This window comes from Tachyglossus aculeatus, chromosome 2 (assembly GCF_015852505.1).
Source record: "Tachyglossus aculeatus isolate mTacAcu1 chromosome 2, mTacAcu1.pri, whole genome shotgun sequence".
Taxonomy (NCBI): Eukaryota; Metazoa; Chordata; class Mammalia; order Monotremata; family Tachyglossidae; genus Tachyglossus; species Tachyglossus aculeatus.
This window is the reverse complement of record NC_052067.1, coordinates 137,717,190-137,776,562: the sequence shown is the minus strand read 5'-3', so window position 1 is coordinate 137,776,562 and position 59,373 is coordinate 137,717,190. Positions and strand designations below refer to the sequence as shown.

The window sequence follows — 59,373 nt, the reverse complement described above, 5'->3', positions numbered from 1 at the left end:
TAATTTGGGAGGCCTGAGACAGTCCTGCCCCAAGCAAGTGAAAGGACATGAGAAAAAAAAGCCTATGGAAAAATGGTGTGGCCTAATGGAAAGAGCACAGGCCTGGGAATCAGAGGACCTGCGTTCTAATTCCGTCTCTGCTACATGTCTGCTGAATGACCTAGGGCAAATTTCTTCACTTCTCTGTGCCTTGGTTTCCACATCTGGAAAATGGGGATTAAATATCTGTTCTTCCTCCTTCTTAGGCTGTGAGTCCCATTTGCAACAGGAAATGCATCCAATCTATCTTGTGTGGCTCAATGGAAAGAGCATGGCCTTGGGAGTCAGAGGTCAGAGGTTCAAATCCTGGCTCCACCAATAAGCTGTGTGACTTTGGGCAAGTCACTTAACTTCTCTGTGACTCAGTTCCCTCATCTGTAAAATGGGGATGAAGACTGTGAGCCCTACGTGGGACAACCTGATCACCTTGTATCCTCCCCAGCGCTTAGAACAGTGCTTTGCACACAGTAAGCATTTAACAAATTCCATTATTATTATTATTATTATTATTACCCTAGCTCTTAGCACAGTACACATTGTAAGCACTGAACAAACATCACAATTATTATCCAGGGGAGCAGTGGCTCACTCTCCTTGCCAGCCTCCTGCTGCCTGGTCCTGGATCAGTTTAAAATAAAAAGTAGGAAAGATCTGCAAAGTGTTTTGGGGCAGAGTGAAATTTGCCATGCTGGTGGAACCCCTCCTTCAAGTGTTGCCTCTACTGACCAATCCCACAGCCCGTCCAGTCCAAGACCTCTCTGACAATGGCACCAGGACCCTTGGAGGGACCATGTGACAGCTGCCCCCGCCCCCCCGCCCCTGGACCCTGTCCTCGTGGTAAGGGGCAGACCATCCCCCAACCCCTAACTTTCCCATTAGGGATCCAGTATGGTCTACCCATCCACATATCTACCCAAGCATCAGGACCCTGCTGTAATACCAGCTGCATGGCTTCCTGGGGGAGCAGATTCCACATATTTATTCCCAGTTGTGTGAAGGGGTATTTCCTCAGGTTCGTTCTGAACTCATCACCCTCAAGCTTCAGTGGAGCCACTGGCCTTGGGGTGGGGAGCTTCAGCTCCCATGTTTGCTACTGTCTCTCCTGGTAGACTGTAAGCTCCTTGTGGGTAAGGATTGCGGTTACCACCTCTATATTATTGTACTTAATACAGCATTTTTACCCTCTCAGAGTTGTACCTGGAGAGTTTCCTGTACTCTACCAGTCTTGACCACGAGAGAGAGAGTCAAGCAGAGGTCTATCCATTCCATTCCTAGCTTGGCCAGTGGCTAGCAAGTGGCAGGCCATCTGCTACAAGTCAAAACTCATCTGAGCTGGACAGCAGCGGCATGTGCCACAGTCAAGGGTGGAGACACAAGTTGACTGAGCAGAAGGAGGCAACGGTCAACCATTTCCATATTTTTACCAAGAAAACTCTATGGATACACTACAAGAACGATTGCAGATGGAGGTGGGCGTTCTGGAAGAGATGTGTCCATGGCATTGCTATATGGCATGGTGTTGGCATGTTGCTCTGGCCAGGCAGCCCCTCCCACATCTCTGCAAGAACCATTCATTCATTCATTCAATGGTATTTATTAAGCACTTACCATGTGCAGAGCACTGTACTAAACACTTGGGAAAGTACAATTCAACAATAAAGAATGACAATCCCTGTCCACAACGAGCTCACAGTCTAGAGGGGGGAGACAGACATTGATACAAGTAAACAGACATCAATATAAATAAATACAATTACAGATAATAAGCATAAGTGCTGTGGAACTGGGAGGGGGGGAAGAGCAAAGGCAGCAAATCAGAGTGAAGCAGAAGGGAATGGGAGATGAGGAAAAGTGGGGCTTGGAAATGCCCGTATAATGCCCAAAGATGCCCATGCCACATCTAGACTGTAAGCTCTTTGTAGGCAAGGAATGTGTCTGTTTATTATTATATTATACTCTGCCAAGCTCTTAGTTCAGTGTTTTGCACACAGTAACTGCTCAATAAATACGATTGAATGAGTGAATGAATCCCAGGTGGGACCCAGAGGAGGCAGGTGAATTCTGGCATTTTCCAATCACCCAAGACACTCCTTGCCCCTTGCCTCTCCCACCAGGTGTGGGAGAGTTTAAAGAGCTGAATGGTGACTTCACTTTTCTTTCCCAGGCACCTAGACTCTGTTCTCTGTTCCTAGTCCCAGATCCCAGAACTCCTTTCTCAGCTGGGTTCCCCAGATGGGGATACTTGGGAGAGTGTCACCAGCTCCCTGGCCTCCCTCTTCTCCCCCTACTCTCCCTCTCCCCTCTCTCTCCTCTCCAGGGTGGGGTGGAGTTTCCACATATAATCGCCATTATCCGCCTGCAGGAGTCATTCCCACCCTTCAGGATATTGGTGAGACCCTGAATCCCAGGCCCTCTAATCTAGGCTGGATTCCTAATGTCCTGTTTCTGGTTCCTGAGACATCCAAGACTTCAGTTCTCTCCCAGAACTCTCCTTCCTCTCCCAGAACTCTCCTTCCTCTCCCAGGTGAGTCTCTCTTTCTGAGAACCGTGATTTTCCTCACCCATCTCTGGTTGATTTTCATTAGCCTGAGCCTGTTTGTTTGGCTTCTAAGTCCTAATGCTGGTTGTGGACTTTCTTTGTAAATATCTGGCTCCGGCTCGCCTGCCCAAAGGGAGTGAAAGGGTGAGAACAGACGAAGGAGACAAGGATCAGAGGAGAGAATATCGAGCAATTTCAGCAAACTCCCACAATTCCTTTTCCTCTCCTGGACTTCTGGTGTTTGGGATGACATTTGGATACTGGGTATTGCTGCTTCCCTGGGTTGGTACCTGTGGATCAATGGGAAGGGGTCACTGGGAAGGGCTGCCAGGCAGGAAGGCCACCCTGGCATGGTGTCTAGCCGATGCCAACCTCCACTGCAGTCATCGTATTGCTAGCAGCTCCTGGGCTCCTTAGGTCAAGCCCTCATTTCTCCTGCTCCCTTTCCTTTATGCATAACCCTTGCACTTGGATTTGCACCCTTTAAGCACTTGGTATTCACCCTACCCTCAGCCCCACAGCACTTATGCACATAACTGTAATTTTTAAAATGTCTGACTCCCCCTCTAGACTGTAAGATTCTTGTGGGCAGGAAACCAAATTTGTTGTAGTGCAGCGTGGTCTGGTGGATAGAGCACGGGCCTGGAAGTCAGATGGACCTGGGTTCTAATCCCAGCTCCACCACTTGTCTGGTGCATGATCTTGGGCAAGTTCACTTAAATTCTATGTGCCTCAGTTGCCTCATCTGTAAAATGGGGATTAAGTCTGTGAGTCCCATGAGGGACTGGGACTGTGTCCAACCTGATTAGCTTGTATCTACCCCAGCATTTAATAAAGTACCTGGCACATAGTAAGCACGGATTGCCTCTGTTGCCGAATTGTACTTTCCAAGTGCTTAGTACAGTGCTCTGCACTCAGTAAGCACTCAATAAATATGATTGAATGAATGAATTATCATCATCCCAAGTGCTTAATACAACATTCTGTACAAAGTAAGCACTTGATAAATGACTGATTGAGTCTCTCAGACAACTGCCCAGTCAGGTAGAAGTAGGGAGGAGAGGTTTCTGCCTGGTCCCAGCTCTGGTGCTGATTGCCTTACAAATTTGATTTCCCAGATTTTTGTTGGTCCCACATGATACCAGCCTCTCTGGATGACTGGTTCCCCAGTTCCCTCTCTTTGCTAGTTTCTCTTCCTCTTTTCAGTCCTCCCGCTCTCTCTCCCAGCTTAGGGCTCCTCCTCTTTCCCACCCTACCACAGTTGAACTCTGGAATACTCCCACCACCCCCAGTATTCCAATTTTTTTCCATCACTTCTCTGCCGTGGGCCTACCCTTCTGTACCCCCTGCTCTGTCTCTGTCTCTCTATTCACTGCCCCCCCTTTCTCTAGTGTTTCAATCACCCATTATCAATTAATCAATCACATTCATTGAGCACTTACTATGCACAGAACACTGTACTAAGCTCTTGGGAGAGAATACAATAAAACAGATTTGGTAGACTTGTTCCCTGCCCACAGGGCACTAATAGTAATTAATAATAACTGTGGTATTTTAGTGTTCACTTTGTGCCAGGCACTGTACTAAGCACTGGGGTGGATTAAGGTAAATCAGGTTGGACACAGTCCCTGTCTCATGTAGGGCTCATAGTCTCACTACCCATTTTACAGATGAAGTACCCGAGGCACAGAGAAGTGAAGTGACTCACCCGAGGTCACACAACAGACTAGTGGTGGAGACAGGATTAGAACCTATGACCTTCTGACTCCCAGGCCCATGCCGCTTACAGGAAAGGGGGGCTAGTCTCTGAGACTCAGCCTCCCCCTGCAGTCACTGCTGCACCCAAAACTCTTCTCCCTGTGGGACTCACTGATGACACCTTCTTCGGTGCAGTCAAGAAGGACACCTCTGACCCCTCATCCCACAGTTGGGTTAGGGAACCCACAGCCTTGGGCTGACCAAGTGACTCTCCCAGCTGCTCAAGATGCCACAGAGCATTTTTACCTCATTCTCAAATGGACCTGAATGTGTCTATCAGCTCTGTAATAGTATTCTCACCCAAGCACTGCAGTGCTCTGCACACAGTAAATGCTCAGTAAACACCATTGCTTGATTGATTGGCTCTTTGCCTTTCACAGGAGCATTTCACTTTCTTGCCAATATGTTTCACTGTAGAAGCAATGAACCCGACAAGACTTATGGGGCAATAGTGGGTATTTGAAATTTTCTGCATGCACTCTTGTAGCTCAGCCTGGTTCCAGAGATGTCAAGCAAGGGGTTGTGAAATAGTTACTCCGCTTTGGGTCCTTCAGATCCCTCTCTGCTCCTTGCCATCTCACGACCTTTCTAGGTGTGATAGTATTTATTAAGAGTTTTACCATGTACAGAACACTGGACTAGATGCTGCAGAAGAGCTTGAAGGTTGCAAGTAAACACAGATCCTGTCCACTGAGGGTTTCACAGAAGCCTGGGAGTCAGAAGGACCTGGGTTCTAATCCCAATTCTGCCAGATATCTGCTATGTAACCCTGGACAAGTCACTTCACTTCTCCATGCCTCAGTTTCTTCATCTGTAAAATGGAGATTAAGACTGTGAGCCCTATGTGGGACACGGACTGAGGCAAACCTGATTATCTTGTAACTACCCCAGTGCTTAGAAAAGTGCCTGGCACATAGTAAGCACTTAACAAATACCACAATTATTATTATTATTATTCTCTGGGCCTCAGTTACCTCATCTGTAAAATGGGATTTAAGAGTGTGAGCCCTGGTCGAATCCTGATCCTGGTCCTAGTCTAATCCTGGTCCTGGGTAAATCCTTCATGATGATCTTGATCTTCTAGCCATTCTGCAGTGGTGGTATCTGATGGTCTTGGGGAGGGAACGACTTCTGGGAGAGACTGGGCAGACAAGGATGGGAAACGGGGTGACCTAGTGGACAGAGTGTGGACCTGGGAGCCAGAAGAACCCAGTTTCTATGCCACTTGTTAGCTGTGTGACCTTGGGCAAGTCACTTAACTGCTCTGGGCCTCAGTTCCCTCATCTGTCAAATGGAATTAAGACTATGAGCCCCATGATGGACATGAACTGTGTCCAACCTAATTATCTTGTATCTATCCCGGCACTTAGTACAGTGTCTGCCACATAGTAAGTGCCTAACAAATACCATTTAAAAAAAGTCTGGAGGAATGTAGGCTGACAGGAGACAGGCTCGAAGTTTACAACACTTTGAGAAATATGGATGATGTAAGCATGGAATTGGGATTCACCAGATCCCACAGTTCCAGGATGAGGGAATCCTGCTGAAGTTCAAAAGTGGTTGATTCAGAACCAATTAAAGGAAGCACACCGTCACTCAGTAGGTGGTAAGAGAATAATAATAATAATAATAATAATAATAATAGTATTTGTTTAGTGCTTACTATGTGCAAAGCTGTGTTCTAAGTTCTGGAGAGGTTACATGGTGATCAGGTTGTCCCACGAGGAGCTCACAGTTTTAATCCCTATTTTACAGATGAGGTAACTGAGGTACAGAGAAGTGAAGTGACTTGCCCAAAGTCACACAGCTGACAGTTGGTGGAGCCGGGATTTGAACCCATGACCTCTGACTCCAAAGCCCATGCTCTTTCCACTGAGCCACGCTGCTTCTCCTAATCCATTAAGAAATAGTATTTAGGGAGTGCATACAGTGTGCTGAGTACTATTAAGCAGAGCTCAAGCTGCTAGGTTGCTTTTTTGTGAAGCAGCACGGCGTAGTGAATAGCACACAGGCCTGGGACTCAGAAGGTCATGAGTTCTAATCCCAGCTGTCCCACTTGTCTGCTGTGTCACCTTGTGCAAGTCACTTCACTTCCACTGTGCCTCAGTTACGTCATCTGTATAATGGGGATTGAGACTGTGAGTCCCGCCTGGGACAGGGACTTGTATCCAAGCTGATTTGCTTGTATTCACCCCACTACAGTCCCTGGCACATAGTAAGCGCTCAACAAATGCCACAATTTTATTATCATTATTATACCACTGGACTAAGGGTACAGTAAGAAGAAAGACAGGATCCCTGTCCTCTCTCAAGTGCTTCATACAGTGGTCTGCACATACTAAGTGCTCAATAAATGCCACTGAATGATTTATAATCCATTTGGGGAGGCAGACACTGATAAACCTACCAGCAGGAGGAAGAAGGAAAAGAGGATATATCAACCAATCGATGCTATTTTTTGAGCTCTTTCTATGTACAGAATACTGTATTAAGTGCTTGGGAGAATAAAATAGAGCGGAATTGGTAGTGGCGTTCTCTGCCCACAACAAATTTACTGTAGACAGATTGATGAGCGAGTGCTTAAAAAGTAGGGTATGCAAGATATATGTATATATGTAAGTGCATTAGTGTTTGGGAGTACCCAGTTGTATAGGTGGCACAGAAGTGCTGAAGAGGAAATTGAGGGATATAATCTGGGGAGACCAGATCTCGCCAATGACCCCTAGCCCATATCCTGGAACACCCTCCCTCCTCAATTCTGATAAACAATGACTCTTCCCTCCTTCAAAGCCTTATTGAAGGCACATCTCCTCCAGAAGGCCTTTCATGACTAAACCCCTTAGTCTCTTCTCCTACTTCTGCTCGCTCTGACTTATTCCCTTTGTTCTTCCCCTCTCCCAGTCCCACAGTACTTATGTACATATCTATAATTTACTTATTTATATTAATGTAAATATATGTATTTATAAATATACAAATATACATTGTATAAATGTATATTTATATACATTTGTATATACATATACACATACATATATACATGTGTATATATATGCACATATATATGCATGCATACGTATATACATTATATGTATATACATATAAATGTATATGTATATACAATGTATATTTATACAATGTATACAATGTATAAATATACATTCTCTAAATGTATATTTAGAGAAGCAGCGTGGCTCAGTGGAAAGAGCCCGGGCTTTGGAGTCAGAGGTCATGGGTTCAAATCCTGGCTCCGCCAACTGTCAGCTGTGCGACTTTGGGAAAGTCACTTAACTTTTCTGTGCCTCAGTTACCTCATCTGTAAAATGGGGATGAAGACTGTGAGCCCCCCATGGGACAACCTGATCACCTTGTCTCCTCCCCAGTGCTTAGAAAAGTGCTTTGCACATAGTAAGCGCTTAATAAATGCCATTATTATTATTATTAATGTCTGCCTCTGCCCCCCTCCTCCCCCACCCACCGCAAGACTGTAAGCTCACTGTGGGTAGGGAATGTGACTGTTTATTGCTACATTGTACTTTCCCAAGTACTTAGTTCAGTGCTCTGCACATAGTGAGTGATCAATAAATATGAATTAATGAATGAATGAAATGAATCAGGGAAGGCTTCTTGAAGGAGTTGTGACTTCAGAAGTGCTTTGAAGAGCAGGGGAATGACATGAAGATGATAATCAATCCTACAGTAGGCTATGAAGGTAAAATGATGTCAGCAAGCTCATGAAGGGTTTGGATAAATTTATGGATGAGCAATCCAAAATGGATCACTAAGGGAAAAATTAGGGATGAAGATGGGAAAGTTAGGGATGTTGGATAGTGTCCAGGGGGTCTCTGGGGTCTCTCTCTGAGACAGTGCCTGGGCTGGGTGGATCATTTATCTCACCCAGTCAAAAGATACTATGTGGAAAGCACTGTGATAAATGCTGGGTTAGAAACAATACAATCAGCCCTGATACAATCCCTGTCCCTGAAGGGGCTCACAGTCAAATGGGGAGGGAGATTCCCGTTTTACAGATGAGGAAACTGAGGCATAGAGAATTTAAATGGGAAGGGAATGTGTTTGTGTACTGTTATATTGCACTCTCCCAAGTGCTTTGCACACAGTAAGTTCTCAGTAAATACAATTGAATGGATAAATGAATGAAGTTGACAGATGGCCAGTCTGTTCCCTTTTTGTTAGCCGCACAGCTGCTCAGGATTTCTTAGCTGCTTTAAAGAGGGCTGAGGAGCTCTCTGTAGCTCTGGGGCTACATTCCCTTTAGATTCTGAGGCCGCTGTGGGCAGGGATTGTCACTGTTTATTGTTATATTGTACTTTCCCAAGCGCTTACTACAGTGCTCTGCACACAGTAAGTGCTTAATAAATATGATTGAATTGAACCCCTCCAAGCTGATCTTACCCGTCCAAGCAGACTCTGAGGTTTAAGGGTTTGTTGATGGGCCATTTAAGGGTTTGTTGATGGGCCACACCATTTCCAGATACTGCAGGGTCAATAACCACTAAGACAGGAAGCCAAGAGGAATGGTGGTGTTCACAGACATGGATTTTAGATCAGTGGACTCATTACAGACTTTAGTAGAGTGCCTGGCCCCCTCTCAGGGTCACACTTGGGAAGTTTCCAGTACTCTTCCAGTCTCGATTACAGGAGGGAGAGTCAAGCAAAGGCCTACCCATTTCATTCCTAGCTTGGGCAGTGGCTAGCAAGTGGAAGGCAATCTGCTATAAGTCAAAACTCCCCTATGCTGGGCAGCAGCGGCATGGGAGAGAGTTGAAGGTGGAGACTCAAGCTTACTGGATGGAATGAGGCAGTGGTCAACCACTTCTGTGTTTTTACCAAGAAAACTCTTTGGATACACAACCAGGATGATTGCAGATGGAGGCGGGGCATTCTGGGAGAGATGTGTCCGTGGTGTCGCTATGGGTCGGAGATGACTCGACGGTATAAGACAACACTGCCTGGCAAATAATAAACGCTTAATAAATACCATAAAAAATGGAACTTACAGTCTACACAGGGAGACAGACATTAAAATAGATTTAGGGATGGGGAAATAGTAGGGTAAAAGCATATCAAAATAAGTAGTAAAGTGCTTAAGTGATACCCAGTCAAGTGCAGTGATTAAGGATTTCTGCTTTATGAGGAGGGAAATAAACAGTCCTTTGTGGGAAGTGAGAATGTTACCCTTCTGAGCCTGGTCCTCCTCATTCCCAGGGCCCAGACCTCCCTCGGTCAAAGGAGACGGAACCATCAGACTGGCACGATGGTGACTATCAACTGGACAAGCCTCCACCCCTCCACCTTCATCCTGCTTGGTATCCCAGGGTTGGAGTCCGCCCACATCTGGATCTCCATCCCCTTCGGCCTGGTCTACCTGATGGCCCTGCTGGGGAACTGCATCTTTCTTTGCCTCATTAGGACGGACCCCGGGCTCCACCAGCCCATGTACCTCTTCCTCTCCATGCTCTCTGCAGTAGACTTGATGCTCTCCACCTCTACTTTGCCCAAGCTACTCAGCCTCTTCTGGTTCAACGATGGGGAGATCTCCTTCGAAGCCTGCCTCACCCAGATGTTCATGATCCACTCGCTCTCCATCATGGAGTCTGGGTTCTTCCTGGCCATGGCCTTCGACCGCTACGTGGCCATCTGCGACCCGCTGAGACACTCTGCTATCCTGACCCACCCGGTCGTCGGGGGCCTGGGGTTGGTTGTAGCCTTCCGCGGGGTGCTTCTGCTTACCCCCTACCCCTTCCTGCTCAGGTGGCTTCCCTACTGTAGGACCAACATCATCGCCCACACCTACTGTGAGTTCATGGCCATCATCAAGTTGGCCTGTATTGATGCCAGGGTCATCCGGGCCTACGGCCTCATGGTCGCCTTCTTTACTGGCGGGCTAGACTTCCTGCTGATCATCTGTTCGTACATCCTAATTCTCCGGGCCGTGTTCCACCTCCCCTCCAAGGATGCCCGGCTCAAGACCCTGGGGACCTGCAGCTCCCACATCTGTGTCGTCCTGCTCTTCTACTTTCCATGCTTCTTCTCCTTTCTCACACACAGGTTTGGCCACCAAATCCCCCGCTACATCCACATCTTCGTGGCCAACATCTACCTCCTGGTCCCTCCCATGATGAACCCCATCATCTACGGGGCCAGAACCAAAAGCATTCGTGAAAGGGTCATCAGGGTCCTTATCTCCAAAAGGATTCCAATCTTCACCCAATCATGACAGCTCTGTTGGCAAACCTGGGATGTCACAGGCTTCCCCGTGCCCCACTCTTTTTCCAGGTATTTCCGGTTTCCTCCTCGGGGACCCAATTCCCATGTGGTCCCCTCTCAAGGCTGAAGCTGAGGCCTTCTTCACCTTCTCTGTGGACAAAAATATCTTCCAGCCTTGATTTGTGTTGTGGCCTCCTCTTCACCAACACTGCCAAACCTGTGCTTATAGTGAGGATCTCTTCTTTTTTTTTTTTTCATGGTAATTGTTAAGTGCTTAGTATGTATCAAGCACTGTTCTAGAGACTGGGGTAGATGCCAGTTTGTCAGGTTGGATACAGTCCCTCTCCCACATGTCGCATAGAGCTGCCTGCAAACAGTGTGGCTTAGTGGATAGAGCCCAGACTGGGGTGTCAGAAGGACCTGGGTTCTAATTCCACTCCACCACTTGTCTGTTGTGTGACCTTGGGCAAGTAGCTTCATTTTTCTGGGCCTCAGTTTCCTCATCTATAAAATGGGGATGGAGACTGGGAGCCACGTATGGGACATGGACTGCATGCAGTCTGATTATCTTGTACATATCCCAGCACTTAGTAAAGAGCCTGGCACATAGTAAGCATTTAACAAATACCATAAAAAATTTCAATTTATTATGTCTTTGTCTATTTTCTTCATACGACTGCTGATATCAGTTACACTGATCTGTTCCCTTACATTTCTGTTGAATATTTACAATCTGTACTTGCCTCTCTCCCACTTTAGATGGTCAGATCTTTGAGGGCAGGAACCACATATTTTACTTATACACACTTTTCTTTTTACCACAGAGCTAAAACAGTTCTCTTCATAGTAAAGCCTCAATAATTTGCCAAATGAAGGAAGGATTTGGGAGCCAGTGTCCTGGGGAGGGGGGCCCCAAGATATCCCCAGAAGGGACCCTCGTCCTAATTTGGGAGGCATGAGACAGAGGAAGCCCCTCACTCCTGCCCCAAGCAAGTGTAAGGACATGAGAAAAAAAAAGCCTATGGAGAAATGGTGTGGCCTAGTGGAAAGAGCACAGGCCTGGGAATCAGAGGACCTGTGTTCTAATTCTGTCTCTGCTACATGTCTGCTGAGTGACCTAGGGCAAATTTCTTCACTTCTCTGTGCCTTGGTTTCCACATCTGGAAAATGGGGAATAAATATCTGTTCTTCCTCCTTCTTAGGCTGTGAGTCCCATTTGCAACAGGAAATGCATCCAATCTATCTTGTGTGGCTCAATGGAAAGAGCATGGGCTTGGGAGTCAGAGGTCATAGGTTCAAATCCTGGCTCCACCAATAAGCTGTGTGACTTTGGGCAAGTCACTTAACTTCTCTGTGACTCAGTTCCCTCATCTGTAAAATGGGGATGAAGACTGTGAGCCCTACGTGGGACAACCTGATCACGTTGTATCCTCCCCAGCACTTAGAACAGTGTTTTGCACATAGTAAGCATTTAACAAATTCCATTATAATTATAATAATAATTATTATTATTACCCCAGCTCTTAACACAGTGCCTGGCATGTTGTAAGCACTGAACAAACATCACAATTATTATCCAGGAGAGCAGCGGCTCACTCTCCTCGTCAGCCTCCTGCTGCCTGGTCCTGGATCAGGTTAAAATAAAAAATAGGAACGATGTGCAAAGTGTTTTGGGGCAGAGTGAAATTTGCCATGCTTGTGGAACCCCTCCTTCAAGTGTTGCCTCTACTGACCAATCCCACAGCCCATCCAGTCCAAGACCTCTCAGACAATGGCACTAGGACCCTTGGAGGAACCGTGTGACAGCTGCCCCCCCCACCACGACCCTGGACCCTGTCCTCATGGTAAGGGGCAGACCATCCCCCAACCCCTAACTTTCCCATTAGGGATCCAGTATGGTCCACCCATCCACGTATCTACCCAAGCATCAGGACCCTGCTGTAACACCAGCTGCATGGCTTCCTGGAGGAGCAGATTACACATATTTACTCCCAATTGTGTGAAGGGGTATTTCCTCAGGTTCGTTCTGAACTCGTCACCCTCAAGCTTCAGTGGAGCCACTGGCCTTGGGGTGGGGAGCTTCAGCTCCCATGTTCGCTACTGTCTCTCCTGGTAGACTGTAAGCTCCTTGTGGGTAAGGATTGCAGTTACCACCTCTATATTATTGTACTTAATACAGTGTTTTTACCCTCTCAGAGTCATACCTGGAGAGTTTCTAGTACTCTACCAGTCTTGACCATGGGAGAGAGAGTCAAGCAGAGGTCTATCCATTCCATTCCTAGCTTGGCCAGTGGCTAGCAAGTGGCAGGCCATCTGCTACAAGTCAAAACTCATCTGAGCTGGGCAGCAGCGGCATGGGACAGAGTCAAGGGTGGAGACACAAGTTGACTGAGCGGAAGGAGGCAACGGTCAACCATTTCCATATTTTTACCAAGAAAACTCCATGGATACACTACTAGAATGATTGCAGATGGAGGTGGGCATTCTGGAAGAGATGTGTCCATGGCATTGCTATAGGTCAGAGATATCTCGATAGTATAAAACAAGGCAATACAGTGCTTTGCACAAAGCAAACGCTCAAAAATACCACTGCTTGATTACTCAAGATGGGATCTCCAGCTGGCCTGTTTTGTTCCAACCTGGTGAGAAGGACAAATTTGGTGAGAAGGACAAAGTGTGGACTGTAGTGAAGACTGGAACTATGGGGTGGGGGGCGGTCACTGTGGCCACAACTCTCACCGTTGGATTCTAAGCTGTGAGCACCCAAAACTCTGTTTTTCTAGCTCCGGTGCCCTCTGTTTTTTATTTTTATTTTTGTAGTTACCCTTGTCCTCATCATTTATGTTGTCTTTGTACTCTGAGTGCTTTATCTTTCCTTATGTCTCTGTTGCTATCCCCATTTCTTTCCTTTACACTTGGACTGTGAGCCTCCTGAGGTCTGGTACCACCTCTAATTCTCCCCTGTGTATTCATTCCCATCTTTTAGTAAAGAGATCTGCATTGTGGCCTGGTGGGAAGAGTACAGGCCTGGGAGTCTCTCCTCAACCTCCGCTTCAAGGCTCTCCATCTCCTCACCCCCTCCTACCTCACCTCCCTTCTCTCCTTCTACAGCCCAGCCTGCACCCTCTGCTCCTCTGCCACTAACCTCCTCACCGTGCCTCGTTCTCTCCTGTCCCGCCGTCGACCCCTGGCCCAGGTCATCCCCCGGGCCTGGAATGCCCTCCCTCTGCTCATCCGCCAAGCTAGCTCTCTACCTCCATTCAAGGCCCTACTGAGAGCTCACCTCCTCCAGGAGGCCTTCCCAGACTGAGCCCCTTCCTTCCTCTCCCCCTCGTCCCCCCAATCTTACCTCCTTCCCTTCCCCACAGCACCTATATATATGTATATATGTTTATACATATTTATTACTTTATTTATTTATTTTACTTGTACATATCTATTCTATTTATTTTATTTTGTTAATATGTTTGGTTTTGTTCTCTGTCTCCTCCTTCTAGACTGTGAGCCCACTGTTGGGTAGGGACTGTCTCTATATGTTTCCAACTTGTACTTCCCAAGTGCTTAGTACAGTGCTCTGCACACAGTAAGCGCTCAATAAATATAATTGATTGATTGATCTTATTTACCTCAGAGCTTAGTACAGTGCTTGGCACTAAGTGCTTTAAACTGCACTTACTATTATTACTACATTATTACTACAAATGTACTATCCATACATTTAACTCCCTTCTCAGGCCCCCTGTTCCTCCCCCTCCTCCATCCCTCATCCCCAATGATCTGGTCTCCTGCTTCATTAGTAAAATTAACTCCATCAGGTCTGAGCTCCCCAAAGTCACTTCTCCCCCTTCTCCAACCCCTCCGCTCTCAACCCTCTCCGCTACTCTCCCATCCTTCCCAGCAGTATCTTCAGATGAGATCTTCTCCCTTCTCTCAAATGCTACTCCATCCACCTGTGCTTCAGATCCCATTCCCTCTCATCTTATGAAATCTCACCTCCCTCCTCTCTTTAACTTCCATCTTCAACTGCTCACTCTCCACTGGTTCCTTCCCCTCTGCCTTCAAACATGCCCACATCTCCCCATCCTAAAAAAACCCTCTCTTGATCCCACTTCCCCTTCTAGTTATAGCCCTATCTCCCTCCTACCCTTCCTTTCCAAACTCCTAGAACGAGTCGTCTACAGCTGCTGCCTCGAATTCCTCAATGCCAACTCTCTCGTTGACCCCCTCCAATCCGGCTTCCATCCCCTACACTCCAGTGAAACTGCCCTCTCAAAGGTCACCAATGACCTACTTCTTGCCAAATCCAATGGCTCCTACTCTATCCTAATCCTCCTCAACCACTCAGCTGCCTTCAACACTGTGGACCTCCCCCTTCTCCTCAACACACTATCCAATCTTGGCTTCACAGACTCCATCCTCTCCTGGTTCTCCTCATCTCTCTGACCATTAATTCTCAGTCTCCTTTGCTGGCTCCTCCTCCCCCTCCCATCCCCTTACTGTAGGTATTCCTCCAGGGTCAGCTCTTGGTCCCTTTCTGTTCTCTATCCACATTCACTCCCTTGGTGAACTCATTCACTCCCGCAGCTTCAACTATCACCTCTATGCTAATGACATTCAAATCTACATCTCTGCCCCTGCTTTCTCTCCCTCCCTTCAGGCTCATGTCTCCTCCTGCCTTCAGGACATCTCCATCTGGATGTCTGCCTGCCATCTAAAACTCTAATATGTCCAAGACTGAACTCCTTATCCTCCCTCCCAAACCCTGCCCTCTCCCTGACTTTTCCATCACTGTAGACGGCACTACCACCCTTCCCGTCTCATAAGCCTGCAGCCTTGGTGTCATCCTCGACTCTGCTCTCTCATTCACCCCTCACATCCAATCTGTCACCAAAACCTGCTGGTCTCACCTCCACAACATCGCCAAGATCCTCCCTTTTTCTCTCCATCCAAACCGCTACCCTGCTGGTTTAGTCTCTTATCCTATCCCGACTAGATTACTGCATCAGCCTCCTCTCTGATCTCCCATCCTCCTGTCTCTCCTCACTTCAGTCTATACTTCACTCTGCTGCCCGGATCATCTTTGTGCAGAAATGCTCTGGGCATGTTACTCCCCTCCTCAAAAATCTCCAGTGGCTGCCTGTCAACCTACACATCCGGCAAAAACTTCTCACTCTCTGCTTCAAGGCTCTCCATCACCTCGCCCCCTCCTACCTCACCTCCCTCCTCTCCTTCTCCAGCCCAGCCCACACCCTCCACTCCTCTGCCACTAACCTCCTCACCGTACCTTGTTCCCACCTGTCTCGCTGTCGACCCCTGGCCCACGTCCTCACCCTGGCCTGGAATGCCCTCCCTCCACACATCTGCCAAGCTAGCTCTCTTCCTCCCTTCAAAGTCCTACTAAGAGCTCACATCCTCCAGAAGGCCTTCCCAGACTGAGCCTACTTTTTTCTTTCCTCCTCCCCATCCCCTCCACCCTACCTCCTTCCCCTCCCCACAGCACTTGTGTATATATATTTGTACAGATCTATTGCTTTATTTATTTTACTTGTACATATTTACTGTTCTATTTAGTTTGTTAATGATATGCATATAGCTTTAATTCTATTTGTTCTGATGATTTTGACACCTGTCTACATGTTTTGTTTCGTTGTCTGTCTCCCCCTTCTAGACTGTGAGCCCATTGTTGGGTAGGGACCTTCTCTCTATATTGCAGACTTGTACTTCCCAAGAGCTTAGTACAGTGCTCTGCACACAGTAAGTGCTCAATAAATGTGATTGAATGAATGAATGGAGCTCAAAGTCTTTATCCCTATTTTACAGGTGAGGGAACTGAGACCCAGAGAAGTGAAGTGACTTGTCCAAGGTCATATAGCAGAAAAGTGACAGAGCTGGGATTAGAACCCAGGTCCTTCTGAGGGCTTAATAATAATAATAATATTGATATTTGTTAAATGCTTACTATGTGCCAAGTACTGTTCTAAGCACTGGGGTAGATACAAGGTAATTAAGTTGTCCCATGTGGGGCTCACAGTCTTAATCCCCATTTTACAGATAAGGTAACTGAGGCACAGAGAAGTGAAGTGACTTGCCCAAAGCCATACAGCAGTAAAGTGGTGGAACCGGGATTAGAACCCATGACCTTCTGACTCCCAGGCCCATGCTCTATCCTCTGTGCTGCTTCATCCTCAGGGAAAGGACTTCAGGAAAGGACTTTGAGGATCAGCATGGGCTAGGGGAAACAGTGCAGGACCAGGAGTCAGGAGACCTGGATTCTAATCCCAGCTCTGCCAATTGTTTGTTCTGTGATTTTAGTCACTGGGGGAAAAAAGAGCCCTGTTTTGGCCCCCGGCACCAATCTGGGGACTGCAGTGGTGCCTGGGTGAAAGGGCAGGAGGGGCCCAGTTTTGAACCCGCCATCAGCACTCCTATCAGTACTTCCTCCTCCTCCTGTTCCAGGCACCCACAGTTCCACTGGATGGGCAAACATCCTGGTAGGGATTTGGGACCCAGCCTGCCTCCTCCCACATTCCCCTTCCTCTCTACATTAGCTCCTGTGTGAGTGACAGGGAGGAGCTTTGCACATAATCCAAAACAGCAGATAATCCAAACAATGCCAGCCAGAGTGGGCAGCTCAAGTTTGAGCCAGGCAGAAGAGAAAGGGAGCCCGAGGTGCTCATCTGCCTAGTGAAGCAGTGTGGCTTAGTGGATAGAACACCGGCCTGGGAGTCAGAAGGACCTGGGTTCTAATCCTGCCTCTGTCACTTGTCTGCTGAGTGACCTTGGGCAAGTCACTTAAATTCTCTATGCCTCATCTGTAAAATGGGGATTAAGACAGTGAGCCCTTTGTGGGAGGGGGACTGTGTCCAACCCAATTACCTTGTATCTGCCCCAGTGCTTAGTACTGTGCCTGGTACATAGTAAGCTATTAACAAATACCATTATTATTATTATTATTATTATGGGTGCCAGCCTGTGGGCAGAAAGGGAGTGGAGCTTTGAGGAGGGGAGCGAGCAAGTCATCATGAAAGGGGGTGGGGATTGAGCATTCACTACAGTGGGGCCTGTATTAAGTGCTTGGGAGGTGGGACAGGCAAGCTTCAGGGAGTCAAGGGGGCAGCGTGAAGCAGTATGGCCTAGTGGATAGAATACGGGCCTGGGAGTCAGAAGGACCTGGGTTCTAATCCCAGCTCTGCCACTTATCTGCTGTGTGACTGCGGGCAAGTACTACCTTCTTTGGACCTCAGTTCCCTCATCTGTAAAATAGGGATTAAAACTGTGGGTCCCATGTGGGGCAGGGACTGTGTCCAACCTTGGATCTACCCAAGCCCTTTTTTTGTAGTGGCATTTATTAAGAGCTTACTATGTGCGAAGCACTGTTCTAAGCTCTGGGGTAGATACAAGGTAATCAAGTTGTCCCATATGGGGCTCACAGACTTAATCCCCATTTTACAGATGAGGTAACTGAGGCACAGAAAAGTTAAGTGACTTGCCTAAAGTCACACAGCTGACAAGTGGTGGAGCCAGGATTCGAACCCATGACCTCTGACTCCAAAGCCCGGGCTCTTTCCATCATCATCAATCGTATTTATTGAGCGCTTACTGTGTGCAGAGCACTGTACTAACTGCTTGGGAAGTACAAATTGGCAACATATAGAGACAGTCCCTACCCAACAGTGGGCTCACAGTCCACTGAGCCATGTCACTTCAAACAGTGCTGAACACCTAATCCTTAACATATGTCATCTTCATCAGAGAGACTCACTTTTGGGGCACTCAAGTGCTGTTCAAGAGATCTGAGGTCTTACAAGAGACTTGGGGTCAGGGAGGCTGTGAGTCCAGCCCAGCAACTGGGAGGGAACAAGGGCTTCCCTTAATGATAACTGTGGTCTTTGTTAAGCTCTTACTGTGTGCCAAGCACTGTACTAAGCACTAGGATACATACAAGATAATCAGCTTAGACACAGTCCCTGATCCACCTGGGGCTCACAGTCTAAGAAGGAAGGAGAACAGGTATAGTTTTTGTAAAGCACTTGCTATGTGCTAGGTAGTGTTCTAATAATAATAATGATGATGATAGTATTTGTTAAGCACTTACTATGTGCTAAATACTGTTCTAAGCACTGGGGGAGATACAAAGTAATCAGGTTGTCCCACATGGAGTGCACAGTCTTCATCCCCATTTTACAGATGAGGGAACTGAGACCCAGAGAAGTTAAGTGACCTGCCCAAAGTTACACAGCTGACAAGTGGCAGAGCTGGGATTAGAGCCCACAACCTCTGACTCCCAGCCTGTGCTCTTTCCACTATGCCATGCTGCTTCTCGCAGGTTCTAAGTGCTGCGGTAGGTACAGGTTAATTAAGCTGCACACAGTTTATGTCTCACATGGGCTCACAGTCTTAATCCCCATTTTACAGATGAGGTAACTGAGGCACAGAGAAGTTAAGTGACTTGCCCAAGGTCACACACTAGACAAGTGGCAGAGCTGGGATTAGAATGCAGGTCCTCTGACTCTCAGCCAGGCCTGTTCTCTATCCACTAGGCCACACTGCTTTCCTTGGAACACCAAAGGAAGGGGAGGGCACTAATCCATCATCACACCCGATGGAATGGATGGGTAGGAGAAGACAAGGACTTAGGCCAATTGAGAGAGCCAAATGGGACCATAGCAGCCACAGAGGTTGGGCAGGAGGAGGCTGGTAGTGGGGAGTCAAAGGAGTTAAAGAGCCCCTTCTCTCCCTCCCCTGTGTTGCCAGCTCTTCTTTTTGGGCTTATGAAATCTTGATCCTGGGATTGGTTACCAATGACAAAATCTCTTTGTTGACATCATCTCTAGCCTGTGAATTTGTTGTGGGTAGGGGGGTGTCTGTTGTTGCATTGTACTCTCCCAAGGGCTTAGTACAGTGCTTTGCATACAGTACGTGCTCAATGAATACTACTCAATGAATTGAATGAATGAATCATCCCCGTCTTCATTGTTGTCTTTTGTTTATTTTTTAATTGTTGTCCAGTGCCAGTGAAAGGGCAGGGGGCGGGGGGCGGGGCTGTGGGGAGTGTTGTCGAGAAAGTGGTGCCAGCTGAATTCCAGGAAGGAAACCACAGCCCACTCCAGGGGATCCAGGGTTCTGCCCACGCAGTGATCGAGCTGAACAGCCCTGACCCCCCTGCCCACCTGGTTGAGAAGAGGGGGCAATCTGAGAGTGTGGACCACCCACTGGCCCAGGTGTGAGTAAAGAGTCATGCCTCCCTGCTTGTCTGTCCATGTTCTGGGCTGGGGGCATCAATGGGCCAGCCCAGCTACAGGGGAGGTGGGCAGCCGGCCAGAGGGCTGGGCACACCCTGGGACCGGCTTGGCGGGGGGAACATCGATCTGCTGGGGGAGAGTTCCAGGAAGCACCATCTCTCTGCCCCCTTGTCCTCCAAGCCCCTGTCCACCCCTCTCCCAGCCGTGCATGAATGCCTGGTTGGTATGTGAAGTGTGGTCAGACTCTCCTCTTTAACCATATGATGCCTGGCTGGAGGGCATGGGAACAGCAGCTCTGCAGGGCAAAGACTATGCCCTCTCTGGTGCCAACACCTCCACCTCCCCCTGCCCCCTCTCTCCTTCCCCCGTGTTGCCAGCTCTTCTTTTTTTGCTTACAAAATCTCAATCCTGGGTTTGGTTACAAATGACAAAATCTCCTTGTTGACATCATCTCTAGCCTGTGAGCTTGCTGTGGGTAGGGATGCATCTGTTGTTGCATTGTACTCTTCTAAGCACTGAGTACAGTGCTTTGCACACAGTAAGTGCTCAATAAATACTAGTAAATTAATGAATCTTCATTGTTGTCTTTATTATCAACCTAAACTGAGCTCCCACTGTGTGTAGAGAGCTGTATTGGGCCCTAATAATAATAACTGTGTATTTTTTAAGTGCTCTATGCCAAGTACTGTGTTAGGTACTAGAGTGGATAAAGCAGCATGGCTCAGTGAAAAGAGCACAGGCTTTGGAGTCAGAGGTCATGGGTTCAAATCCCAGCTCCACCAACTGTCAATTGTGTGACTTTGGGCCAGTCACTTAACTTCTCTGTGCCTCAGTTACCTCATCTGTAAAATGGGGATTAAGACTGTGAGCCCCCTGTGGGACAACCTGATCACCTAGTAACCTCCCCAGCACTTAGAACAGTGCTTTGCACATAGTAAGCACTTAATAAATGCCAATATTATTATTATTATTAAGATAATCAGAATGGATGCAATCCCTGTCCCTCAAGGGGCTCACAGTCTAAGTGGGAGGAAGAGCAAGTATTGATCAAATTCTCATTTTACAGATGAGGAAACTGAGGCCCAGAGAAGTGAAGTGACTGCCGCAAGGTACTCTCCCAAGCACTTGGTACACAGGGTTCTGCATACAGTAAATGCTCAATAAAGACAATTGATTGATAAGATCACGCAGCAGGCAACCCATAGATCTGGGGTTAGAACCCCTGTCCTCTGACTCACAAGCCTCTGCTCTTTCCCCTAGGCAATGCTGCTTCTCTAATGTGTGCAGTCAGTCAATTCTATTTATTAAGTGCTTACTGTGTGCAGAACATTGTACTGAATGCTAGGGAGAGTACCTTGGGGCAGTCACTTCACTTCTTCTGGCCTCAGTTTCCTCATCTGTAAAATGAGAATTCGATCAATACCTGCTCTCCCTCCCACTTAGACTGTGAGCCGTGGCTCAGTGGATAGAGTGCGGGCTTGGGAGTTAGAGGTCATGGGTTCTAATCCCGGCCCTGCCACTTATCAGCTGTGTGACTTTGGGCAAGTCATTTAACTTCTCTGTGCCTCAGTTACCCCATCTGGAAAATGAGGATTAAGACTGTGAGCCCCATGTGGGACAACCTGATTACCTTGTATCTCCTCCAGTGCTTAGAACGGTGCTTGGCACATAGTAAGTTCATTCATTCATTCAATCATATTTATTGAGCACTTACCGTGTGCAGAGCACTGTACTAAGCGCTTGGGAAGTACAAGTTGGCAACATATAGACAGTCCCTACCCAACAGCGGGCTCACAGTCTAGAAGGGGGAGACAGACAACAAAACAAAACATGTTAACAAAATAAAATGTGTGGAGGGAGGGCATTCCAGGCCAGGGGGAGGACATGAGACTTCCTGACTCCCAGTTCTGTGTCATCTGCTCTTCATTTTTCATCTTTGCTTTACTTGTAACCTGTTTCAGCTGCTCAAATATCTATTAGCAGCAATAAAGCAAGAATGTTTTCAATCCAGAAAATGAAGCAATCTGCATCTGCTGAAAGACCCATCAATGGATAGCCTGGGACTTGGATAAAACCTTCTTAGTTCATATGGCGTCTTCATAATTGTGTTGAAGCAGCACAGGAAAGTCTTCCCTTTCTCCATTGCCTTAAAGAAAAGTTTTGCATAACTATGAAAATCTGGATGCTGAACTTCAGATAAGACTAATTATAAATTATCAGTAAATGATTAATAAATAACAAAATTATTATTATTATTATTATTATTACAACACACTCATTTCCCACAATTAACTTACAGCCTAGAGCAGGAGACAGACATTCATATTAAATAAATTAGTACTTTGGGGTAGACATGGGGGAATGAATAAAGGGAGCAAGTCAGGGTGATGCAGAAAGGAGTTGGAGAAGAGGAAAGTTGGGCTTAGTCAGGAAAGACCTCTTGGAGGAGATGCACCTTCAGAAAGGTTTTGAAGAGGGGGAGTGTAATTGTTTGATGGATTTGAGAGGAAGAAGGGAGCTCTAGGCTGGATTTGGATGAGAGGTCTGTGGCAAGATTGAGGCACAGTGAGAAGGTGCCTCCAAAGTGGCACTTAGATGAGCGAAGCATGTGGGCTAGGTTGTAGTAGGAGAGTAGTGAGGTGAGGTAGGAGGGGGCAAGGCAACTCCTCAATGGTGAGGAGTTTCTGTTTGATGCGTAGATGGATGGGCAACCACGGGATGTTCTTGAGGAGTGGGGAAACATGGCCTGAATATTTTTGTAGAAAAATGATCCAGACAGCAGAGTGAAGTATGGACTGGAGTGGGGATAGACAAGAGGCACGGAGGTCATCAAGGAGGCCAGTACAGTAATCAAGGAGGGATAGGATAAGTGACTGGATTAAGTGATAGCAGTTTGAATCGAGAGGAAAAAGTGAATTTTAGCGATGCTGTGAAGGTCAAAACAGAGCTGTACTGGGCCTCAACTGCGTGCAGAGAGCTGTATTGGGTGCTTGGAGAAGGATAGAGATGTAGTGCTCTGCCCCAGGGCATGGCCTTCACCCCCTTTTCCTCTTCTCCCCCCCCACATCCCAAACCCTTCCGTGTCACCCTGACTCATTCCCCTTGCTCTTCCCCCGCCCCCCACAACACTTATGAATATATCCGTAATTTTATTTATTTATACTGATGCCTGTTTACTAGTATTGATGTCCCCGACCTCTAGACTCTAGAGCTCACTATGGGCAGGGATTGTCTCTATTGCTGCATTTTACTTTCCCAAGTGCTTAGTACAGTGCTCTGCACACAGTAAGTACTCAATAAATATGATTGAATGAATGAACAAAAGATGTGGTACCAGCCCCTGAGGAACCTGTAGCTTAGTAGCGAAGATGGGAGAAAAAGGCATAACTACACTACACTGAAGAATAAATGAATAGGTATAAACAATAACCATAAGGAGAGGAATCAACAATTATGAATGGAAGAGGAAAACCATCAGCACTGAGGTCCCTGAGGGCAGGAACACCATTGGGAAAGTGGGAGATGAGCCAGGGAAGGTTTCCTGGAGGAGGTGGTTTGCAGATTTGAAAAATGTTGGGTAGAGGCTAATTTTGGATACTCATATACCTTTATTCCCAGGGGCAGGGAAAAGGACTGGAGTATCTGACCTGGAGAAGAGAAGGCTGAGGGGATGCTGAATGCCAGGATTTGAAGAGGTGATAAGCTTGAGTCAAAGAGGAAGAGCGGGTGTGGGTGGGGGGCAGGCATTTCTTCTCCACATGGACTAGTCTGTCTGATCTCTATGCCTTATTTCTTCTCCACTTATCTGTGACTTTCTACTTCTGTCTCTGTTCTTGACTACTGTCTACCTCTACCTCCTTGTTTCCTACTATCAATCAATCAATCAATCGTATTTATTGAGCGCTTACTATGTGCAGAGCACTGTACTAAGCGCTTGGGAAGTACAAATTGGCATCACATAGAGACAGTCCCTACCCAACAGTGGGCTCACAGTCTAAAAGGGGGAGTCAGAGAACAGAACCAAACATACCAACAAAATAAAATAAGTAGGATAGAAATGTACAAGTAAAATAAATAAATAAATAAATAAATAGAGTAATAAATATGTACAACCATATATACATATATACAGGTGCTGTGGGGAAGGGAAGGAGGTAAGACGGGGGGATGGAGAGGGGGACGAGGGGAGAGGAAAGAAGGGGCTCAGTCTGGGAAGGCCTCCTGGAGGAGGTGAGCTCTCAGCAGGGCCTACTTCTCTGTCTAAATCTCTCACCATTTATTTCAGACATTTGACTATTTACTCTGTGTGTGTGTGTGTGTGTGTGTGTGTGTGTCTGTGCCTGTGCCTTTCCATCTCTGACAGCCAAGGGATCTGCCTGGCTATTAATAGTAATAACTATGGTATTTATTAAGCACTTACTATGTGCAAGGCACTGTACTAAGGGCTGGGATAAATACAAGGTAGTTCAGGTTGAACAAAGGGCTCCCAGTCTCAATCCTCATTTTCCAGATGAGATAACTGAGGTCCAGAGAAGTTAAATGACTTTCCCAAGGTCACACAGCAGATAAGTGGCAGAGCCAGGATTAGAACCCAGATCCTTTTGACTCCCAGGCCCTTACTCTGTCCACTAGGCCTTGCTACCAGTAAGTCAAGCTGCTTCACGTGGCTGATCTCCATGTCTACTGTCAAGCAATCAGGATGGAGAGGGCTGCGGAAGGATCCCACTTTGTCCTGGATTCAGAGCTGTAGAATTCAGCCTGTGGGGCACTTCCCGCTCTGTCCTCCCTGGGCCAGTCCCCTCCCTGCCCCAGCATTAATCAATCAATGATAGTTATTGAGCACTCACTGTGTGCAGAGTAAACTGTAAGCTTGTTGTGGCCAGGGAATGTGTCCACCAACTCTATTATATTGTACTTTCCCAAGTGCTTAGAGCACTTACTCAGAGGACCTGGGTTCTAATCCTAGCTCTGCCACTTGCCTGCGGAGTGACCTTGGACAAATCACTTAACTTCTCTGTGATTCAGTTTCCTCATCTGCAAAATGAGGATTAAATCCTCCTCCCTTCTACTTAAGGACATGTGGGACATATGAGGCTGGGTCCCACTTGAATATCTTATATCTACCCCAGTGCTTAGAACAGACTTGGTACATAAGAAGCATTTAACAAGCATCATAACTAATAAATACAATTGATTGACTGATTGATTACAATACAACAGAGTTGGTAGGCATGTTCCCTGCCCACAACGAATCCCTGCAACCTGGAAGTGCCCCACCTCCAACTTCAAGAACATGAGCTATATAGACTGCATCCTCTCTCCTCACCCATTGTGATTTGGGCCAACTGGTCAACTAAAATGCCAAATGAATTCTGGGTCTACCCAGCATGTCAGTCCCATGTATCTGTCACAGTGCTCAGGGACTCCCATTGCAGCAGGAGGGCTTGGGTTAGACCACCGGAAGAACTTCCCTGGAGGTATTTGAAAGCAGGAGAGATCCCCCTCAGATGTGGGGAGGTGGACAAAATCAGTCATAGAAAATTTTAAAAGCTCATTAAACTGCCAAAATGTATTTCAGCCACATGGTGTGCACAAATCTGCTTCTGTCCCTCACATTCCCTCTTCCTCTTCTCTTCTAGACCTCCATCCATTAGAGATGCTAATGATGATCTGAACCTCCCACCCACCCCTCGGGCAAGGGCAGGGTCCAAAGAGACCTCCCTGCCCCCACCTGGCCTTTTCCCAGCCTGTTGCCTGGTTCCTTTCAGGCCCAATGGGTGAGGTATGATGTGAGCTCCCCGCAGACTTGGAGTAGTTGGGGTGGGGTCCCTGGACCCCCAAGAACAGGTGTGGACATGGGTGACTGCTCAGTCTCTCCCAGCTCCAGCACCAGGCACTTCCTTCCCTCCTCAGGACCCATCCCCGCCTCTAACCCCCCCACCCCCCCAACCCCAGGAGGCAGTTCTGCAGTTCCCGCTCAGGGGTGGGGAGGTCTGGAGGCTGTGTGCCCACTCTCACATCCCTGGAATGTCAGCGGCTATTTCCTCCTGGCTCACTCTCTACCTGTCCCCTCCGGCCAACCTGAGTCACCAGCTGGGCTGGACAGAGAAACTCCTGCATGAGTCACCCTCGCTGTGGCTGGCCGGGGCCCTGGGCTATATAAGCTGGTCACTCCAGGACTTGAGAGGCTCGGACCATGATGAGGTGGCTTGCTGGTATGCTCGTCCTGGCCCTGGGCCTGGGACTGCCCTGCAGTGGGGCTTTTCCTGCCCCTCCTGGGCCCCTGGAAGACTGGAAGTTTGTGGAGGTGAGTGCTGAGGGGGTGGCAGGGGCTGAGGGAGTGGCGGGGGCTGAGGGTGAGGCAGGAGAGGTGATCCACCTAGGCTACATGTCCCAGGGTGGTGGAGGAGGCTCAGGAGCCTGAAGGCAGAATGCTGCCTGGTTGGGGGTTAGATGGACACAATAATAATTACGGTACTTGTTGAGCACTTACTATGTGCCAAGCACTGTTCTAAGCACTGAGGTAGATACAAGTTAATGATGATGATGGTATTTGTCAAGCATTTACTATGTTCCAGGCACTGTACTAAGCCCTTAGGTGGATACAAGCAAATCGGGTTGGACACAGTCTCTGTCCCACATGGGGCTCACAGTCTCAATCCCCAATTTACAGATGAAGTAACTGAGGCCTAGAGAAGTGAAGTGACTTGCCCAAGGTCACACAGCAGACAAGGAGTGGAGCTGGGATTAGGACCCGTGATCTTCTGATTCCCAGGCCCGTGCTCTATCCACTTCACCATGCTACTTCTCTAATAACAATAATTATGGTATTTGTTAAGCACTTACTATGTGCCAGGCACTCTACTAAGAGCTGGGGTGGATACAAGAAAATCGGGTTGGACACAGTCTCTTGTCCCACATGGGGCTTGCAGTCTCAATCCCTATTTTACACATGAGGTCATTGAGACACAGAGAAGTGATTTGCCCCAGGTCACATAGCAGACATGTGGTAGAGCTAGGGATTAGAACCCAGGTCCTTCTGACTCCCAGGCCTGTGCTCTATTCACTAAGCCATACTGCTTCCAGTGGACTAGTGGCCAGCCCCTGGACCTGGGGGTGGTGGTCCTGGTTTGGGGTAATCCTAACTCTCTGAGGCCCTGCTTGTGGCTCTAAGAGGAGCCAGAGCTGGGAGATTGGTGGGGCTGGAGAAGCATTGGCTTACTAGCCTGTTCCTGGGTTGGGGTGTGGAAAAGCATGCAGTGGGGGTGAGCACTGGAAGCTGGGTGGTTGGGATGCAGGAGATGGAGAGCAGTTTGGCTCAACTCAGAGGATTCACCCTAGGAGACGGAAGAAGATCATCTCTTGACTGAGCGTCATTCCCATCCCATGACCCCAGAAATGCTTCCCCCCTCCAGCACAGGACAGCAAGACTGGGGCTGGGGTCTGGGGGCTGGGTCTAAGGGTGCCTGGATGATTGTAGACACCCCCAGCTGGTTCCTGGCCTCCCATTGACCTGACTTAAAGCCCCCTGCCTCTGCTGCCCTCCAAACTTCCAGCTCTGGCATAGCACGATGGAGTGACTTGGTGGGGATCCATCTGCCCAGTTCTTTGCTTCTCCATGTTGTTTCATCCCAGGAGAGGGGTAGAGGTAGAGATAGAGACAGGTACAGGAAGAGACAGACTGGGACTGAGAGAGACAGAGGCAGATATAGACGGACCAATGCAGAGACAGATGTAGAGGCTGAGACTGAAATAAGGACAGGCAGAGACAGATGGAGGTGGAGATAGATGCAGAAGCGGAGACTAAGAAAAGGACAGGTAGAGAAACAGACAGAGGTAGATACAGATGCAAAGGCTGAAGCAGAGACAGGGACAGGCAGAGATAGATGCAGGGGTCGAGAGAGGGTCAGGGACAGGCAGAGACAGACAGAGGCAGAACAGAGACAGACAAGTGCAGAGGCAGAGACGGACATAGAGACAGAGACAGAAATGGGCAGAGACTGAGGCAGAGCACCTGTGATTCTACTTCAGGGAAAAGAGGGAGAAGGAGACTGTGGCAGGAGAGACTCAAATTCCTTGGGTTACGGAGGGGCTTTGCTAGGCAGCTTGGAGAGTCACCTCATCCATGCAGGGTTCCCCGGCCCCCTCTGCCTCTCAGAACTCTTCTCTTCTCTGAGATCTGTGGGGAGAGAGGGACCGGGGAACCATTCATTCATTCATTCAATATTGTTTATTAATAATAATAATGATGGTATTTGTTAAGCCCTTACTTTGTGCCAAACACTGTTCTAAGCACTGTGATAGACACAAGGTTATCAGGTTGTCCCACATGGGGCTCACAGTCTTAATCCCCTTTTTACAGATTAGGTAACTGAGGCACAGAAAAGTTGTTACTTGTTCAAAGTCACACAGCTGACAAGTGGCGGAGCAGGGATTAGAACCCATGACCTCTGACTCCCAAGCCTGGGCTCTTTCCACTAAGCCATGCTACTTCTTTATTGAGCACCTACTGTGTGCAGAACACTGTACTAAGTGCTTGGAAAGTACAATACAGCAATAAAGAGAGACAATCCCTTCCCACAACGGACTGAGACAGCTTGAGATCCATGGCTCACCTGTTCCAGGCTCCGGTTTATCATCCAGGAACCTGGTAACAATATTTGCAGGCTGGTAAAACTGTTATTCCTACCTACAAGCCCTCTCTAAAACCTAGAGAGACAAAAGCACTCCTTTCAAGCACATGTCTTTATTGATGATCTGCAGGGGGTAATGATCTGGACTAGGTTACTGGGTTTACTGGGGGTCCAGGCACTGTAACGACACAACAGGGGACAATTTCTTTGTGAATCCCATGTGGCTGGGACCACCAATGTGGATCTCACATTGGCCTTCCTGGGTAAACTTCACTGACAGTGGTGTCTTCTCTGAATACAAAAGACAGTTATATATTAGGGGACATTGATCAACCAATCCATGGTATTTATTGAGTGCTTACTGCATGCAGAGCACTGTACGAAGTGCTTAGATAGGGCGGGCATTATCCCTGTCCCCAGGGAGCTCCTGGTCTGGTAGGGAGGATATGGTGGACACATACACCACCAACAATAACGAGTGCAGATGGGCCCTGTCAGCACCAGGTCGCGTTGCTGGGGCATCCTGGGATTGTGTTGTCTGTTTGGAACGGGGTTGGGGCCAACGAGGGAAAGTTTCCTGGAGGAGACTGTCTCTATATGTCTGTCTGTCTGTCTCTGTCTCTATATGTCTGTCTCTATATGTTGCCAATTTGTACTTCCCAAGTGCTTAGTACAGTGCTCTGCACACAGTAAGCGCTCAATAAATACGATCGATTGATTGAGACATCCTCTACCGGGACTTCAGAATTCCCCCTTGTCTTTACCTCTAGGACTATTTCAATCGCTTCTTCCTGTGGTCGAAGAAGACCCCCATTTCTTCCCTGGAAGAGAGGATGAGGTTCTTGCAGAGGTTTTTTCACCTGAGTGTCACGGGCAGGTTGGACGCTGAGACGCTGGGCCTCCTGAAGCAGCCCCGCTGTGGGGTGCCCGACGTGGCTGAGTACCGCTACTTCCCGGGGTCTCCCAGGTGGAACAAGAAGCTGCTGACCTACAGGTGACTGGTGGGAAGTAGAAGTCAGGGGTGTGTAGGACATAATCACCACAGAACCCACTGCTGCTACCATCAGTCTTTCTGTCTGTCCTTCAAACCATTGGTCCTCAGCTCCCACAGGCATAGAGAGCATCTCTTCCTTCTGGAGCCCATGATCCCTGAGGCTGGGGAGATGGGACACACGTATAGATAAGTTCCCTCCACATTGACAAACAGACATAGCCATGAGTTAGTTTCAGGAGAGGAGTGCTCATCTAGAATTGTGCAAGAGGGTTTGGAGACTGGGTAGGGTGAACATTTGAAGTTTTCCTGAGAGCCAGCCCCTGGAGCTATTATGTAAAGGACAGATCAATAATCCATCTACTGATAAATCAGTCAATCAAGAAGCCATGCAGCCTAGTGGATAGAGAGCAGGCCCAGAAATCAGGACCAGGGTTCTAACCCCAGCGCTGACACTTGTCTACTGTGTGACCATGGGCAAGTTAATCCACCTCTCTGGACCTCATATGTAAAACAGGAATTAAGACTGTGAGCCCGTTGTGGGAAAGGGACTGTGCCCAACCCGGCATGTGATCACCACAGAACTTAGTACAGTGCCTGGAACATAGCAAGCGCTTAACAAATACCACAATTATTATTATTATTACTTATTGCACTTACCATGTGCAGAGCATTATACTAAGCACTTTGGAGAGTATAATACAACAGAGTTAGGACACAAGTTCCCTGACCATAACAAGCTTACAGTCTAGCTTACAATTACTCATCTCCTCACTTTATTCTCCCTCCCTTCGGCATCATTTATATTCTAATGTCCCTAAGCCTTAAGCATTTTGAAACCCTTCCATCCCCACACCCAGAACACTCTCCCCTGAGGACAGGGACAGTGTCTAATTCCCACCTGTGTATTCTTTCCCAAGTGCTTGGTACAGTGCTCTGCATATAGTAAATGTTCAATAGCATTAGCAATAGCAATAATATTAATTAATTATTATTATTTTTATTGTTTACAGTAAGTGCTTAGTAAATATTATTACTATTACTACTGCTATTGAGCATTTTCTGAGTGCAGAGCTCTGTACTAAGTGCTTGGGAAATTACGATACAATAGAGCTGATTGATATGATCTCCACCCTCAAGGTGCTAGCAGTCTATAGGTGAGACAGACAAAATAATCAATTACAGATAAACTGAAGCAGAGAATGTAAAGGACATGTGAAAAAGTAATGTCTTTAATACTAAAATATGTGTGGGACAATATATGCCTGGGAGTGCTATGGGTGATTGTGAATGCATCATTGTGGAGCTCCCCCGCCCTACCTCCTTCCCCTCCCCACAGCACTTGTATATATATTTGTACAGATTTATTACTCTATCTATTTTACTTCTACATATTTACTAGTCTATTTATTTTGTTAATGATGTGCATATAGCTTTAATTCTATTTGTTCTGATACTTTGGCACCTGTCTACAAGTTTTGTTTTGTTGTCTGTCTCCCCCTTCTAGACTGTGAGCCCATTGTTGGGTAGGGACCATCTCTATATGTTGCTGACTTGTACTTCCCAAGCTCTTAGTACAGTGCTCTGCACACAGTAAGTGCTCAATAAATACAATTGAATGAATGAATGAATGAATGAATGAGATGGTTGGGAAGGTATAACCTGGGGAGAAGAGAATGAATCAGGGAAAGCCTCTTGGAAGAGGTGGGTTTTCAGGAGGACTTTAATGATGGTGAGAGTTGTGGTCTGGAAGATTTGAAAGGGGAAAGAGTTTCGGACAGGGAGAAGAACTTGAGTAAGGGGCTGTAGGTGGGAGAGAATGAACACAGTGTATAGGTCTAAGAGAAATGAAGAGCGTGAGCTGGGATGTAATAGCAGAGAGTGGATAAGTAGAAGGCAGAGAACTGATTGAATGCCTTAATACCTATGTTCAGGTGTTTCTGCTTGATGCAGAGAAGAAAGAGTTTGAAGGATTTTGAGGAGTGGGGAGATGTGTGCTGAACCCCTTAGAATCATGATGTGGGAAGCAGAGTGACATCAGGACTGGAGAGAGGAGTAAAGGATAATGCCAAGGTTGTGGGCTTTATAGGCAGAGCAGACAGTGGTGTTGTCAGTGGTGACAGGAAAGTCAGGAGAAGTTATTAATAGGTTTAGGAAGGAAGATGAGGAGGGAAAGATAAGGGAAGATGAAGGTGAGCTGAGGAGTTCAGTTTTAGTCATGTTGAGTTTGATGCCTGGCAGTGAGACCTAGTGAAAAGAGCACTGGCCCCAGAGTCAGATGACCTGAGTCCTAATCCCAGCTCTGCTACCTGTCTGCAGGGTGACCTGGGGCAAGTCACTTCTCTGGGCCTCAGTTTCCTCATCTATAAAACTAGGATTCTGTATCTGTTCTCCCTTCTAATTAGACTTGAACCCTAGGTGTGACAGGGACTGTCCAACCTGATTATCTTCTCTATACCAGAGCTTAGTACTATGTGCTTGGCAAATAGTAAGCACTTAAATACCACTACTACTACTACTACTTCTTCTTCTCCTTCTCCTCCTCCTTCTTCTTCTCCTCCTCCTCCTCCTCCTCCTTCTTTTCCTCCTCCTCCTTCTTCCATCTTCTTCCTTCTTTCTTCTTTTTCCTTCTTCCTTAAACATCCAGTGGAAGAGCAGGAGTCCAGAAGCATCGGGAAAAGGGATCATATTTTTACCATTTCCTGAATGACACATGCATTCACATAGAGCATGTGTCTCAGTTTCCCTCGGCCTTCTCTCCTCCACCCTGAAACTCCCACCCACTATAGCCTTAGAGCCTTAGCCCACAGCCCCAGATCTCCAGGTCTCCATTGGCACTGTGTATCTCTTTTGACACTTTTCTACATTTCCCATGACTCCTTCTGGCTGGTGAGCTCCACCTGCCAAGACAGGAAAATTTCCAGAAGTCCAGGCCACTGGGACAAGCTTCCATCTTGTATCTTTCAGCTTGTATCTTGGGGGATTGGTTTTGTTTTTGGTTGTCATCTGCAGCTGGAGAGGGGCTGGAAAGAGGCAGAGGTATCGCTTCCCTCTGCCCTCTGGGGAAAAGAATGGAAAGTTCATCTTAGCTAGGTACTTGCCTGGTTGTGCCTGAGCAAGTTTTTTTTTTTTTTAAATAGTATTTGTTAAGTGCTTTTTATGTGCCAGCCACTATACTAAGCACTGGGGTAGATACAAGCTAAACAGGTTGGATACAGTCCATGTCCCACATGGGGCTCACCATCTTAATCTCCATTTCGTGGCCTAGTGGAAAAATCTCAGGCTTGGGACATATCCCGGCTCTGCCACTTGTCTGCTGTGTGACTTTTGACAAGTCACTTCAGTTCTCTGGGCCTCAGTTCCCTCAGATGTCAAATGGGGATGAAAACAGTAAGCCCCACTTGGGACAACCTGATGACCTTGGATCCACCCCAGTGTTTGGAACAGTGCTTGACACATAGTCAGTGCTTAATAAATACCATCATCAATATGAGAAGCAGCATGGCTCAGTGGTAAGAGCACAGGCTTGGGAGTCAGAGATTATGGATTCTAATCCCGGCTCTGCCACTTGTCAGCTGCGTGACTTTGGGCAAGTCATTTCACTTTTCTGTGCCTCAGTTACCTCATCTGTAAAATGGGGATGAAGACTGTGAGCCGCATATGGGACAACCTGATCACCTTGTATCCACCCCAGCGCTTAGAACAGTGCCTTGCATGTAGTAAGCACTTAACAAATGCCATCATCATTATTATTACTATTACTTTACAGATGAGGTAACAGAGGCACTGAGAAGTGAAGTGACTTGCCCAAGGCCATACAGCAGACAAGTGGCAGAGCCAGAATTAGAACCCAGGTCCTCCTGACTCCCATGCCTGTGCTCTATCCACTAGGCCAAGTTGGTCTCTGCTCTGGTTCTGACCTCCTCCCCTCTCCTGCCCCCAACTTCCCTGCCCGTCACCCTTGTAGGATCCTGAATTACCCCCCAGGGCTCAGCAAGACAACAGTGGGGGCTGCCGTGGACCAAGCTCTGCGCGTGTGGAGTGACGTCACACCACTGATGTTCCGGAGGCTTGAGGGCCAGGGGGCCGACATGGACATCGCTTTCCGGATAGGCGGTAAAAGATCTGACCCAGCTGGAGAACACAGAGGGCCTCGCTGGGGGAGGGGAAAAGCCATCTCCCCCACTAACCTTTTTTGAGGGTGGTCCATGCCTTAAACCACAAGCCAGTGAAGCCGTATGTCCTACTGGAAAAAGCACGAGCCTGGAAGTCAGACGACCTGGGTTCTAATCCCAACTCCCCCACTTATCTGCTGTGTGACCTTGGGCAAGTCACTTAACTTTTCTGTGCCTCACTTCCCTCATTTGCAAAATGGGAATTCAAACCTGTTCTCTCATCTACTTCGAATGGGAGCCCCTTGTGGGACCTGATGATCTTGCATCTAACCCAGTTCTCAGTACATGGCTTGGCACATAATAAGCACTTAACGAATACCATTATTATTATTATTATTTGATATTAATATCATTAATAATTAATATTAGTAAAATATTATTATTATCCAAGAGGGGCTTGAAAATAGCCTCAGGCCCCTTTCAGATAGAATTATGGCAGCAGGCCTGAAGAGAAGTTGAATCTCCTCTGTCTCCTTTAGTTCTCCAACTGTTCAGATGTCCAGAGGTGGGAGGTGGCTAGGACTAGAGCTATGGGCTGCAGGCAATGGAGCTGATGTTGGCTGTGACCCTGCATCAGGGAACAAGGGTGAAGTGGGAATCGTTGGGAATATGGGTGGGTCTGAGTCATTTTCAGGATTCAGTTTGATAAAATCTCTTACAAGGCAGATTCTCCTTTATTTCAAAGATTTGCACTGATGTCCCTTCCCAGCCCTGCAAGTCACTTGTTCCGGGTTTCCTTCCTCTCCTCCAGCACCGGTGCAGTTTGAGTCATTCTGTCCTCAGTGGACAGACCCCATGATGAACTCTGGCTTCTGCCCCTTGTCCCTGCCCCCCACCCACTCGCTGTCTCTGCTCTCGCACACTATGAACCCCCCTGCCTTGAACCCCTTCCCACTGTGCTCTGCAGATCATGGAGACGGCTTCTCCTTCGACGGGCCCGGCAACATCTTGGCCCACGCCTTTGCCCCGGGGCCAGAAATCGGGGGAGACGTCCACTTTGACCGTGAAGAAACGTGGTCCACGACAGAGCTGGGTAAATTATGGGTGTCACCCTCCCCCAGTGAGGATAAAAGGGGAAATGGAGAGAGAAAGGAAGGGAAGGAGGGAGGAGAAGAGAAGGTGGGATGATAAAAGGGGGAGAGGGAAGGGGAGCAAGGGAAGGAGGAGGGCAGAAGAGGGAGGAAGGGGAAAGAGAAAAAGGGGAGTAGGATGGGGAGGAAAGGAGGAGGAAAGACTGTGAGGTGGGAGTGGGGAGGAAGGTGTAGAGGGAGAAAAGGAAGTGCAGGTGGACAGTTGGGTCCAGCCCAGAGGATGCCCTGAGCCCTGGGTCTCCTCACAGGCTGCACTGGTTAAGAAGCAACACACCCTCCCCATTGCCATTCTGACCCATCCCTCTCCCCAGCCCGGGCAGGCCCGGCCCATCTCATCCAGTCCCAGTGCATTATGGTGTAGTAGATAGATAGGCCTGGGAGTTAGAAGGTCATGAGTTCTAATCCTGGCTCTGCCACTTGTCTTAATAATAATAATTATGGTGTGTGTTAAGCTTTTACTATGTGCCAAGCACTGTTCTAAGCACTAGTAGATACAAGGTAATGAGTTGGTCCCACATGGGGCTCACAGTCTTAATCCCCATTTGACAGATGAGATACCTGAGGCACAGAGAAGTGAAATGACTTGCCCAAGGTCACACAGCAGACAAGTGGCAGAGACAGGATTAGAACCCATGTCCTCTGACTTCCAAGTCTGTGTTTTTGCCCCTAGGCCCTACTACTTCTATGTGACCTTGGGCAAGTTGCTTCATTTTTCTCTGCCTCAGTTACCTTATCTGTCAAATGAGGATCGAGACTGTGAACCCCAAGTGGGACAGGAACAGTATCCAACCCGATTTGCTTGTATCCATCCCAGCGCTTAGTACAGTACCAGGCACAGAGTAAGTACTTAACAAATACCACAATTATAATAATAATTATTATTATTATAATCATCCTGGCAGGTATCAACTTGTTCCTGGTGGCCACACACGAGCTGGGCCATGCCCTGGGCCTGGCTCACTCTGGGGACCCTGACTCCATCATGTTCCCTCACTACCGGTATGTGGACCCGGGAGCCTTCCGCCTCTCCCTGGATGACGTGCGTGGGATCCAGCGACTGTATGGTAGGTCCCGCTCCTAAAGCCGCATTCGGATGTGGGGGCATGTGGGGAGCGAGGTCTAGCCTGGCTCCCTCCATCAAGCGGGGCTGCACATTTCGCTCCCAGAGCGGGAGGGCATGAACCCTTGCAGGGGTGACAGTGCTTGACTGAGATGGGCACTGGAGCCTAGTGGGAAGAGCACGGGCCTGGGAGCCTTGTTCCTGCTTTGTGGCCTTGGAAACGTCATTTCACTTTGTGCCTCTGCTTCCTCATCTGGAAAATGGGCATTCAAAAACTGTTTTCCTTCTTCCTTAGGCTATAATCCCCATGTAGGACAGGGATTGTGCTGACCTGAATATCTTGTATATACCCCGACACTTAACACAGTACTTGGCATATAGTAAGAACTTAATAGATACCATGATGATGATGATGATTATTTTCAATTTGGGAGATAATAATAATAACAATGATGGAATTTATTAAGTGCTTACTATGTGCAAAGCACTGTTCTAAGCGCTGGGGAGGTTACAAGGTGATCAGGTTGTCCCATGGGGGGCTCACAGTCTTAATCCACAATTTACAGATGAGGGAACTGAGGCCCAGAGAAGTTAAGTGACTTGCCCAAAGTCACACAGCTGACAATTGGCGGAGCCTGGATTTGAACCCGTGACCTCTGACCCCAAAGCCCGGGCTCTTTCCACTGAGACACGCTGCTTCTCTAGATAGAACTACAGTCTATGTGGCCATTATTTCCAGTTGCTACTGACCACTGTTAGATGTTCCCTGTAGTCTGTAAGCTTGTTGTGTGGAGAATGTGTCTGTTTATTGTTATGTTGTACTCTCCTAAGCACTTAGTACAGTGCTCTGCACACAGTAAGCACTCAGTAAATATGATCGAACAAATGAATGAATGAATGTTCAAGCTACAGGTTCAGCCTACCCCCTGGACTCCCCCTGAGCCCCCCAGACCAATGATGCTTTTGTTCCCCCTGCCCCCCAACCATATTCAGTGATCAACTAGACTCTGCCCCCAGAATGCTATGATCCTCTCCCACACTGTCCCAATCTCCACAGGATGAGAACATGAAGCAGCATGGCATAGCAGATAGCACACAGGCCTGGGAGTCAGAAGGTCATGGGTTTTAATTTTACTCCGCCATGTTCTTCTGTGTGACCTTGGGCAAGTCACTTCACTTCTCTGTCCCTCAGTTACCTCATCTGTAAAATGGGGACTGAGACTCTGAGTCCCTCATAGGACAGGGACTATGCCCAACACTCTTGGCTTGTGTTCACCCCAGTACTTAGTACAGTGCCTGGCACATAGTAAGCGCTTAACAGATACCATAATTATTATTATTAGAACTTGCTTTGCTCCTTGCTAAGGCTCTGGGACCCAGCCAGCCCCTGTCCTCATCCTGGCTCACTGCTCCACATTCCCTCTGCCCACACCAGGGAGAAGAAAGAATTTTTGACCACCGCAGCCGCCCACGGCCATGGGCACTGCCAAGAGCTCAGCCTGGACTTCCGCATCAGCCTGGAAAGCCATCTGAAGGGATCTGGCCGCCTACCAGGCTGGAGACAAGCTGGGGGCATGGGGAGGGGAGGAAGCCCCCCCTCCCCCCACCCAAAAGGAGGAAACTTGAAATCAGAAAAAGTTACCTGTAGGTTCCCAATAAAGCCAGTTCTCTCTTCAGGGGCTGCTCCTCTGAGGTAAGGCAGAGTCTGTATGCAATGAACAAATCAGTCAATAAATCAGTGCTATTTACTGAGCTCTCACTATGTTACAGATCACTGTTCTAAACACTTGGGAAAATGCAATGCAATAGAGTAGGTAAACACAATTCCTGCCCTCAAGGAACTTAGAATCTAGCCAGAGGGGACTTACAATAAAATTAATCACAGTTAGGAGAAGCAGCTTAGCTTAGTGGAAAGAGCCCAAGTCTAGAAGTCAGAGGACCTGCGTTCTAATAGCATCTCCAGCACTTGCCTGCTGTGTGTCCTTAGGAAAGTCACTTAACTTCTCTGGACCTCAGTTACCTCTTCTGTAAAATGGGGATTAAGACTGTGAGTCCCTCGTGGGACAGGGACTGTGCCCAACCTAATTGGCTTGTGTTCACCCCAGTGCTTAGTACAGTGCCTGAAACATAGTAAGTTCTTAGCAAATAGAACAATTGTTAGTATTATTCTAATCCTGGCTCTGTCCATTGTTCCCTGTGTGACCTTGGGCAAGTCACTTAAGTTCTCTATGCCTCAGTTCTCCTGTGTTCCCTCCTACTTATACTATGAGCCCCGTGTGGGATGGGGACAGTGCCTAACCTAATTAACCTGTATCTACCCCAGTGATTAGAACAGTGTTTGCCACATAGCAAATGCTTAATGAATACCTTGAAAAAGACAATGGAATACAGGATATGTCCTAACTGTTGTGAGGATTGGGGTGGGGTGAGTATACAAGTGCTTAGGAGGTGCAGACCCAAGTGCATGGGTGATGCAATATGAAGGGAGAATAGGATGGGGAGAACTAAGTGGTCAGACAGACTTGACTCTGAGGTTTTTCCAGCCCCTCTGGGCAGCTCGTGGGATGGGCTAGTGGCCTGGGAGAACCAAGCTGGGAATCAGGCCAGTCAGCGATTGTGGACACATGGGCTTGCTCCCTAATCAGGGGGACTCTGGCTCCATTGCCCAACAGAGCTGGTGTCTCCATCTGCCCCTCCTTTCAGTCAGTCAGTTAGTCACTCAGCCAGTCAATTGTTCCTTCTGAGTGATTCCTGTGTGCAGAGCAGTGTCCTAAGTGCTTGGGAAAGTAGCAGCATGGCTTAGTGGAAAGAGCAAGGGCTTGGGAGTCAGAAGTCATGGGTTCTAATCCCGGCTCTGCCATTTGGCAGCTGTGTGACTTTGGGAAAGTCACTTAACTTCTCTGTGCCTCAGTTAACTCATCTGTAAAAATGGGGTTTAAGACTGTGAGACCCACATGGGACCACCTGATCACCTTGTATCTTCCCCAGCACTTAGAACAGTGCTCAGCATGTAGTAAGTGCTTAGCAAATGCCATTATCATTATTATTACATTATAACAATAAACAGACATTCCCTTTCCACAGTGAGCTTACAATCTAGAGACTGGATGTAGAGCCTGGATCTTCTCAGTCCATCTGCCTTCCCCTCGAGCCATGTCTGGCAGCTCTTCCTCTCTCCCTCCACCAGAAGGTTATTCGTGGTTCAGAGAGATTAAAGCTGAATTCTGGGGTCAGAGAGACACCAGAAGCTCTGGGGAGAGATGGAGGGAGAGGATGGTGTGGGGTGGGGAGAACAACACTGGCACTCCCTTCTTCTTGCAAACCACCTTCCCACCTGTACCTCTTAGCCCTCTCTCCACCACTGGGACCCTCACCACACTACCCCCAGGCTACCCTTGGGACTCCCCTGCTCCCAATCTCAGGCTGGCTGGCATGGTTGGGTTGGCAGGGCTGGGCAGACTGGGGGCCATGGGGCAGGAGCAGGGGCAGGGACAGAGGATGAACTGCCCATCCAGAACTTGGTGGGAAGAGTCTGTGGTCATTCCTGAGGGTTCCATCACACACTCAGTCAATTGTATTTATAGAGCACTTACTGTGTGCAATAGGGAGACTACAATATAACCAGAAACAGGGACATATTCCATGCCCGCAGCACATTTACAGGGAAGGAGTGAGGTGAGCAGGGTCTGGGGTTGGGGATAGGCCAGGTTCAAGAATGCTGGGAGGGTCAGGAGCCATGGGGCTCACAGTCTCAATCCCTGTTTTACAGATGAGGTGACTGAGGCCCAGAGAAGTGAAGTGACTTGCCCAAGATCACACGGCAGACAAGTGGCAGAAATGGGATTAGAACCTTCTGACTCCCTGGCCGGTGCTCTATGAGGTGCTCTGTGATCACTATGAGGGACAGGGCCAGTGTCCAACCTGTACAGAGCTTGGCACATAGGAAGTGCTAAACGCATACCATTAAAAAAAAAAAAGAAAGAGGGGGGGTTTGTGGATCTGAAGGGGGAAAGGGTTACAGGCCATAAGGAGAATATGAACAAGATGTCAGTGGTGAGACAGAAGAGATTAAGGTAAAGTAAGTACGTGGGTATTTTAGGAACAAAGTGTATGTGCTGGATAGTAATAGGAGAGCAGCAAGGTAATGTAGGTGGGAGAGAGCTGACCGAGTGCCATTGGTAAGGAGTTTCACTTTGGTGAGGAGAACCACTGGAGGAGAACCACTGGAGGATCTGGAGGTGTGAAGAGGCTTGTGCAGAATGGTTTCAGAAGGGAGACAAGCCAGCTGACAGGTGGGTCTAATAATAATAAGAATAATAATGATGGTATTTGTTAGGCGCTTACTATGTGTCAAGCACTGTTCTAAGCCCTGGGGTAGATACAAGGTAATCAGGTTGTCCCACATGGGGCTCACAGTCTTCATCCCCATTTTACAGATGATGTAACTGAGGCCTAGGGAAGTTAAGTGACTTGCCCAAAGTCACACAACTGACAGGTGGCAGAGCTGGGATTTGAACCCACGACCTCTGACTCCCAAGCCCGTGCTCTTTCAACTAAGCCAGGCTGCTTTTCTAAGCAGCGTGGAAAAGCACACCTGTTTCTGCTTGAGATTTCTGAACTCTGAGAGTCAAGGAAGAGCACCCTGAATCTCTGCCAGCCTCAGGGCCACAGACTAGAGGTACAGAAAAGCTAGGGATGGGTGGAGGGACAGGGAGGGAAGTCCAGGAATGATGTTAATCAGGGCTGGCTTCCTGGAAGAGGAAGACTTGCTACAGTACTGAAAGTAGCAATGGCGTACTGGATAGAGCACAGGCCTTGGAGTCAGAAGGACCTGAGTTCTAATTCAGACTCCCTCACTTATCTGTAGTGTGACCTTGGGCAAGTCACGTCCCTTCTCTGGACCACGGTTATCTCATCTGTAAAACGGGAATTAAGACTGTGTGCTCCATGTGAGGCAGGGAATGTGTCCACTCTGATTAGCTCATATCTACCCAAATGCTTAGAACAGTGCCTGTCCCATAGTAAGCACTTAACATATACCATCATTACCATCACCGTTACATGGATCTGTGACATTTGGACATTTGATATCCTCTCCATCATCAACTCCACAGCACTTACGTACATATCTTTAAATAATACCCTATAAATTACTTATTTAGATTATTGTCTGTCCTCCTCTATAGGCTGTAATCTCACTCTGGGCAGGGAATTTGTCTCGCAACTCTGTCATACTCTTCCAAGCATGTACAGGCACTTCAATCAGTTAATTGCTTACTATGTGCCAGGCACTATACTAAGCCCTGGGATAGATAGAAAGTAATCAGTTTGGACATAGTTCCTGTCCCACCTGTGGCTCACTGTCAATTCACAGTTTACAAATGAATAATAATGACTTTTGTTAAGCACTTACTATGTGCCAAGCACTGTTCTAAGTATAGGGGGATACAAGATGAAGTAATTAATCAGTTTGTAATCAATTGTAAAATTGGAATTAAGACAGTGAGCTGCATGTGGGACAGGGACTGTGTCCAAAGTGATTAGTTTGTCTCTACCACAGGGTTTAGTGCAGTGCCTGGCACATAGGAAGCACTTAATTGATTGACATGGATGGGGGAAGAAGAGAAGGGAGGGCATTGCAGATGTGGGGAATGGCAGAGGTTATACCTCATGAGAAGGTCTTCCAAGAAATAATAATTGTGGTATTTGTTAAGCACTTAGAATGCACCAAACACTGTACTAAGAGCTGGGGTAGATAGAAAGCAGTTTCCACCACTTTCAGTCAGAGGAACCCAATCTCTTGGGTTGTTGGAGATACGGCCCTTGGGGTCCCTCAACAGAAAACCCGAGGGCCTTCCGCTCCTTGCCACCCCACTGGTCCTGTTGGCAATTCCAATCTGAGCCAACCTCTCTCAAGTGTTGAGGGAACCTGAGGGCACTTGGGAGGAGAAGCATAATTGGTTGGTGTGGCTACTGCTTTTGCTGGTGCGGTTATTCCAGACAGTGCCAGACAGTGACCAGGTGCCCCATCTACTTTGGGCGTGCAGGTTTCCTGGACAAGGTGAGTGAAGGAACGTCACCAGGAAAGGTTTCCACCTACCTCAGCCTATGCCCAAGATGAACGCACTGGTCCTCCCCACGATTTCTGGGCAGAGTCAGGGGGCTTGAGTACTGAATGAAGGTCCCTGGCTGGCTGAGAGGGTGGAAGAAAAAGACACAATGTCTGCTCAGGAAAGATGCAAGGAGACAATGGAGATTGAGGGCCAGGGGGTCATGAAGAGGGGGCGTTGGGGAGACAGCCCCTCTAAATAGTTTTCTTTCTGCAAGGAGAGGTGGGTTTTAGTGATTTGCATATGGATTTGTCCAACCCCACAATCAGTCAGTCTTTATTGAGTGCTTACTGTATGCAGAGCACTGGACTAAGTGCTTGAGAGAGTATAATGTAACAATGCACACAACAGACACATTCCTTGTCTACATCAAGACACCTTAATGTACCAACAACTAGCAGCCTCTCTGGGTTCCAACTGGGGAGGGGAGATGTGGGTTGGGGTTCCTACTAATGGGTGTGGGGCTTGCAGATAGAAGGAACCACCCTCCATAGAGGACTCTGAAGAGAAATCCACCAGTTTGTGCAGAGACTGAGAGGAGCCAGGTAAGACGAGAAGAGGGGGGCAAGTGTGGACACCTCAGGTTGGGAGGGATGAGGAGGAAGGGTAGGTGGGGGGTTCACATAGATCACAATAGGGGTAGATTTAGGACAAGATACAGCTGGAACTAGACTGCTCAAGCAAGAGATGAGAGAGCCAGGAGTTGGTGCGATGCAAAGCCATGATGTTTTCCTCTGCAAATGAGTTTTGGTTGAGTGATTGGAATAAACCAGTTTCATCTCCACTAGGAGCAGGGAAATAAAAATGGATGAAATCTACAGTCTGGGGGATGTAGGGTAGATTTAGACCATCTTTGCCTAGTGGGAAGAGCACAGATCTGAAATCAGAAGACTTAGGTTTTAGCCCCACCTCTGTCACTGACCTGCTAAATAGTCCTCAACTACATTACTTAACCTCTCTGGACCTCTGTTTCCTTACCTATAAAAAGGAGTCAGTGATCCTCGTCTCTCTCATAAATATGTGGTGAGGGTGAAGAGGAGATGATGTCTATGAGTTTTTGAAATATAAAAGCTCCTGTACTTTGAGGAACCCTCTCAATGTCGCACCTGGAGAGTTTCCAGTACCAGTCTCGGTTAAAGGTGGAACGGACCATTCAATTCCTAATCTGGGCAGTGGCTAGCGAGTGGAAGGCAATCTGGTACAGGTCAAACCTCACCTATACTGGGCAGCAGCGACATGGGAGAGAGTTGAGGGCAGAGACTAAAGTTTACTGTGTGGAAGAAGGCAATGGTAAGCCATTTCTGTATTTTTACCATGAAAAGTCTATGGATACTCTACCAGAGCTATTGCAGATGGAGAGGGGGTGTTTTGGGAGAGATGTCCATGGAGTCGCTATGGGTTGGAGATGACTTGACAGCATAAGACAAGATTTTGAGGAAAAATTTTATATCATTGAGGATTGTTTAAACCCTGGCGAGGACTCCACAGAGACGGAGGAATCAATCTTCCAGTGAAGGAAGAGAGATATTGGACTCCTTTCTGGAGCCTTTTTTGAATCACAGCGGAAGAGGGTGACCTAGTGGATAGGCCACAGGCCTGGGAGTCAGAATGACCTGGGTTCTAATCCCAGTTCCACTACCTGCCTGATGTGTGACCTTGGGCACATCACTTCACTACTCTGTGCCTCAGTTCCATCATCTGTTAAATGTGGAATAACACTCTCAGCCCTATGTGGGACATTGGCTGTGTCCAACCTGATTAGCTTGTATCTACTCCAGCACTTAGTACAGTGCCTGGCACCTAGTAAGCTCTCACCAAGTGCCCCCCAAAAAATAATTAGGAAAAGAGGGTAGAGGTGATGGGGCAAGGAGGGGCAAATTTGGGGGCAGCATTTTGGAGCCCAAACAATTGGTCAGGTCCAGCATGGAGGTCTCTGAGGCAAATCTTGAGATGCAATGGAAAATGTAGCCAGTTCTCCCAAAGAACATCCCCACGTAGGACTTACTTCAGCATTTATCTCCAGGGAATTCTTCTGAAAGGATCAAACTATTCCCCCTTTTGAAATGAAGCAATTTCCCCTTAGTCAGAAATTGGAATCACCAGGTAAAGTAGAACCACAGAGCCCATGGTTTTGTTGTTCTCCCAGAGAGTTGGTTCTACTCCATAGTGTACAACGGGCATATCTGGGACCACCCATTGCAGCAAGAGCTGGTAAGGCATGACAGACTGCAGGCACACAGATTTGTGGCTAGATTAGAATGGGTAGGAAAACTTCACTCCCAGCCTGCTGAGGGGGATTTCAATAGAAGGCCGAGGGGACTCAAAATTCTTTAAACCCAGAACAGTATTATTCAGGGAGGAGATTGACAAGTTTCCTGCCTTCCTGGAAGACTATTTTGGAACCAACAAAGTTCAGGTAGACACAGGAATGTTGGCTCACTGTCAGTGAGTAAAATAGGTTCCTGAGGAAAGTTGTGGAGTTTGAGTAGTACAATAGGACTGTCTCCCTTCTGTTCTGGATAGTTTGTACCACCTGGGAGCAGGGGACTGGATGAGGTCCCCCAGTAGATCTTGGATTCTAGGATTTGAGGAAAAACACTTTCCTCCCATTTCAGAAATGAGTATTTGTAGAGACAAAATACACATAGACAATAAAGGCCACCGGAAAAGGAATGAAGTAGTGATTAAGCATTAGAGACTGAGGTGCCCAATTCGTGGGAGTGATGGTCTTCAAGGATTTGGCACCATGGGGGCAATAGCAGTAGCTTTGTCCCCAGAGTGTTTAGAGCAGGAGTCAGAAAATTGATGGAGGTCAGCCTTCTTGCTGACCTCCTGGTCTCCTTCATCTCTCCTTCATCTCCAGTCCAATAGTCATTTTGCTGCCCAGATCATTTTTCTACAAAAACATTGAGGCCATTTCACCCCATTCCTCAAAGAACTCCAGTGGTTGGCTGTCCACCTCTTCATCAAACAAAAACTCCTCACCATTGGCTTTAAAACACTCCATCACCTTGCCCCCTCCCCACCTCACAACTCTCCTACTACCAGTCCACACATTTCCCTTCTCTAATGCTCACCTCCTCACTGTCCCTCTATCTTGCCTACCTTGTTGCCGACCCCTCACCCATGTCCTGTCTCTGGTTTGAAATGCCTTCCCTCCTCAAATCTGATAGGCAATTACTCTCCCCTCCTTCAAAACCTTATTGAAAGCACATCTCCTCCAGGAGGTCTTCCATGACTAAACCCCCATTTCCTCTTCTCTCACTCCTTCCTGTGCCTTCCTGACTTGCTTCCTCTCTTCTTCCCCCCAGCCCCACAGCCCCACAGCACTTACATAGCTGTAATTTTTTTATATTAATACCTGTCTCCCCCCATCTAGACTGTAAGCTCATGTGGGCAGGGAATGTGTCAGTTTATTGTTGTATTTTACTCTGCCAAGCGCTTAGTACAGTGATCTGCATGCAGTAAGTGCCCAACAGATATGATTAAATGAATGAATTCATCAAATACAATTGGATGAATGAGGGTGTACCAATAGTGGCTTGCCTCCTTGCCCTCTGCAGGCAGGGCATAGTGCCCATTGCTCTCCCTGGGCTGCAGGACTCCCCGCAGCCCCAGTGCCCATAAGGGCGAGTTGACTTTCACCTCCACTCGCATGCTGTTGGCAGTGTCCTGGAATGGTGTGTGTGTGAGAGGGGTGGTGTTGGGCAGCTTGGCCCTGTGGGCACTGGATCCGGCTGGAAGAAGAGCTTCCAACCCAACCCAGCAGATGGGCTAAATGATGGAACAGGAGAAGGATGAAGAAGAGAGTGTCACTGTGACTCATGGAGTTCTCAGCAAGGTCAGGTCCTAGTGGCTCCAACAGTCCTGCTCAGGGTCTCCGCAGATGTGTCTCAGGATCCCAACTTGGGCAAGTGGTGAGAGGGACATGCTCATTGTGGCAGGCTTGCTCAGGTCATCGTTTTGAGAGTGATGGGAGGATGACCCTTTCCCATCAGAATTTAGGCTAAGGGTGAGAAGAACTATATGTATTTTTAGTTGGGTGCCCCTGTGGCCCCACAGAACACACCCCAAGCAGCCCTCCTGGAACAACGCCCTCCATTCCTTCTACTCTGAGCCCCCTGGACTCACTCCTCACACCTGGTAAGGACCCAGAACAGCAGAGGAGGAAGAGGAGAAGCACCAGTAGGCACCTCTTCCTACTTCCCATTCCCTCTCTCTCTCTCGCCTCTTTTCTTCCTTTTATCTCCGTCCTTCATTCTTCTTTTCCTTCTTTACCCCCATTCTTGTCCCCTCAATGCCTTGCTCCTAGTACCCCAATCCCTCAAGCTGTCTGTGTCCAAGTTCTCCACCCCCCTCAGAATCAGTCAGTAAATGAATGGTGTTTGTTGAAAGCTTTATGCAGAGCACTGTACTCAACACTTGGGAACAGAACACTCCAAAAGAGTTGGTAGACATGTTTTCTGCTCACAAGGACCTTAAAGTTTACTGGGAGAGACCGACATTAAAATCAATTACAGGTCAAGGAAGCAAGACCCTACGTGGATGGGTGAGTAGATGGACCAAGTTCATGTGAAGCAATCACTGGCATTTGATTGTGTTCTGTGTGCCGAACAATCAATCAATCGCCTTATTGAGGGCTTACTGCAGGCCCTCAATACTTACTGTACTTACTGTACTGAGTGCTTGGGAGAGTACAATACAACAGTGCTGGCAAACACATTCCCTGCTCACAAAGGGGCTTACAGATTAGAAGAAATGCCATACTAAATGATTGGAAGAGTGCAATGCAATAGAGTAGGTAGACACACACCCTGCCTACAAAGAGCATATGGTCTAGAGGGGAACATACAGAGTGGGGTTGTCCCTGCAAATGAATGGAAAAGATTTTAAATCCCAAACAGTCAGAAGTGAGTTTAAGGAATGAAACTGTGATGGACTGGTTTTGAGGTGAAGCTAACACAAAGCATATTGATCCAGAATCACTCATGTCAACTTTCGACCTAGGCCAATCAGGTGCTAATTATTCAAGTTATTCCTTGCAGAGTTGAGGATGTGTCTTAAGGTCTATTTGACTGGACTAGGCATTTTTGTCACCTGATAGCTTTACAAGGTCGGGCGATTTCCACTGCCTGTAGCTAAAGACACCAGACAACCTATACCATGTTCACTTCCAACGGTACCAGACTCCACGGCTCCACCTTCATCCTGCTTGGCATCCCAGGTCTGGAGGCTGCCCACATCTGGATCTCCATCCCCTTCAGCCAGGTCTACCTGATGGCCCTGCTGGGGAACTTTTCTCTTCTCATCATCATCAAGATGGAACCCAGTCTCCATGAGCCCATGTACCTCTTCCTCTGCATGGTGGCGGGAGCCGATCTGGTCATCTGTACCACGGTGATACCCAAGCTACTCAGCCTCTTCTGGTTTAATGATGGAGAGATCTCCTTCGAAGGCTGCCTCACCCAAATATTCTTGATCCACTCTCTCTCCTCCATGGCATCTGGGTTCTTCCTGGCCATGGCCTTTGACCGCTACGTGGCCATCTGCCACCCACTGAGACATTCTGCCATCCTGGTCCATTCGGTTGTCAGGGGGGTGGGGTTGGCTGTCTTCCTCCGTGGGACCCTGTTGCTCAGTGCCCACCCCTTCCTGCTCAGGTGGCTTCCCTACTGTAGGAGCAACATCATTGCCCACACCTACTGCGAGTTCATGGCAATAGTCAAGCTGGCTTGTGCTGAGACCCGGGTCATCCGAGCCTATGGCCTTATTGTTGCCTTCCTCACAAGAGGCTTGGACTTCCTGCTCATCATCTGTTCATATGTCCTCATCCTCTGGGCTGTGTTCCGCCTCCCCTCCAAGGACGCCTGGCTCAAGACCCTGGGGACCTGCGGCTCCCACATCTGTATGATCTTGGTGTCCTATACCCCGGCCTTCTTCTCCTTCCTCACACACAGGTTAGGGCACCACATCACCCCCCACATCCACATCTTTGTGGCCAACATCTACATCCTGGTGCCCCCTATGGTGAATCCCATCATCTATGGAGTGAAGACCAAAAGGATCCGTGAGAAAGTCCTCAAGTTCCTCTTCCCCTTAAAGTCTTGGAGGTCTGATGAACTGGTTTTGAGGTGTAGCAGGAGGACAAGGGGAGGTAATGTGGTTATTTCACTGAGAAAGGTCACTGAGAAAGGGTGGAGCTGGATGTGATGAAGGAAGTCTTGGCTGTTGGGGGTTAAACCTGGAATGGAAAAGCCTGGGAGGGGTCTCAGTCCATTGTGGTTAGGTTCTCCCTTAGCAAGATGATCAATCGATCAATCAATTGATCAATGGTGTTTATTGACCATTTAGCATGTGCAGAGCACTGTGCTAAACACTTGGGAGATTTCAAAAGAATTAGTAGATATGATCCCTGCTTTCTAGTATACAATCTTGCATATTGCCTGGGATTGAGGAATAGTCCTACTGAGGACATTATTTAGATGGTATTTTTTTACTCCCATAATGTGCATCAGGATTGTACTGTACTGTACTGAGTAGAGTATATACTCTACAATTTAGTAGGCGCTAAGCAAATACCGTTCAAAAAAAAGTTCTTAGTGCAGTGCTTTATACACAGTAAGCACTCAGTGAATGTCCTTGAATGCTTGAAGTCTAGAGCTGGAGGCCTTGGGTCACCTAATCTGGTCCTATGTCATCTGGAAGAGCTCAGTCCCATTGCTGTTTGAATGAAATCCAGGGATGGAGGCTCCCCTGCCCAGTGTTTTATATCTCCATATATTAAACGAAACTCACAAAGCTGTCATTTTAGTCCATTTCCTTTGTTCAGTCCCCCGAGGACATAGAGAATAATGGCTCCATGTCTCCTTCATATTCAATTCATTCATTCAATCGTATTTATTGAGTGCTTACTGTGTGCAGAGCACTGTACTAAGCGCTTGGGAAGTACAAGTTGGCAACATATAGAGATGGCCCCTACTCACCAGCGGGCTCACAGTCTAGAAGGGGGAGACAGAAAACAAAACAAAACATATTAACAAAATAAAATTAATAGAATACATAAATATGTACAAGTAAAACAGAGTAATAAATTAGTACAAACATATATACAGGTGCTGTGGGGAGGAGAAGAAAGTAGGGCGGGGGGATGGAGAGGGGGAGAGGAAGGAGGGGGCTCAGTCTGGGAAGGCCTCCTGGAGGAGGTGAGCTCTCAATAGGGCTTTGAAGGGAGGAAGAGAGTTAGCTTGGCGGACGTGTGGAGGGAGGACATTCCAGGACAGGGGGAGGATGTGGGCCGGGGGTTGATGGCGGGACAGGAAAGAACGAGGCACAGTGAGGTGGTTAGTGGCAGAGGAGTGGAGGGTGCGGGCTGGGCTGCAGAAGGAAAGAAGGGAGGTAAGGTAGGAAGGGGCGAGGTGCTGGAAAGCCTTGAAGCCGTGTGAGGAATTTTTGCCTGATGTGTAGGTTGCCTGGTAGCCACTGGAGATTTTTGAGGAGGGGAGTAACATGCCCAGAGTGTTTATCTGCACAAAGATGATCTGGGCAGCAGCATGAAGTATAGATTGAAGTGGGGAGAGACAGGAGGATGGGAGACCAGAGAGGAGGCTGATGCAGTAATCCAGTTGGGATAGCAGTCAGCTATGCAGTCGGCTGAATGACTGACTGACTGAAAGTTGAGGCAGATGGAGACACCAGCTCTATCAGGTGATGGAGCCAGAGTCCCCTTGATTAGAGAGCAAGCCCACATGTCCACCATCACTGATTGGCCTGATTCCCAGCATGGTTCTCCCAGGCCTCTAGCCCAACCAGAGAGCTGCCCAGAGGGGCTGGAAAAACCTCAGAGTCAAGTCTGTCTGACCAGTTAGTTCTCCCCATGCACTAGTTCTCCCTATTCTCCCTCCCTTTTGCATCACCCATGCACTTGGGTCTGCACCTACTAAGCACTTAGATACTCACCCCACCCCCACCCTCACAACAGTTAGGACATATCCTTCTTTTCAGTTGCTTTATTTAAGGTATTCGTAAAGCATTTACTATATGGCAAACACTGTTCTAATCACTGGGGTAGATACAGGTTAATTAGGTTCCCGCATGGGGCTCACAGTATAAATAGGAGGGAACACAGGAGAACTGAGGCACAGAGAAGTTAAGTGACTTGCCCAAGGTCTCACAGCAAACAATTGGCAGAACTAGGATTAGAATAATAATATTCGTGCAAGTGCTTACTATGTTTCAGGCACTGTACTAAGCACTGGGGTGAACACAAGCCAATCGGGTGGGGCATAGTCCCTGTCCCATGAGGGACTCACAGTCTTAATCCCCATTTTACAGATGAAGTAACTGAGGTTCAGAGAAGTTAAGTGACTTGCCTAAGGACACACAGCAGGCAAATGTTGGAGCAGGAATTAGAACGCAAGTCCTCTGTCTTCTAGACCCATGCTCTTTCCACTAAGCTAAGCTGCTTCTCCTACTTGTCAGTCTCCTCCGGCTAGATCCTAAGTTCCTTGAGGGCAGGAATTGTGTCTACCTACTTGCATTGCACCTTCCCAAATGTTTAGTACAGTGCTCTGTACATAGTGAGCACTAAGTAAATAGCACTGATCCACTGACTGATTTGTTCATTGTATACAGACTCTGCTTTGTCCCAGAAGAGCAGCCCCTGAAGAGAGAACCAGTTTCCTCCTATCTGTAATTTATTGAAATGTCTTTCTCTCCCTGCTAGACTGTAAAATCCTTGAGATCCTGAATTGTGTCCTCTTTCTCTATTATGATCTTCCAAGCACTTAGGTCAATGCTCTGAAGAAGAGTAAACACTTGGTAAATTCAAAACTCCCTTGTGCTGGGCAGCAGCAGCATGGGAGAGTCGAGGACAGAGACTCAAGTTTACTGCATGGAAGGAGGTCATGGTAAACCAATTCTGCATTTTTACCCAGAAAACTCTACGGATACACTACCAGAACAATTGCTGATAGAAGAGGGTGCTTTTGGGAGAGATGTGTCCATGGCATAGCTATGGGTTGGAGAAGACTTGATGACATAAGACAAGACAAATGTTGTTGGTCGACTGATGGATCAATTGAGCTCCTCCTAAAAGCAAGAAGCAAGCAGGGCACAGAGATCCACCTCCCCTAGCTGTGTCATTATTACCATTATTATTATTTTGTTAAGGGCTTTTCTGCATCGAGTACTGTTCTAACCCCTGGGGTCGATACAAGATTATCAAGTTATCCACAGTCTCTGTCCCACATGGGGCTCACAGTCTAAGTAGGTTGGAGAATAGGCACTGAATCGTTTCACAGGTAAGGAAACTGAGACACTGAGAAGTATATAACTGTACAAGGTCACACATCAGGCAAGTGGCAGAACCAGGATTAGAATCCAGGTCCTCTGACTCCCAGGCCCATGCTCTTTCCACTAGACCACACTGCTCCTCATTCCATAGCACTCATTCATTCATCTGCCCTTTTCTCTCCATCCAAACTGCTACCATGCTCGTTCAAGCTCTCATCCTATCCCGTCTGGACTTCTGCATCAGCTTCCTCTCCGATCTCCCATCCTCGTGTCTCTCCCCACTTCAATCCATACTTCATGCCGCTGCCCAGAATGTCTTTGTCCAGATACGCTCTGGGCATGTTACTCCCCTCCTCAAAAATCTCCAGTGGTTACCAATCAATCTGCACATCAGGCAGAAACTCCTCACCCTCGGCTTCAAGGCTCTCCATCACCTCGCCCCCTCCTACCTCACCTCCCTTCTCTCCTTCTACAGCCCAGCCCACACCCTACGCTCCTCTGCCGCTAATCTCCTCACCGTGCCTCGTTCTCACCTATCCTGCCGTTAACCTCCGGCCCACGTCATCCCCGTGGCCTGGAATGCCCTCCCTCCCCACATCTGCCAAGCTAGCTCTCTTCTTCCATTCAAGGCCCTACTGAGAGCTCACCTCCTTCAGGAGGCCTTCCCAGACTGAGCCCCTTCCTTCCTCTCCCCCTCATCCCCCTCTCCATCCGCCCCGTCTTACCTCCTTCCCTTCCCCACAGCACCTGTATATATGTATACATGTTTGTACATATTTATTACTCTGTTTATTTATTTTACTTGTACATATCTATTCTATTTTATTTTGTTAATATGTTTGGTTTTGTTCTCTGTCTCCCCCTTCTAGACTGTGAGCCCACTCTTGGGTAGGGACTGTCTCTATATGTTGCCAACTTGTACTACCCAAGCGCTTAGTACAGTGCTCTGCACACAGTAAGCACTCAATAAATATGATTGATTGATTGATTGATTGATTGATTTACTGAGAATTTTATGTATGTAAAGCACTGTAATAAGTGCTTGGGAGAGTAAAATATATCGATTCATTTATTCGTTTACTCCAAACATTTGCTGTTATCAAGTGTTTCTCCTTCTGTTCTTACTGTCTGTATACTGGGTGTCACTGCCTGTCATTCCATTATACTGCAAGTTTTTGGAAGGCAGGAACTTCATCATTTACTTTCATTGGGCACTTCCAAGCACCTGTTACTGGCAGTCCTCAATTTATGTTTAGGGCGACAGCAAAACAATCTTTACAATGTTTATAAATATAGAAACAGTTCAGCTTTACACTACATCAGTTTCAACTTTATGACACTCACCTACTTGACAACATTAGGTCCATTTCCTGCCTGCAGTACTACATGGGAGATATTGGGGTTGGGGCAGGGGGGACAGAAAGGCACAGAAGCCCCAGAAAATGGGGAATCAATTTAAAAAAAACTGCAGTGGGGAGAGAAAGGACAAAAAGAGATTAAAGAAGATAGGGAGGTTGGAAGAGGAGAAGGTCAATCAATCAATCAATCAATCATATTTATTGAGCGCTTACTGTGTGCAGAGCACTATACTAAGCGCTTGGGAAGTACAAGTTGGCAACATATAAAGTCCCTACCCAACAGTGGTAGGTCCATTTTATTTCAAGTGAAGTAAAAATATGAAACCTCTCTGATTTAATACAAATACATTCATGTAGCTATATTACCCAAGTATGATTTTCTAAGGTCACAATTCTGGGGTAATTTGGGTAAAAATAGAGTATCAGTGACCCAGAGCTAAGAGACAGGAGTGGATGTCTAGGGTATCCACTGAAAAGAGCTTAATTTGAGGAAAGTGGAAATGTCTTAAAATCCAGAGTTGGAAATAACCCCCGAGAGACAATTAAATCAAGCCTCATGCTTCCAGGCATGTGAGTTTATTGTATCCTTCTAATCAATCAATCTGTAAGTAGTATTTATTTTCTTATTCTGCGCAGTAGACATACAATGGAGAGTTCAGGTTAGAAGATGAGAGGTTGCCCTCAAAGAGTTTGCAGTCAAGTGGAGAAGACAGAGATTCAAATAAAGTACCGCTAGGGGAAGCAAGCAAATATAAAGAGATCTAGGTAGGTGTGATGGGGTTGGGGAGAGGGGGTGTTTACTCATATGTTTAGTGGGTAGAACTCAAGGGCACAGGTGATGCGGAAGTGTTGAAGTGAGAGTAGGAGAGGAAATGGAGTGGGGAATTGAGAGATGACCCCTCCTCCTTTCCAGCTTATTGCCAGGGACAATCAATCAATAAGTGGTATTTATTGAGAGCTTTACTGTGTACAGAGTTGGTAGACATGATTCCTGCCCTCAGCTAGGCCCTCCCTGCATTCTCCTCCCAATGTTTCTCCCCCAAGGGCCAGAAACCTCTTCCTCATATCCAGTTGCACCTTTTTTCAATGAAGTAATCCCATTATTTCCTCCATTTCACTTCCCGGTATAAAGTGGGACAGTCCAGTAGCATTCCACTTGTGAAGTCAGCTCCCCTCAGCTTTCTTTTATCCAAGATAAACAATCCTTTCCTTGCCAGACCCAATTTCCATCCTTTCCACTATTTGTGCCACTTTTCTATGGACCCTCTCTAGTAGCTACCCAGTGAAAAATAGGTCCTGGCTGAAAGATATAGGACTTTGAGGGTATTCAGTTGGAGAAGAGAAGGCTGAGGGATAATTTTATAACGTCCCTCATGTACATAAGACTGAACTCCTTATCTTCCCTCCCAAACCCTGCCCTCTTCCTGACTTTCCCATCACTGTTGACGGCACTACCATCCTTCCCATCTCATAAGCCTACAACCTTGGTGTCATCCTCGACTCTGCTCTCTCATTCACCCCTCACATCCAATCTGTCACCAAAAATTGCCAGTCTCATCTCCGCAACATCGCCAAGATCTGCCCTTTCCTCTCCATCCAAACCGCTACCCTGCTGGTTCAATCTCTCATCCTATCCCGACTGGTTTACTGCATCAGCCTCCCCTCTGATCTCCCATCCTCCTGTCTCTCCCCACTTCAATCTATACTTCATGCTGCTGCCCAGATCATATTTGTGCAGAAACGCTCTGGGCATGTTACTCCCCTCTCCAAAAATCTCCAGTGGCTACCAGTCAACCTACACATCAGGCAAAAACTCCTCACTCTCGGCTTCAAGGCTCTCCATCACCTTGCCCCCTCCTACCTCACCTCCCTTCTTTCCTTCTACAGCCCATCCCACACCCTCTGCTCCTCTGCTGTTAACCTCCTCACTGTACTTTGTTCTCAACTGTCCTGCTGTCCACCCCTGGCCCACGTCCTCCCCCTGGCCTGGAATGCCCTCCCTCCGCACATCCGCCAAGCTAGCTCTCTTCCTCCCTTCAAAGCCCTACTGAGAGCTCACCTCCTCCAGGAGGCCTTCCCAGACTGAGCCCCCTTTTTCCTCTCCTCCTCCCCAACCCCATCCCCCCAACCCTACCTCCCCACAGCACCTGTATATATGTTTGTACAGATTTATTACTCTATTTATTTTACTTGTATATATTTACTATTCTATTCATTTTATTTTGTTAATATGTTTTGTTTTGATGTCTGTCTCCCCCTTCTAGACTGTGAGCCCGCTGTTGGGTAGGGACTGTCTCTATATGTTGCCAACGTGTACTTCTCAAGCACTTAGTACAGTGCTATGCACACAGTAAGCACTCAATAATACGATTGAATTCAGCCTGTCAATTGTTCCTTTTGAGCGATTCCTGTGTGAGCACTGTCCTATGTGCTTGGGAAAGTAGCAGTGTGACTTAATGGAAAGTGAACAGGCTAGGAGTCAGAGGATGTGGGTCTAATCTGAGCTCTGCCACTTGGCAGCTGTGTGACTTTGGGCAAGTCACTTAACTTCTCTGTACCTCAATTATTCCATCTGTAAAATGAGAATTAAGAGTGTGAGCCCCATGTGGGACAACCTGATTGCCTTGTATCTACCCCAGTGCTTAGAACAGTGCTTGGCACATAGGAGGTGCTTAGCAGATACCATCATCATTATTATTGCAATATAACAATAGACACATTCCCTGCCCACAGCAAGCTTACAATCTAGAGACTGAATTTAGAGCCTGGATCTTCTCAGTCCATCTGCCTGCCCCTCGAGCTGTGTCTGGCAGCTCTTCTTCTCTCCCTCCACTGGAGGGTTATTCGTGGATCAGAGAGGTTAAAGCTGAATTCATGGGTCAGAGAGACACCAGAATCTCTGGGGAGAGGTGGAGGGTGGAGAGGATGGTGGGGAGTGGGGAGAACGAGACCAGCACTTCCTTCTTCTTGCAAACCACCTTCCCTCCGGGCTCTTGCACTTCCTTCTTCTTGCAAACCACCTTCCCTCCAGGCTCTTCTGCCTCTGTACCTCCTAACCCTCCTTCCACCCACTGGGACCCTTCCCACACTATTGGACTACTCTCGGGTATTCCCCTGTTCCCAAACCCAGGCTGACTGGCAGGGTTGGGGTTGGTAGGACTGGGCAGATTAGGGGCCATGGGGCAGGAGCAGGGGCAGCGGCAGAGGATGAACTGCCCATCCTGAATATGACGGGGAGTGTCTCTGGTCATTCCAGAGGGTTCCATCACACAGTCAGTCAGTCAATTGTATTTACAGAGCACTTACTGTGTGCAATGAGTAGAGTACAATGCAATCAGAAACTGGGACGTATTCCCTGCTCACAGCAAGCTTGCAGTCTAAAGGAGGTGCAGCTGAAGAAGGAGTGAGGTGGGCAGGGTCTGGGGTTGGGAATAGGCCAGGGTCAGGAATGCTGGGAAGGTAAAGAGCCAGTGTGGTGGGGGATAAGCAGTGGTTGGGGGTGCCATGGGTGAAAAGGGAGAGAGTAAGAGTTGAGGGTCCCAGGAGTGCAGGGGAAGAGGCAGGTGCCTGGGAGGGGCAGGGGCTGGGGATGCTTATGGGAAGGCAGTGATTAGGAGAGTCAGGGTTGCTGGGGAGAGGAAGGGACTCAATGTAGGTAGCATTTTGATGATGATGATGATGATGATGGTATTTGTTAAACGTTTATTATGTGTCAAGCTCTGTTCTAAGTGCTGGAGTGGATACAAGGAAATCAGGTTGTCCCACATGGGGCTCACAGTCTTAATCCTCATTTTACAGATGAGGTAATTGAGGCACAGAGAAGTTAAGTGGCTTGCCCAAGGACACACAGCAGACAAGTGGGGAAGTTGAGATTAGAACCCAAGTCCTTAGACTCCCAAGCTCGGGCTCTTGCCAGTAAGCCATGCTGCTTCTCCATTTTGATAGTTAATGACTAAGCAACAATGATACAACAGGAGTCACACCCATGACCTTCTTTATTTCCCCCTTTCCCACCTCCCCTGCCTGGCTGAAACTTCCTCTCTGGCCATGGGCAGGCAGATGTGGTCACTATCCCTCCCCCAGCCAGGTGCTCATCCTGGGGGGTGGGGTGTGTGTGTCAACAAATGATCTTCCATTGGCTGGACCTCCTCCCCCAAACTGCTCCTCTCCAAAGGCTCCTTAGTTAATGATCGACTAACCACCTGTCTCTCCAGCCACCTACCAGTCCTGCCTCCCTCTCTCTGCCAATTTACCCAACCAAATCCCTCCCCAAAACCAAGGCTTGCTTTACTGTCATGGAAGCCTAGTCCCTCTTTCCACAGTCACAAACCCCAGCTCCTCCAGCAGGCTTTCCTCTACTCTTCCTCCCCACCTCTCTCTTCTCACCCTATTAGGCACCTTCCATGAGACAAGGAGACTGAAGGGGAAACAGCACCTGGAGATACAAACTTTAAGTAAAATAATAATAATGAGTAAATAATTATGATACTTGTTAAGCACTTCCTGTGTACAAGAATTGTTCTGAGCACGATTCAAGTCAATCAGGTTGGACACAGTCCCTGTCCCACATGGGGCTCACAGTCTCAATCCCTGGTTTACAGATAAGGTAACTTAGGCCCAGAGAAGTGAAGTGACTAGCCAAAGGTCACACAGCAGACAAGTGGCAGAAGTGGGATTTGAACCCATGACCCAGACTCCCAGGCTGGTGCTCTATGATGTGCTCTGTGATTCCTATGAGGGACAGGGCCTCTGTCCAACCTGATTAACTTGTGTCTATCCCAGAGCTTAGTAAAGTGCTTGGCCCATAGCAAGTGCTAAACACATACCATTAAAATAAAAAAAAAGAAAGGGGGTTTGTGGATCTGAAGAGGAAAGGGGTCCCAGGCCAGAAGGAGGCTATGAGCAAGATGTCAGTGGTGAGACAGATGAGCCTTAGGTATAATAAGTATGTGAGCATTTTAAGAAGAAAGTGTATGTGCTGAATAGTAATAGGAGAGCAACAAGGTAAAGTGGGAGAGAGCTGACTGAGTGCCAACAGTAAGGAGTTTCTTTCTGTTTGATGAGGAGAACCACTGGAGGATTTGGAGGAGTGAAGAGGCATGTGCAGAATGGGTTCTGAAGGGAGACAAGCCAGCTGACAAGTAGATCTAATTAATAATAAAGATTATGGTATTAGTTAAGCACTCACTGTGTGCCAAGGTTGTCCCACATGGTGCTCACAGTCTTCATCCCCATTTTACAGATGACTTAACTGAGGCCCAGAGAAGTTAAGTGATTTGCCCAAAGTCACACAGCTGACAATTTATTACTCTATTTATTTATTTATTTTACTTGTACATATTTATTCTATTTATTTTATTTTGTTAATATGTTTTATTTTGTCGTCTGTCTCCCCCTTCTAGACTGTGAGCCCGCTGTTGAGTAGGGACCGTCTCTATATGTTGCCACCTTGTACTTCCCAAGTGCTTAGTACAGTGCTCTGCACATAGTAAGCGCTCAATAAATATGATCGAATGAAAGTCGTGGAGCTGGGATTCAAACCCATGACCTCTGACTCCCCCCCGCCACCATACCCCGGTGCTCTTTCCACTAAGCCACACTGCTTCTCTAAGCAACATGGAAAAGGACACCTCCTTCCACTAGAGATTACTGACCTCTGAGGGTCAGGGAAAAGCACCCTGAATCTCTGCCAGCCTCAGGGCCACAGACTAGAGATACAGAGAAGCTGAGGATGGGTGGAGGGACAAGGAGGGAAGCCCAGGAATGATGTTAATCAGGGCTGGCTTCCTGGAAGAGGAAGACTTGCTAGAGTTTTAAAAGAAGCAAATGCCTAATGGATAGAATACGGGCCTGGGAGTTAGAAGGACCTGGGTTCTAATCCAGACTCTCTCACTTATCTGTGGTATGACCTTGGGGAAGTCACTTCACTTCTCTGGACCTCAGTTATCTGAGGGCAGAGACACAGTGAGACACAGGTGGTGCAGGAACTGTGTTCAAACTGATTAGTTTGTATCAACCCGAGGGCTTAGTATAGTGCCCGGCACATAGTAAGTGCTTAATTGATTGAAGTGCCTATATTAAGCACTTGGGAGAGTATGACAGAGTTTTGACACATTCCCTACCCACAGTGAGTTTGCAGCCTATAGAGGGGGACAGACAATAATCTAAATAAATAATTTATAACATAGAATTTAAAGATATGTACCTAAATGCTGTGGGGTTGATAGTAGAGAGACTATCAAATTTCCAAAGATCACAGATCCGTGTAATAATGATAGTAATGATGGTATTTGTTAAGTGCTTACTATGGGACAGCCACTGTTCTAAGCATTTGGATAGATACAAGCTAATCAGGTTGGATACATTCCCTGCCCCACGTGGAGCACACAGTCTTAATTCCCATTTTACAGATGAAGTAATCAATCAATCTGTAATCATTTGTAAAATGGAAATCAAGACTGTGAGCCACATATGGGACAGGGACTGTGTCCAAACTTATTAGTTTGTATCTAGCTCTGGGTTTAGTACAGTGCTTGGCACATAGTAAGTGCTTAATTGATTGATTGACATGGATGGGGGAAGAAGAGAAGTGAGGGCATTGCAGATGTGGGGAATGGCAGAGGCTATGCCTCATGAGAAAGTCTTCCAAGAAATAATAATTGTGGTATTTGTTAAGCACTTACAATGCGCCAAACACTGTACCAAGACCTGGGGTAGATAGAAAGCAGTTTCCACCGCTTTCAGTCAGAGGAACCCAATCTCCTGAGTTGGTGGAGATATGGCCCTTGGGGTCCCTCAACAGAAAACCCAAGGGCCTTCCACTCCTTGCCACCCTGCTGGTCCTGTTGGCAATTCCAA

General features: G+C 47.6%; 3 protein-coding genes and 1 non-coding gene across 4 annotated transcripts in view; all 4 read left to right on the top strand.

The window, feature by feature from the left end:
• The first annotated feature begins 9,611 nt into the window (after positions 1 to 9,611).
• On the top strand, positions 9,612 to 10,574 carry LOC119943777 (olfactory receptor 52D1-like). Its single transcript, XM_038764944.1, has one exon. It carries the CDS (start codon positions 9,612 to 9,614, stop codon positions 10,572 to 10,574), a length of 963 nt encoding a protein of 320 aa, XP_038620872.1.
• Positions 10,575 to 12,750: 2,176 nt separating this feature from the next.
• Positions 12,751 to 12,888, top strand: LOC119923805. Its single transcript, XR_005448977.1, has one exon. It is a non-coding gene; the product is annotated as a small nucleolar RNA SNORA7 (small nucleolar RNA).
• Positions 12,889 to 25,941: 13,053 nt separating this feature from the next.
• LOC119949852 (matrilysin-like) lies at positions 25,942 to 37,515 on the top strand. Its single transcript, XM_038771695.1, has 6 exons — positions 25,942 to 26,113; positions 29,210 to 29,433; positions 33,398 to 33,546; positions 34,513 to 34,638; positions 35,599 to 35,760; positions 37,192 to 37,515. The coding sequence occupies exons 1-6, from the start codon at positions 26,003 to 26,005 to the stop codon at positions 37,209 to 37,211; spliced, it is 792 nt and encodes a 263-aa protein (XP_038627623.1). The 5' UTR covers positions 25,942 to 26,002; the 3' UTR covers positions 37,212 to 37,515.
• A 9,514-nt stretch (positions 37,516 to 47,029) lies between these two features.
• The window catches only part of LOC119943769 (olfactory receptor 52D1-like), a 19,409-nt gene continuing 7,065 nt past the window's right edge, over positions 47,030 to 59,373 (top strand). Inside the window, exon 1 of the mRNA XM_038764933.1 lies at positions 47,030 to 47,976. Coding sequence (XP_038620861.1) covers positions 47,030 to 47,976 — 947 coding nt within the window. The remainder of the gene's footprint in view (positions 47,977 to 59,373) is intronic.

Bases quoted from the DNA above. Each gene is read 5' to 3' on its own strand.
- LOC119943777 (XM_038764944.1), top strand. From the start codon at position 9,612: ATGGTGACTATCAACTGGACAAGCCTCCACCCCTCCACCTTCATCCTG.
- LOC119949852 (XM_038771695.1), top strand. From the start codon at position 26,003: ATGATGAGGTGGCTTGCTGGTATGCTCGTCCTGGCCCTGGGCCTGGGA. The intron at 33,547-34,512 runs GTAAAAGATCTG...TGTGCTCTGCAG, and splicing joins CATCGCTTTCCGGATAGGCG to ATCATGGAGACGGCTTCTCC. The intron at 35,761-37,191 runs GTAGGTCCCGCT...TGCCCACACCAG, and splicing joins TGGGATCCAGCGACTGTATG to GGAGAAGAAAGAATTTTTGA.